The sequence below is a fragment of the Ahaetulla prasina genome, chromosome 3 (genome assembly GCF_028640845.1).
Source record: "Ahaetulla prasina isolate Xishuangbanna chromosome 3, ASM2864084v1, whole genome shotgun sequence".
In the NCBI taxonomy this organism is placed as follows: Eukaryota; Metazoa; Chordata; class Lepidosauria; order Squamata; family Colubridae; genus Ahaetulla; species Ahaetulla prasina.
Window position 1 is genome coordinate 104627587 of NC_080541.1, and position 72089 is coordinate 104699675.

General features: G+C 42.4%; 1 long non-coding RNA gene and 1 pseudogene across 1 annotated transcript; one reads left to right on the forward strand and one right to left on the reverse strand.

The window, feature by feature from the left end:
- Positions 1-15892: 15892 nt before the first annotated feature.
- LOC131195183 (uncharacterized) lies at positions 15893-18703 on the forward strand. Its single transcript, XR_009154377.1, has 3 exons — positions 15893-15940; positions 16375-16523; positions 18475-18703. It is a non-coding gene; the product is annotated as an uncharacterized LOC131195183 (long non-coding RNA).
- Positions 18704-26355: 7652 nt separating this feature from the next.
- LOC131194981 (uncharacterized protein K02A2.6-like) lies at positions 26356-33196 on the reverse strand (annotated as a pseudogene).
- Positions 33197-72089: the final 38893 nt, after the last annotated feature.

Here is a 72089-nt window from a genome sequence, read left to right on the forward strand (position 1 = left end):
GAAGTGGCTCGGGCATCATACCGGGACATTGTGTTAAGGACTGTACTCGGTTGGGTACAGAGAGGGTGGCCGCTGCGCCGGGCGAGCAGTTCAAAGAATTTGTTAAGCGTGATGAGCTCTCGGCTCAAGGGGTGCCTGTTATGGGGTGATCGTGTAATAATTCCTGTTAAGTTAAGGGGCAAGGTATTGGACCTCCTCCACGAGGTCACCCAGGCATCGTAAGGATGAAGGGTTAGCTAGAAGCTATGTATGGTGGCCACTCATGGGCCTTGAGATTGCTGAGAGGGTAGGGAAATGCCAAGCTTGCCAAGAGTCCAGACCGCTACCCCAACAGCCCCAGTCAGAGAATGGGAAAAGCCCCAAGGGCCTTGGTCAAGAATCCACATTGACTTTGCTGGCCCTTTCACGGCCAAACGTTCCTAGTGGTGGTGGGCGCATTTTCCAAATGGTTAGAGATCATACTTATGAAGTCCACCACAGCCGAAGCAGTAATCGCAACCCTCGCCACCTATTCGCAACTCACGGGTTGCGGACACTCTGGTGTCCGACAATGAGCCCCAATTCACGGCAGCCCAGTTTGAAGAGTACCTGGCAGAGGAAGGCATCCGACATGCCCTCTCTGCACCTTTCCACCCTCGTCGAATGGCCTTGCAGGCGTTCCGTCCGGGCGCTAAGGAGGCATTGTCCAGGCTCAAGCCAGGTGACTGGCAAACAAAAATAGACTTTCCTAGCCGTCCAGCACAGAACCCCAAGCACAGCCACGGAAAAGCCCAGCCGAATTGCTAATGGGACGAAAACTCCGGTGCCCACTTGACGTTTGAACCCCATTACACACCGAGGGTTACAAGGGGAGCTAGAAAAACAAGGAAATGAGCATAGGCGACCGGTGTGGGCCCGAAACTATGGGGACGGCCCGAGTTGGGTCGCCGGACAAGTAACAAAAGTAACAGGGCCAAAATCGTGCGTGGTAGAGCTACCAAACTTCTCTTGAGTTTATGTATGATCGGTATGAATAACCATGAATAAACAGCTTCCAGATTGGTCCTCAGTTATTAAACTGATTATTAGGAAAAGGAGTTTATTATGTTTGGCAAGTATTATGTAATTTGCTCTGTGCCTTCTATTGGATAACAGCTAGGCCTTGTTCTCTCATTCTTCTGATGCTTCCTTGCAGCCCCAAGTTCAGCTGTTAATAGTATTATACTCGGTTAGAACTCAAATGAAATCTTATCTAAAAACCTAAATTGTCCTTTTCAGCAGTCTCGGACTGAAATATCTGATGCAGGAAACTTGGTGTCTCAAATGGGACTGATCTTCTGAACTTGTACAGATAAATTAATTTGTGTACATTTTTGAACTTTCCGTCTTGCAAATAACAACAGGCCATATAGTCTCTGGAATAGCAGCCTGGATTGTATATTTGGCATTTTTTATTACAAAAAGGACTAATGTTAGTTATAACAACGATCAGTTCTCTGACTTCCACATTTACAACCTATTGCTTCCTGTTACCTTGGGGCCATGACTGTCATTTTTTTTAAAAAATCAAGGGCACCATTTTAAAAATAACCTGAAAAAGAAATAGCAACATGCCAAGAGAAGCCATAAATTTGCTGAAATTTATTGTACCCTGAGGAAATAGATTGAATTGCTGGATGATAGTCCTCAGCTCCAACTAGAGAATCTGGCGGAGGGGGCGGGGCGGCAAGATTTCAGGGAACGTAAAAGTGATAGTTTAAGCTCAGAGAACTGAATGGGAAGTTCTTACAGGTTGCACCCCATCTACTGGTCAGAAGATCCTTATGCTGGGCTCCAGGTATTTAGATTTCTTGGATGTATTTTATATGTTGATTCAAAGGTTTACATTTGAGGCAAGCTAAGTTGCTATTTCCATCATCATCTGATATAATTGGCTATAGTAGGAAGAAATGTCCTGGCTGTCTAGACTTGCCAATTAATTATGGCATTTGATGGTATGGTGGAGTCTTTGACTAGGAGATAGGGGAGGATGGGAGTCAGGTAGGTTGTTGACTTGGGGGTGATGGGCAAAAAAAATGGTGAAGATGGGGGTTAGGCCATTGATAAGGAAGGAAATGTTGTTTAGTGTCAATTCTATGTTTTCTCCCCTTCCACTCCATCTCAGTGTCCAGTCATCGAAGCTTCAGTGTCCCTTGCTTGCAGCTATTGCTACTGAATACACAGTTGGCCATTAAAAAGCTGCTCTCCATGATTCAATTGTGAATAAGAAGGTTCACTTTGTGAGCCTTTGTGAGCCTTTGTGAGCCTTTGTGAGCCTTTGTGAGCCAAAATCTGGAATGATAAACAGGGTGGTTGGGTCTTTTATCAGCTGATAAAGGACAAGAGTTCTGTCTGCTGAAAAACAATACCTTAAATGTGCAAGTGTGTATTTCTTTGTGTATTTTTCTTTTGCTTGCTTTGTTAATTTAACTTGATTAATTACATTATTAGATGCAGCCATCTGAGCACCTATGTTCAATAGACCAATAAAACTATGGCTTTGGGGGAAAGTATCTGACTGCAAATTTCCAGAATGTCTTTCTTACACCACTGCAAATAGCAATGACTTTTAAATCAGGGGTCTCCAACCTTGGTCCCTTTAAGACTTGTGGACTTCAACTCCCAGAGTTCCTCAGCCAGTAAAGCTGACTATTGAAGTCCACAAGTCTTAAAGGGACCAGGGTTGGAGACACACACACACACCTCCCCCCCCCTTTAAATGAAACAAAGGAATGGTGGCATTGCTGCTTCAGAGTTATGGTTTTATAACTAGACACTCCTTTTCAGAAGTGTGCAACAAAAGAAGGAAATAACATTTTGTTATGTTTCCATTTTTAAAAAATCAAGGGCACCATTTTAAAAATAACCTGAAAAAGAAATAGCAACATGCCAAGAAAAGCCATAAATTTGCTGAAATTTATTGTACCCTGAGGAAATAGATTGAATTGCTGGATGATAGTCCTCAGCTCCAACTAGAGAATCTGGCGGAGGGGGCGGGGCGGCAAGATTTCAGGGAACGTAAAAGTGATAGTTTAAGCTCAGAGAACTGAATGGGAAGTTCTTACAGGTTGCACCCCATCTACTGGTCAGAAGATCCTTATGCTGGGCTCCAGGTATTTAGATTTCTTGGATGTATTTTATATGTTGATTCAAAGGTTTACATTTGAGGCAAGCTAAGTTGCTATTTCCATCATCATCTGATATAATTGGCTATAGTAGGAAGCTAACCTAATAATTGCTAGGGGTAGGGAGTCTTAAAGATCACTGGAAGGCTTATTTTGTTCTGTCTGTCAAATGGTGTCATTGCCAACTACTGGGGCCTGAGCACAGAATCCTCTTGGAGGCAGCAGAAACTGGAGGAACATCCTTTTATCTGCTACTGTTTTGCAAATCAAAGAATGCACATGATGTGATGCATTAAGGCATCATCAGGAGCCTGAACTAAAACCTTGTAATGATTCTTTGGTCAATAAGAAGCCATTTCGCTCTTCGGTGGAAGCCTCTTATCTGGGGCCAGCATTTCTACAGGCATTTCTACACAGGCTCTGTGCATTGCTCACAAATCAGCTCTGCATCTCTGTTTCCTCGCAGCAGCATCTTTTTTCAGCAGCTGAGCTGATTCCTAGCTCAGCCGATTTATTTCTGGTGTATCTGAAATCACATTTAAGAAATGACATTTCTGTTTACAGTAGTGATATTAAGCAGAGGTTCTGGGCAATCTGTTTTCCCATTGAAGGATTTCTGACCTTAGCCAACATCTGGAATGATAAACAGGGTGGTTGGGTCCTTTATCAGCTGATAAAGGACAAGAGTTCTGTCTGCTGAAAAACAATACCTTAAATGTGCAAGTGTGTATTTCTTTGTGTATTTTTCTTTTGCTTGCTTTGTTAATTTAACTTGATTAATTACATTATTAGATGCAGCCATCTGAGCACCTATGTTCAATAGACCAATAAAACTATGGCTTTGGGGGAAAGTATCTGACTGCAAATTTCCAGAATGTCTTTCTTACACCACTGCAAATAGCAATGACTTTTAAATCAAGGGTCTCCAACCTTGGTCCCTTTAAGACTTGTGGACTTCAACTCCCAGAGTTCCTCAGCCAGTAAAGCTGACTATTGAAGTCCACAAGTCTTAAAGGGACCAAGGTTGGAGACACACACACACACACCTCCCCCCCCCCTTTAAATGAAACAAAGGAATGGTGGCATTGCTGCTTCAGAGTTATGGTTTTATAACTAGACACTCCTTTTCAGAAGTGTGCAACAAAAGTTGGAAATAACATTTTGTTATGTTTCCATTTTTTTTAACCTAGTGGAAAGTAGGGGATTTTTGTTGCTGCAGGAATTGCAATAGTCTGAACAGTAATTGAATGGTATTTTCTGCCTTACTCATAATTAGGGGGGGGGAAGTAGTGATGGGTTTGTGGTATTTTTTTTGGTCTGATTTCTGTATTTTGAAGTCTGCAGGGGCAAATATAATTGTACAGTCAGATTCAAGGTGCCTGGAAGGCTCTAGGGCAGGGGTCTGCAAACTTGTGGACTTGAACTCCCAGAGTTCCTCAGCCAGCAAAGCAGGCTGAGGAACTCTGGGAGTTGAAGTCCACAAGTCTTAAAAGAGCCAAGTTTGCAGACCCGTGCTCTAGGGAATAGAAGTAGAGCCATGCATGTGAATGTCTAGTGATTAGGAGTTGAACGTGTGGCATCGTGTCCCATAATTGCATCGCATGCTTCCACTGGACTCACAGGATGTGGAGAGTGCTTGCATCACAGCTGGATAACTCTCATTTGAAGAACTCCTGCAGATACTCATTTCAACTCCAGATTTAAAATAATAATTTCATGGCCTAAGGTTCATATTTAGGCCGAGGGACTGTGTGTACTCAAGCCTTTGAACAAAATGGGCAACACTATTTTTTTTTCCCAGGAAAGGGTAGTATTTTGCTTTTAATGGCATCCTTAGGGGCACATTAAAAAGTGGGGTTGAGGAAGAAAAAACTTGGCCATGTCCTTTCCTTTAATTAAAAAAAAAAAATTAGAAAATACTTGCAATGGTGATATATACAGAGATTCACCTTGAGATTTAATTGCTACTGTATATTGCTTTTTTAAATTGGGTACTACTGTGAGCTTCCAACTTCCAAATTACATTTCAAATGGGAAGGTCCTCGAAGTTAGCCATTGAATGCAGAATCCTTATTTAGCAGAAGCAACAAATTTCTTTTAAAGATGCCATCCCTTATCCCCATTCCCTGCCTTTCTTGTCTGTGCAGACCGTGAGTCTTCCCATCATTTCAAGACTAAGCACTATTTAATTATGTTGTGAAAGGATCACTGACAACACACTGGTCTGATTGGGGTTATACTACGTGAAAACACACGCATGTACATCCACATTAAAAAAAGGTCTTTACATTTTGCTTATGAGTCACCGCTTGGCTAATCAGGTGAAGAATCCAGTTAACTCTTCCCATTTCTTGCCAAAACAGAAACATGTTCCCAAATGAACCCTGTGATGAACTAAAGCTTGTATGCCAAATGGGCAGACTTGCTTCTCTCCATCTGATTCATGGGCTCCGTAAATTGCTTAGGTTTTGTTTTTTGTTTTTAATGGCGAGTGCACTTTAGGTAGGATGCAAATGTGTTAAAGAAATCTTTTAATAATAATGTCAACATTGATCTGTACTACACCTTGCAGCCTTTATTAAAGGCAGCTTTTTAAAATTTTGCCTGTGTAGTCACTGCACATGGAAAAGAAGAAGGTATATCTTGGGGAAAAAAAGTCTTCTCCCAACTTTTTCTGCTCTAGGACATCAGGGTGCCAGAAGGTTCTGCAAAATGCAGCTGTCTTTCAGTAGGACTTATTCTCTATCTTTTGAATTTATAGACTAGACAAAGGTTATTTCACAACTCCAAAAATCAATTTCACATTTTCTTCTTCACTGCTGTTAAATCCTCTGCTTGATTTCCCTGTTTAGATAAAAAGCAGAGCTGTAGAAGTACTACTTGATCTATTTAATTATTAGAACCTCAGCTTCAAAGGTCAATAGAACCATCCTGTGGTGTTTTCAGGATAATCATTTTACAGGAGTAGATTGCAAGTAATCCATTCAAGGAGGCACTTCACCCTATGAAGGCATGTCACTCTGCCTTGCTATAATAAAGCATCTCTCAAAGGAATATTGCTCTGCCTTAAACGTTTGGGAGCCAGGGCAATTCTGTCTCAGCCAGCCAAGCCACGATGGGGTTACAAACAAACTGGCATGGCCACTCTATTCTTCTAGTTAGAAGTGGGGCTGATTTAGCTTTGTAACATTGCTTTCACAAGAACTTTGCTTGAACATTCAGCAAAGTGTCACTTCCCAGGTTGGCACCGTCTTAATTCTGCAGCATACATATTTAATGTTCCCACCTCCTGGTTTCCTCCACAACAGCCCTGTGAGATAGATTGAGCTGGGAGAATGTGACTGACCCAAAGCCAGTTGGTTGATAATAGGGATTGTTGTGGGGAGAATAGGTGGGAGCATTGGGTGCGTATGCTGCCTTGAGCTGACAAAAATAAAGGCAGAATAAATAAAACAGAAAAAACAGAGTCTGCCCTCACATTTTCTAGCATGGGGAAAGCATAAATATCTAATGCTGCAGATATATAATAACTTTCATCAGCACTGATTTGTAGGAAAATTAGATTGTGATGAGAGAGGAAATGTGCTCAATTTCATAGGTGTTATGGTTCCTCTGATTTGATTTATGAAAGTCTTTTGCTTTTTCATCAGGATGGTATGGAAGTTTAATCATTATTAGGAGATGAAATCTGTCACAGTAGAGTTCTAATGAGCAAAAATGACCAGTCCTAAAAGAAATCAATGGATGAGAAATATGAATTTTTGAAGGAAGGATGGACTTCTGTAAGCTATCATAGGGACAGGAAGTATCATTGACCTAGTTCTGCCTCAGCTTTCCTCCAGGTTTGTTCACCACAACTTCTAGACAGCATGGTCAGTAACAATATTTTCATGAAAATATATGGATTGCTTATCATAATGTTAGCTCTTCAGATGGTTTATTTGAGTATCAGAGATATGGATAGTGTGCCTATGGAGAATCTGCAAAGGAATGAAGAGTGCAAATAATCACTTTGAAAATAATATCACAAAGATACTTTTCTCAAAAGGCAACTGGATTTTCTTGCTTTTTTTTTTTTGAAGATATTTTGCTTCTCATCCAAGAAGCTTCTTCAGCTCTGACTGGATGGTGGGGAATGGAAGGATTTATATTCCTTGCAGACAGCTGGTCACATTTGCATTCTTTTAGAGAGGCATTGAGGCCACTTGGAGGTTTGTCTCCATAGACATTCTAAAACAATAGACAATATTGTCTACAATAATTATATTTCCTCTTCAGTGCATCATATATACAGTATTTGTGATTAGTCAGCAGGGTAGGCTAGAGAATGAGTAGCCAAAATTACTGATAAATATTAATAAGGCAAGCCTTTAAGAATTAAGAGGAGAAATCTATTTGTAAAGGAGAAGAGGGCAGATCAAATGTTTATAAAATGGGGAAAGAAGGTTCACTTCTAAGCATACAAACATATTATAGATAATTTGTACATGACTATCAATGTATCTGAATTCGGAAACGTCTAAGAGGAACTAGGCAATACAACGGTAATGAGTCTAAGGAGTAGTTGCACAGGATTCTGATGTACCATAATCTCTGTAGTACCTTAATAATCATTGGGATGGGAAGAAAATCACTGATTTCAGTTCTCAGGTGTAAAAGAGGATCACTTCTGACTTCATATCATATTCCCACTTCAGTATTGGGAACAATACTGTGCTTTTATCTTAGAACTAAACAAATTTTTCATTGCCATTCCATATAATCTGAAAAGTTGTTCAGTCATTGTGGGGTAATATGATAAGATTTGCAATAAACACCTGCCTCTTAGGAGTTAGATCACAGCGGGAACTGTAAGTTGTATCTATCTTATGGAAATGTTGGGCTTAATCATCAACTCCAAATTAGCAGAAGCAACCAGAGAAGCAAAGGAGTACGTTCTTAATCTTGCTTTTTGGGATAATAGTTCACTAAGTGTTAGTTTTGATTTGAACAATATGGGTGTGAGAACAGGAGGAGCTTCCGGACTGGAGCTTACTTTGATGGTGGATAAATTCCCAGAAGTTGGTTCAACTGGAACTCTATTTCATATCCAACTTGCATAATTAAAGCATCCAGTTGTCTGTGGTAATAGCCTTCCATGCTGACACAATGAATGGAATGACACTCCAGCCACCCACTCCTGAACTTGTATCAAGGTGCCCCATGGATGAATTTAAAATCCATTTAGTAGGTTGTCCAATCAATTGTTTGCCAAAGTAAGCATGTGTGTGGGAGGGAGAGGGTGACTCTTCGATAGACATGTGAAGCTTTCCTCCCTCCCTCCCCCTCTCTTTCTTCCTTAGTGTCTTGGCAGTTCTGCTTATGAAAGTGAATTTGTATAAAAATAGGAAGATTTCTTGACGGGTGAGAGAACTGTTACTTTTTTCCCCTCTCGTGTTTATGTATACAGACACAGATACACTCCAACACATACCTTGTCGTAATTCACAGAGAGATTTTGAGAAGAGATTGAAAACATAGGGAGCAGCCAATTAGTTACAGTTTTGCTTCTTATATTACAAAACAAAGAGCATTCTCCCCTCAGAGAAGAAATAATTTTAGTTGTAAGCTACCCAGGGGCATTGATTGAAATGGAATGCTATAGAAATTGAATGAATGAATGAATAAATAAATAAATAATCAGTATAAGGAGGAAGCTCAGTGAAATCTACAGCTCTATTCTGTGATTAGAGTTCTGCATACAGGCTGCCTAACTTTGGGCAAGAGTCAGACCCTGATCATAAATGCCCGACACAATTTTCACCAGGAAAAAAATAAATTTGTGTAGCTGCTTAATAGCAACTTTTATTTACTTTTATTTCCTAGGAAATATGAATGTATATTTTTAATCTGACTGCATTCAAAATGCTTTGGCAGTTAACTCCATTTTAACTCTTCAAAGCTCCGTCAAGTTACCTTCAGGGTAAGAAATTCATAAAGAATCAAACGGTTTCATTTGTAAAACTATTAGTACTTTACTATGTTTCTGTTCTGGATTTCTGCTTCTTGTATCATCTTTTATTAGCCTAAACAGGAATGGTTTGTTTCTTGGCTCCCCTCTGGCTCCCCAGGGAAGAGTGAAGTGTCTGTAGCAATTCCTCAGACTGTGGCAACTTTAAGATGTGTAGACTTCAATTCCCAGCATGCTTCGATTTCCCAGTATATTGATTGAGGAATTCTGGGAGGCGAAGTTCACACCTCTTCAAGTTGCCGGGGGTGAGAAATACTGGTTTAGAAGGTGATGTGGATGGGGAGTGTCAGGTGAACGGGGAGGAGTAGAGCTTGCATTGGATTGATGGTCTTTGTCCAGATAGTAGGAAGAAATGTCCTGGCTGTCTAGACTTGCCAATTAATTATGGCATTTGATGGTATGGTGGAGTCTTTGACTAGGAGATAGGGGAGGATGGGAGTCAGGTAGGTTGTTGACTTGGGGGTGATGGGCAAAAAAAATGGTGAAGATGGGGGTTAGGCCATTGATAAGGAAGGAAATGTTGTTTAGTGTCAATTCTATGTTTTCTCCCCTTCCACTCCATCTCAGTGTCCAGTCATCGAAGCTTCAGTGTCCCTTGCTTGCAGCTATTGCTACTGAATACACAGTTGGCCATTAAAAAGCTGCTCTCCATGATTCAATTGTGAATAAGAAGGTTCACTTTGTGAGCCTTTGTGAGCCAAAATCTGGCTGGGCCTTGGGGATGGTGGTCCACAAAGGTTTCATGTGTGGCATCAGCTGCAGTTCTAGGGTAGGGGCAGTAGAGTGGCTGTTGTCATCTAAGGGATTCCAGTGACTTCCGTGGGCACAAATATGAGACTGTTTGTGAAGTTAGGCTGTATGTTATGACCCAGGGTTGGCATGCAAGCAACACACGCTAGGCGGAAGCTTCACAACCTTTATTCAACTACCATCCTCCACAATCCCTACAATCCAACAAGTCCTGGTCCATTCTCCAGTTTCTGCCCACAGCTTACCCCTACAGTCCAAGAGCAAGACTGAAACACACGCACCCGCAGACACTTTGTGCAACTTCCCAGCAGTGAAAGTCCACAGGAGCAGCATCACTTTGGGGGAAATACTTGGCAAAGTTCACAACAAATGTCAAGGCAAAGGATCAAACCTCATCCCACACCAGCAAGGATTCTGGAGCAAAGTTCTTCTTGGAGTCTTGGAGCATGTTGCTGTGAAATACAACACTTGTTCCCAACAAAATGGCGTCTCCTTAAATGCTACTCCCCAGGTGATCCTTGGGAGGAAGGATGGGGCACCCTCTTCCTGAGTAGTCCGGTTTCCCTGCGCTGACTCTGGCTCCTCTGCATTCTCTGCATGTGGGGATCGGGTGGGGGAAGCATTTGTTCATCTCTGGAGCTCCGCCCCTCCTCTGCTCCACTGCCTGCCCTTCCCATCTCCTCCCCACTTCCTCAGTAAGCCCGCACCCTCTCTTCCTCCCTGCCTACTCTTCCGAAGCCCAAAGGGCTTGGGACTGCCCCATCCTCATTCCCAGGTCATTCCTCATGAGCTCCCCCTCTGGGGCCCCAGTTCCATCTTCTTCTCGGACTTGGGCTCTGATGGGGCCATGGCACTGTAGGAATCACTTGTGTTGTGCCTCGTCCGATCTCACCACAGCCGGGGTCTTCTTATCTGCTTCCGAACACGGAGGAATGTCCTAGTATGCCTCCCGGCCCCAGCCCTGGCTCCATGCCCAGACAGGCTGAAGAGGAGGAAATATCTCCAGCCCCCAGCTCTGGCTCCATGCCCAGGCAAACGAAGCAACTAGACCCCTCCCCCTCCTCCACAGCATGTGAGCCTGAAAGAGGTCAATTACCAACAGCTGCAGACTGGAGTGACCCTCGCGTCAGAAGACTGGATAGGCAGAGGCAACAGAAGGAAGGGAGGGGCAGGCCTGGATAAGTGCTGAGTCATGGAGCCACACCCCATGGCCTATATAAAGGATCTGCTTTCTGGCATTCTCTGAGTCAGGCAAAGTCTAAACATATCTTGCTGAAGTCACTTTCTGGTCTCCTGCCTACCCTGAGGACTTTGGTAGGACTTTGGCAGAGCTGCAGAGGCACGCCTGATTCGGATTTCCCTGACCCGTCCGTCAGCGAAGGAGTGGGACACGACAACTTGGGAATACTGCTAATATACTAGCAGTATACAGAGGCCTCTTCATATGAGCAACTCAGTGCTGTGAGGGAGTTGGCAGGGGAGTTCCCTAAATATGTGATGTTGGGGAAACTTCAATTTGCCTTATCTATATATTGGCAGTTTATGGCCACTATGGCTGAATACCACCTCTGCATCTAATAGACCCTGTTGACAATCAATGGAAGCCTGGGGGTGGCAAGTAAAATTGCACTTATGCAGACCTCTGGACACATGGATCCCAGAGCAACTCTTGGTTTTCAGAAGATCTCTGCGTGAGGAAGTGGTATAAGAGATGCCTAGAGTGGGGTTCTTTAAATTGGGCTCTGAGTCAGTGGTAAAATTCAATTTTTTTTACTACCGGTTCTGTGGGTGTGGCTTGGTGGGCGTGGCAGGGGAAGGATATTGGAAAATCTCCATTGCCACCCCACACTGGGACCAGGCAGAGGTAGTAATTGCCAGTTCTCCAAACTACTCAAAATTTCCACTACCAGAATTTCCACTACCAAAATTTCCACTCCAGAACCTGCTGGATTTCTGAGTCCTATAAGGGATTATGTTGGGGGTGGGGGATGCCTTTGAATACACTTCCCTTCCCCTCTTTGCAACTCAGCCATCTCATCTGCTTACTGTTTTCTATTTGCTGTGTATCGCCAGCCCTTGTAATCAAAACTACAAGTGAAGGTGCCAGGCTGATTTTCTCTCACCACCACCACTTGAGTCTTCCCTCTTCCCATAAGCAAATACACAGAACTCACTTCCTGCCTGTCTCCAAAGGCCAACAATCATTTCTCTAGGCATTAAGCAACCTTGTTTCTAAAGGGCAGCTGAGGAAATTAAAAGGCTGTCGGGTGGTTTTCTAAAGATGCTGCTGAGAGGCTTCACAAGCAGAGTTTTGAAATCCAGTGGGAGTTTCTAACTTACTTAAGCAGCACAAGAGCAATTCTGCCGAGTTTCTCCCTCCCTGCCTCATCACTGCTTAAGATGGTTTTTCTGGATTTCTATTTTGTCCTGTAGCGGAGAGAGCCAGGGTGCTTTTAAAAGGTCTATTCAATCAACAAGATGGCAACTTATGCACATTTACTTAAGCATAAATCCCACTGAGCTATGTGGGAATTACAGGTAGTCCTTGACTTATGACCACATTTGGGACAAGACAGTGGTAGGATTCACCGGTTGTAACAAGCGGTTCTCTTCGCATGCCCCCTGGAGCCCAGAAATGAGCTTGTTTCCGGACTTCCAGTACTTCTGGTAGTTCTGAGTTTTCCACCCTCCCCAGGCTCCAGAGGCTTTCCTGGAGCCTCCAGGACAGTGAAAACAGCCTCCCCTGGGCACTGGAGGCCCTCCAGAGGCCAGAAACAGGTCTGTTTCCAAACTTCCAGTAGGCCCATTTTTCGCCCTCCCAGAGCCTCCGTGTTCACTCTGCATTTACCTGGCATCCAAAATGGGCCGTGCAGAGATTCCTGTGAGAGGAGGGGTGGGCGGGGTCAGGCAGTCCTTGGAACAACTGGTTTGGTGAACCAGATTAAAATTAACATCTGGTTCGCCTGAACTGGTGAGAACCGGCTGAATCCCACCCCTGGAATAGGAGTGTCTGTCATAAGTCAGGGTGTTTGTAAAGCAAGTCACCACATGACTGAATCCAATTTTTTTTTTATTCAAAAAGTTTTACAAAAAAAAAAATTTCCCCCCCTTTCCTCCCCAACCCCTCCCTTCACTAATTCCTCCCCCCTCCCCCCTGACTTCCTGGATGAAGCACAAGGTATAGATAAAAATAAAACAAACATATGCTAAGAAAATTTTCCCCCAAAAGTATTATACCAATTTTCCCTCTCTAGCTCTGACTTCCTCCTAACACAACCAAAATCCTTCAAGAAAAAAAAATAAAAAATAAAAAAATTAACAATTAAGAATAACAAAATATGTAAATCAATAAAACAAATTAATCCTAAAGTATTTAAAACCAACTAAAACATAAAAATCCAATCCAATTCGAAGAATATCTCCTTTATAGCTTCTATAACCATATATTTTCCCCCCCAGGTCTTTCTTACATAAACTCTTTCAAAATTATTCTATTCAAAATACAATACAACTCATTATAAAATTTCAATACCAAGAATTACAGTAGCTATTCAAATTTAGTCCATCCTCGTCAAAATCCAGTATAAATCCAAATACCTAGTCTTTTATAATAGATATAAAACATATAATCAATCCATTTCTTCCAGATCTTCCTCACTTGTCTTTCAGGGACAGTAATATTTTTGTCTGTTAATAATTCAAAGGATAGTACTTTTGCCTCTTGCCATTTTTTTTGATGCATTAATCTCTGTCTTTCCTTCATTACTCCTTTTGAAAAGTCAGTCACAATATTACCTAATAGATCCTTATGTTCAAAAATCCACAAATTACTACCATATATTCCATCAATCCAAAGAAAGAATTCTTGAAAAGCATTAAGCCTGTAATTTTTTTCAGTTCAGGAGACAGCCTCCTGTAGCACAAATTCTGACATTTCATCCAAACTATTTAAAGGAAATGTCTTTACATCAACTTGTTTATTCAGGATCATATCTTCATAGTTATCCATTTTTATTTGTATCTCATCCATTGCATTTAAGTCCTGTTTGAGTTTGTATTTTTGAATAATTAAATACATTCTTTCTGTGTAATCCTGTATAAAGTCACGAATCCATTCGTCTGAAAAAACCTTCATGGCAAAGTTCTTACTGAAAATCCCCTTATGAAATACTTAAACAATGTAATATAATCCAACAATCCAGAATCCAACACAATATGATGAAGTCTCCATTCAGTTTCGATTTCGCAGCAAGGCTGATCTATTTGCAGTTAGTCTAAAACGCCATTTTAAGAGAAGAAAAATTTTTTTTTCTCTCTTTAAAAAAGGAGGAAGTCAGGAAATCAACAATACTTGCAAACCAATAATTGTTCACTCATGCTTCTTCCGCCTGCTTATAGAAATCCACAAAAAGAAATCAATTGCTAGCAGAACTTGGACACCTTCCTCTTTTCCTGCTGTTGCAGGAGACGCGCTGGATAATGGAGTGTAGAAGGAATTCAAAGGGATTCGACCCGTTCAGGACTTTGAATAACAAAAACAAAGTCCCTAGGGGAATCTACCTCTCTCCCCCCTTGCTCTTTCCCCTGCTCTCTCAACCAGAGAGGGAAAATTAAGTCGGGAACAGCTGTTCGAAGCTATTTACACCGGCTTTTACAATATCCAGTGGGGAGTGCCATAAATTAGCACCCAGCGAGAAAGGTGGCGCCAAGCGGAAGTCGACTGAATCCAATTTTTATCAGGGTTGTTAAGCAGATCACGTGATTATTAGGTGGATCCAGCTTCCAGAATGGCCTTTTTTTTGTTGCAAATCACAATAATGTGACTGCAGGATGTTGCAATGTGAACCAGCTGCCAAGCACCTGAAATTGCAATCACATGACTTGGGTGGTGTGCAATCATAAGTGTGAGTACAGGTCATTAAGAACTTTTCCAAAAGCTGTCATAACTACAAACCATCATTAAAATGAATGGCCCTAAGTGCTGCTCTAAGGAAATTTGAGGCACACATGCACTGCAATGTCTATGCATTAAATTTATTACAGGTAAATTCTTTACCTGTAATAAATTTAATGCATAGACATTGCAGTGCATGTGTGCCTCAAATTTCCTTAGAGCAGCACTTCCTCCAGAATAAACATACACGAAAATTAGGTTTGCAAATGCAGGCAGGCAAAAGGAAAGCAGATATTTAAGTGGCTAAGGCCAGGCATTCACAGTGGGGGAAAAGAAATCCAGTTTAATTTCAGTATGTTAATCCATTACTTCTCTGCATATTATTTTGCTGCATGTCATATTTATCTACAAGAGGCCAACAAATCACATTGTGATTCTCCTGCATAAATTTTCAACTTCATAATATTAAACTATCATATCAATCCTAGATATATACCTCTCAGGATATGCATGTTATTTCCAAAAGATTTGCATATTTGTTTTTTTAATTAGGTTGATAAATATTTATGATGTGAATATTTTTCCAGATATGGATGACTTGCTAAGAAGTGATACAACTGCAGATAGTACAGAAACAGGTTAAAACAAACAAACAAAAAAGCTGAATTTTAGTACTCTAACTGGGGCATCCGTTTTTGTGAAATTCAAACATGTTTAATACATTAATTTGCATAAATGAATTATAATGAGCACAAGTTTCATTTTATTGCCAATTTTCTACCACAAATGCTCTGTCTCTTGATCAGGGGCTCTCAGAATTTCTTTTAACATACTAGCATACCCATCATTATTTTTTTAACCTTTGCATTCATGTGGGGTGAAATCTAAATTTTTTTGCCACCGGTTCTGAGGGTGTGGCTTGGTAGGCATGTGACTGGGTGGGCATGGCCAACATGATGTCACTCATGTCTGTCTTTCTTTCTCTCTCTCTCTCTCTCTCTCTTTCTCTCTCTCTCTCTCAAGAGGCAACTAGACTTTTTTGTTTTTTTCCGTGAAGGCGTCGTTAAGGGTGGGCAGAGAAGATCCGGCAAAAAAGTCAAAAAAAAAGTCAAGCGCCAAAAAGAAGAAGGGACCTTCCCAGAGGTGAAATCTAAAAATTTTCCCTACAGGTTCTGTGGGTGTGGCTTAATTGGTGGGTGTGGCTTGGTGGTCAGATGACTGGGTGGGCATGGCCAATAACAGTAAATAATTAATAAACAAGGTATACAAAACAATAAGAGGTACCAAAAACCAACATTCACACTTTACACACACACAACACAACACAACTGACTCATACACAATGTAAAAGCAGCTGCACTTCACCCAAAATGGCTCCTGCAACAAGCAGGAACCTCACACTTTCACACTTTACACACACACACAATACAACTGACTCTCTCTCACACACACACAATGCTGTATGCTTTGTGAAATTTTTTGTGTTTGTATAGTTAGAGTGAAACACTACAGAAACACACCAAATCTCAGAAAGCTGCACAAATATTTTATTTTATTATTATTATTATTATTTTTAGATCAGGGGTCTCCAACCTTAGTAACTTTAACGTTTGTGGACTTCAACTCCCAGAGTTCCTCATTCAGCAAAGCAGGCAGTCAAAGCAGGCTGTAATCAGTAGCTGAGGAAAGTATGGCACTGCCAGCCCGAAAGGAGCAGTAATTATAGGTAAGTGAGGAGGGGGAATTGGCTGGGCATGGGTGGGGGCTCTTGTAAGTGGGGGCTGTTAAAAAGTGAGTTTAAAAGCCTGTGAGGATCAGAAAACTCCTCTGGGATCGCCAGAGGAGGCTTTTAAAATCTCTTTTTTTTCCTTTTTTCCCCCCTTCGGCTGAAGAGGGTTTTTAAAAAAAAACTTTTCAAGGGTTCTGATGATCTCTGCTCAGCCTCGCAATCATCAGAGGGATTTTTTTTACTTTTAAAGCATGTTTTCGGCTGAAGAAAAACTGCTTTTAAAAGTAAAAAAAAACCTCTGCTGATGGTGCAGCTCAGTGGAGGCAGGGACGGGGCCAGGGATTTTTGCTACCAGTCCTCTGAACCAGCAGCTGCCATCGCTACTGGATCGGGTGAGCCAGTCCGAACCGGGAGAATTTCACCCCTGGACCTTCCCCCTTCTCGTAAGTGCAGCTTTCCCCCCCTGGGCTCCCACAGCCCAGTGCCCGCCGATGGGTTGGCGAGTCCCGCAGCTGCCTTAATCCAGAACCAGATGCTGCACAGGCATGGGGAAGTTGTGGGGGGGGGGAAGGAAAGGAAGTGCGCGGAGGTGTGGAAACGTCAGCCAAATTTGTGGGGATATTGGCTGGCAAGGAGGAAGAGATGGAATGGCAAAGCATTGGGGATGGGTGGGGCAGCGTGGCTTATGCCATGGGTTTTGATATATTTATTCCAGCATTTTTCTAGCAGTTTACTCCCTTCCCCAAAGCCTTGCCATACTTGCCTGCCTTCCACGTGGGCTTCTGCTTGCCTGCCTTCACAAACTGGCCACCGGGATGCCGAGAAGGCAGCGTGGAAGGCAGGCAAGCATGGCAGGACTGCGGGCCATGGATTGGTTCGGGGGCGTGGCCAGCCAGCCATTGGTCCCAGTTCGGTGAACCAGCCCCAATCTCCGCTACCTACTCGCCTGATCCGGTCTGATCTGGTAGCATTTCACTCCTGCATTCATGGTAAGAGAGAGAACTTGGAGATGCCTCCAAGATTCATATCAGCTGTTTGAGGAAGGCTGAGTTGAGATACAGAAACTGCAAAGATTTCAGGTACAGACTGACTATGATGGGGATTTCCATAATTCTGCTTTCTGCTGGCAGCAAAGTTTTATGTTCCAGATTACCGACACCCTTCTGATGATGCTGGGTTACCAGATCTACGGTGCAAAAATCAGCATAAGCCTTTGATAGTAGCCAAAATTTACTGAAATTTCCAACTCTGTGGGAGGATACAATAGCCCCTTCTGCATACCTACAGGGACTCACAAGCAGGGGTGAAATCCTACCGGTTTGGACTGGTTCGAGTGAACTGCTAGGGATTATGGGCATCAGTTCGCCAAACCAGTAGTAATTACCCCTCCTTGGCCCCACCCACGCCGAGCCAGTCACTGCTCACCTCTTCCGGCCGCTCAATATTCCACAGAATTCAATGTTAAATGCAGCAGAGAGAATGCTAACTTTACTCCCTCCATTCACAACAGAGCTGCTGCAACCTGTCCCTTTTAAGGTAGTCCCCAGGAGGGAGGGGGATAAAGGGGGGAGCAGCTGGAATGGAGCCATTTTTGTGAAAGGCAGGAAAATGGGAAAGGCGATTTTCCTGCCTGTCATCCATTTCTCAATATCAGCACAGACTGAGGGAAGGATGATAGGTAGGAATATTCCCCTCCCCATTTTCCTGCCAACAAGGAGTGTCTGGGAGGGGTGGGGCCGGTGAGGCCATGCCCACCCAGTCACATGACCTCCCCCCAAAAAGCCACGCCCACAGAACAGGTAGGGGAAAATTTTTAATTTCACCCCTGCTCACAAGTGTCACACAAAAGGCAGATTCTGGTTGATTGTTAGGTAAAACTCCTGGATGGATGGATGGATGGATGGATGGAAGACTGAAATTGTTTATTGTTGTTCTTTTACCTCCTTAGGCAAGATACTGACAATGTGTTTGATGCCTCTAAGTTTAATTGAGGCAGTTAGAAAAAATTAAAAGATGCATTTTTCTTTCTACAACGGATACGTTCTCGTGAACTTCGCACAGAACTTAAAAGAAGACAAGACAATGGTGAATCCAACCTATACATCGACTACCGTGCTGATTGCATAAAAAATAAAACCTACAATCAAAAAATCACCTCCAAACCCCCCATCACCCATAACAATTAACCAACCATCCCAGTATTCAATCAAGTACCCATCACCCTACCACCCATTCAACCAACCATCTTACCAGCCATTCAACCAACAGCCATTCAACCAACAATCCAACCAGCCATCCAACCAGCCATCAAACAGCCATCCAAACAGCCACCCAACAATCCACCCAACCATCCATCCAAACAACCATCTATCCAAACAACCAAACTACCATCCAACCATCTATACAACCATCTGTTGTACACAACCCCCAACCTACTAACGTCCAAAACTAGGTATGCATGCCCCTTACCTCTTCAACACCAATCACTTCAGATCTCAAATGCAAATTGATAAATGCAAGAAGCATAGTCAACAAATTACCTGAATTTATCCTCTTATTAAACAGTGGCACATTTGATACCATTTTTTGTTTGTGAAACATGGCTGAACCCATCCCTTCCTGACTCCATTATCTCAAACAAAGAATATCAAGTCTATCGATCAGATCGTGAAAACCGAAGAGGTGGTGGAGTGGCTATCTTTTACAAAAAGTCACTAAATCTAAAAAATATCCAAGTAGGACATAAACTCTCTCTTCCTGAAACTATTGTATGCGACCTATCCCTTGACACTACTCTTCGATTCTTACTATGCTACAGAGCCGCTGACTATGACATTACCCACGCAAATATGCTAACCTCAATGCTAACATGGGCTACCTCTTGCCCATATCCTCTCATCTTCCTGGGTGACCTAAATCTACCTCTCATTAACTGGACAACTAATGAATGTTCAACTGACCCAATCCATACTACATTATACAACGCTGTTACAAACCTAGGTCTTGAACAACTTGTAACTAACAATACAAGACTCAACAACTGCCTTGACCTCATCTTCTGAAACAATTCAAACTCAATTTACGGACTACAAATTAAAGAACCTTTTTCCAACAGTGACCACTGCATGATTGATTTTCGTCTCAATATACGTCCATACTTAAACCGTCATAACAACAGTACTCCCAACTACAACTTCAAAAAAGCCAATTACGACCTTATAAACAACGATCTTTCATTTCTAGACTGGCAAAATCTGTTTGCAACCTGCATGGCTTAGGACCGGGATACCTTCGAGACCGCCTTCTGACACCGATTGCCTCCCAACAACCTGTGCGCTCCCACAGAGTGGCCCTCCTCAGGGTGCCGTCGACCAAACAATGCAGGTTGGCGACCCCCAGGGGGAGGGCCTTCTCTGTGGCGGCACCAGCCCTGTGGAATGAGCTTCCTCCTGGATTACGACAACTCCCTGACCTCCGGACCTTCAGACGTGAACTGAAGACTCTATTATTTCAGCGCGCGGGACTAGCCTAAGAACAAAAATGTTTTAAACAAATTTTAATGGGGGTTTTATTGGTTCTTATTGTTTTAGTGATCAGGCCTTGATAATATTTAGTTTTAATCTGGGTTTTAAAAGTCTATTTATTATATTGTTTTATATTGCTTTAATATGCCTGTGAACCGCCCTGAGTCCTATGGGAGATGGTGCGGTATATAAGTTTAATAAATAAATAAATAAATAAAAATAACCGCTGAAGACCACTATAGAGTCTTCCTACTTGAAATCAATAGAGTCATTAAACTATATGTACCACAAATGACTACCATGATCAAGAAAAACAAACTACCCATCTCAATAAAAAAGCTTCAATCAAAAAAAAAATCCCTCTGGAAAAGAAACAAAAAAGGCTATGTTACAAATTTCAAAAACCGCTACAGAAACATATGCAACCAAATAAAAACTGAATGCACAAATTACCACACCAAGCAAGAAGAGAATCTTCTGCGCACAAATTCCAATCGTGCCCTTTATAATTTTGTCAACAATAAACTTAAAGACTCAAGATCCATCCCACCACTAAAAGATTCTAACAACAAAGAATGCAATGACAAAACAGTTAAAGCAAACCTCTTCAACATTTTTTTTGGCTCAGTTTTTGTTAACTCCAATAACACATATCCGACATTCCACAAACGAACCAGCAATGATTATGATGATTTAACTCATATAGATTTCACAGAAGACAACATTGGAAAAGCTCTTCACAACTTAAAACCATCGCTTTCTATTGGACCCGATGGACTATATGCATACTTCTTAAAAAAACTTTCCATTAATATAGCAGAACCCCTAAGTATTATCTTTGATAAAGCTTTCACTATCAGTTCTCTTCCCAAACTTTGGTCACTAGCCACAGTCATCCCTATCTTCAAAAAAGGAGACCCAAGCTTAGTCAAAAACTACAGACCGATCTCCCTTTGCTGTGTCACCTGCAAAGTCATGGAATCTATCATCAACCAATCCATTACCTCACACTTAGAAACTAACAACCTACTCTCCAACAAACAATTTGGTTTCAGGAAAAAATTATCATGTAACTTACAACTCTCCTGAAGAAGCCTTCCCTGGACCCAGCTATTTTGGGAAATTACCGTCCAGTCTCCAACCTTTGCTTTTTAGCGAAGGTTGTAGAGAGTGTGGTTGCATGGCAGCTTCCCCGGCACCTGGAGGAAGCTGTCTATCTAGACCCGTTCCAGTCCGGCTTCCGACCCGGTTACAGCACGGAGACGGCTTTGGTCGCGTTGGTGGATGACCTCTGGAGGGCTAGGGACAGGGGTTGTTCCTCTGCCCTGGTCCTATTAGATCTCTCAGCAGCTTTTGATACCATTGACCATGGTATCCTGCTGCGCCGGTTGGAGGGATTGGGAGTGGGAGGCACCGTTTATCGGTGGTTCTCCTCCTATCTCTCCGACCAGTCGCAGACGGTGTTGACAGGGGGGCAGAGGTCGTCCTCGAGGTGCCTCACTTGTGGGGTACCTCAGGGGTCGATTCTCTCGCCTACCCTGTTCAACTTCTATATGAAGCCGCTGGGTGAGGTCATCAGTGGTTTTGGGGTGAGTTATCATCTGTACGTGGATGATACCCAGCTGTACTTTTCCACCCCGGACCACCCCAACGAAGCGGTCGAAGTGTTGTCCCGGTGCCTGGAAGCTGTACGGGTCTGGATGGGGAGAAACAGACTCAAGCTCAATCCCGCCAAGACGGAGTGGCTGTGGATGCCGGCACCCCGGTACAGTCAGCTGCATCCTCAGCTGACTGTTGGGGGCGAGTTAGTGGCCCCAAAGGAGGTGGTTCGCAACTTGGGCGTCCTCCTGGATGGACAGCTGTCCTTTGATGAACATCTGGCGGCCGTCTCCAGGAGGGCCTTTTACCAAGTCCGCTTGGTCCGCCAGTTGCGTCCCTTCCTTGACCGGGATGCCTTATGCACAGTCACTCATGCTCTGGTTACGTCTCGGCTGGATTACTGCAATGCTCTCTACATGGGGCTGCCTTTGAGGTGCACCCGGAGGCTGCAGTTAGTCCAGAATGCAGCTGCGCGAGTAGTAATGGGAGCCGCTCGTGGCTCCCACGTAACACCACTGCTCCGCAGTCTGCACTGGCTTCCTGTGGTCTTTCGGGTGCGCTTCAAGATTCTGGTCACAACCTTTAAAGCGCTCCATGGCTTAGGACCCGGGTACTTACGAGACCGCCTTCTGCTACCCTATGCCTCCCACCGACCTGTACGCTCTCATAGAGAGGGTCTCCTCAGGGTGCCGTCCGCCAAACAATGTCAGCTGGCGGCCCCCAGGAGTAGGGCCTTCTCTGTGGGAGCATCGACGCTCTGGAATGAACTCCCCCCTGGTCTACGTCAAGTGCCTGATCTTCGGACTTTCCGTCGTGAGCTAAAAACATATTTATTCATCCAAGTGGGACTGGCATAAATGGATTGATTTTAAATTGGGTTTTAGTAGTATTTTAAATTTTAAATTCATTTTAATTCTGAGCCATTTAGTAATTTTATATTTTAAATCCGTTTTAATTGTATATATTTTGTATTTTACTCTGGCTGTACACCGCCCTGAGTCCTTCGGGAGAAGGGCGGTATAAAAATTTAATAAATAAATAAATAAATAAAACTTCTCCACTGCAAAAACATATGGACTTCAAATCTCGATCAAGGCAAATCAATAGATGCAATCTACATAGACTTCTGCAAAACTTTTGACTCAGTAGTACACGATAAACTTCTCCTAAAACTAACATCCTATGGCATCTCAGGACCCCTCCACAAATGGATATCTGCTTTTCTGTCTAACAGACAACAAGTGGTCAAAATTGGCAATGCTTTATCAAATCCTGTTCCTGTCAAGAGTGGCGTTCCTCAAGGCAGCGTCCCTGGACCAACATTCTTTATACTATACATTAATGATCTTTGTGACCACATCTCAAGTAATTGTGTTCTCTTTGCTGATGAAGTCAAACTATTTAACACCACAGACAATACTTCTATCATTCAAAACGACCTTGATCATCTAACCGCTTGGTCTAAAAATTGGCAGCTTCAAATTTCAACCAGCAAATGCTCAGTCTTACATATAGGAAAAAAGAACCCAAAAACTAAGTACATACTAGATGGACATTACCTTACAGATGACCCCCATCCCGTTAAAGACCTTGGAGTTTTCATGTCAAATGATCTAAGTGCCAAAGCCCACTGCAACTACATAGCAAAAAAAGCTCTAAGAGTTGTAAACCTAATTTTGCGTAACTTCTTTTCCAAAAACACCACACTGCTAACCAGAGAATATAAAACATTTGCCAGACCAACTCTAGAATACAGCTCGCCTGTTTGGAACCCTCACCACATCTCTGACATCAATACAATTGAATGTGTCCAGAAATATTTTACAAGAAGAGTTCTCCATTCCTCTGAAAACAATAAAATACCCTATCCCACCAGACTTGAAATCCTAGGCTTAGAAAACTTGGAACTCCGTCGCCTTCGACAAGACCTAAGCTTAACTCACAGAATCATCTATTGTAATGTCCTTCCTGTTAAAGACTACTTCAGCTTTAATTGCAATAATACTAGAGCAACTAATAGATTTAAACTTAATGTCAACCGCTTTAATCTAGATTGCAGAAAATATGACTTCTGTAACAGAATCATCAGTGCTTGGAATACTTTACCTGACTCTGTGGTCTCTTCCCATAATCCTAAAAGTTTTATCCAAAAACTTTCTACTATTGACCTCACCCCATTCCTAAGAGGACCATAAGGGGCATGCATAAGCGCACAAACGTGCCTACCGTTCCTGTCCTATTGTTTTTCTTTTCTTCTTCCTATATATATGCTTATACCTCCTTATATTTACTCATATATGTGTTTATATACTATATAATCTTTTTGTATGATACCTACATATATTGTTGTGACAAAATAAATAAATAAAAATAAATAAATAGTCTAAAATGACATTTGAATAAAATACAATATTTTATGATTTAGATAAAATATGATAAAATTATATGTCTGTGTCACTCTTGCAATCTACCCCAATAGTCGCACATATGGCAATCTCAACCAAACCATTTTGCTTAAGTACTGTGCTAAATGTTATTTTCAGATTCTGGCCTCAAATAAGGTAAGTTGTTTTGATATGGGGATCCCAATGGGTCATTTGTTTGGTATATAGTCAGATTTTCTGCAATCAAGATTGAAGCAGTTAACATTAAGTTTAAATCTATTTTGTGCTCGTGTATTGTTGCAATTGAAGCTGAAGTAGTCTTTGACAGGAAGGACATTGTAATAGATGATTCTATGAGTTAAACTCAGGTCCTGTCGAAGGCGGCATAGTTCTAAATTTTCTAAACCCAGGATTCCAAGTCTGGTGGCATGAGGTATTTTGTTGTATTCAGAGGAGTGGATTTGTCCACTGGTAAATTAGTGAAACAGTGGGCCTGTGCTCCTCTCCTCAGTTGGACTAAAAAGAGAAGTGGTGGAGAGACAGGAGGCTGGGGATAGCTGATAGAAGTGAGTGGAAAGCTGCAAGAGAGAAAAAGGAGAAGGAGGGAAAGGAACCTGTAATGGAGGCGAGTACAGTAAGGAAGCATAAACCAGATGCACTTCCCAGTTTTCCTGCATTAGAACTTGATAATACTTTGGGCTTGCTAGGCTCTTAGAAGAGTAAGTGCTGGAATGAAATTGATGAGTTTGCCAGTTTCCCTGTTCTAATTACAGTAACAAGAGATAAACAGTGGCTTCTTTTTGTTTTCTGCTGATCTTGCACTGAACAGGTCATGTGTTGTAAATGTTGTACCTTGATGAACGTATCTTTTCTTTTATGTACACTGAGAGCATATGCACCAAGACAAATTCCTTGTGTGTCCAATCACACTTGGCCAATAAAATTCTATTCTATTCTATTCTATTCTATTAGACTAGAAGACCTAAATTGTCATCAAGTTCCTTGCTCGTGCAAACCAATAGAAACCACTTCACAGGGACCTGCCTACAGATTGGAAAACAATTGGTGCTTACTTCCCCAGCATAGGTAAAAGAAGCAGAGGAATCCACCGGTTTGGGAAATGGTCAGTGGGAACAGCCACTCAGACAAAACATCTGGCCAGCTTCATTGCCAAAGCTTGTGAACCAGGCAGTGGTTTCTTAAAGCAGCATGGGTCATTTGGTCAACAAGATAGAATTGCCATAGATGACAGTTCCTCCATCTCAAGCTCCCCAGTCTCTGAATCTGCTGCTTCACAGCAGAGCTGGCAAACAGTGGGGAAGAGTTGAATTCCCTTTCACCTTTGAGCCATGTCTCAATGACCAGAGAGATCCAGGATCTCTGGATAACCAGTCATTTTAACAGCCACTAATCCATCAGGATGTAAGAGAAGGATTATACGAGTGGAGGGGCAACCTTTACTCACAGTTTAATTGAGTTCTTAATTAAACTGCACTGTCAGAGTAAAGAAGTGGTCACGTTGCAGTCTTTCACCATCTCTCTTCTTGTAAATAGATCTTTGAAATTTCCTATGGAGTCCATTTCCTACCTTCATTCTTTCCCATATTCTTGATGTTTCCCTTAATGCAAATAGAATCAACATTCCTTCTCCATCAGAAGTCGTATGCTGTCTGTACAAAAAACAGCTTTGGATAACTTTAGGTTCTCCTCCAGGGACACCCACCATTTTCTTCCTTCAGTGACTTCATAACTCCAGGATAGTTTGTGTTAACGTCCTAGAAAGCAGATGTAACCTTGAGCTGAAATTTCTGCTGACAGAAAAGAGCCCAAGCCCTGGTCTTTTAAATTTATGTATTTAATCAATTTGTTAGCTGCCTCATTTGCTGAGGCAATTCTAGGAAGCTACAATTTTAAATAATAATAATTAAAAAAAACCAGGCTAAAAATAGTCAACAATAAGCAAAGCAAGCTGCCCACAGGCAGTGCAAACACATGTACCAACAGGGAGGTGTGAGAGTGATCCAGTTTCTACATCTGTTTTAACAAACCTATGCTGGCTTCTAGTAATCATCTTGACATTTCTAGGTGCTCACAAATCCTCCACTAGATTATCTTTTCCAGGATTTTCCCAGCTGATTAACCAAGTTGATTAACTTGGATTATAAACCAAGCTGATTGGTTTATAATTTCCTGGATCCATCTTTCTCCTTTTTCTGGATTGGTACCACATCAGGTCTTTTCCAGTCCTCTGGTAGTTCCCTGTGCTACAGGGGCTTTGAAAGTTTACATTTAATGGCACTAAGGTTACATCTGCCAGCTCCTTTAGAATCCTGGGATGCAAACGTATCTGTCCAGGTGATCTGTATTCATCCAGGGTGGATAGGTGTCATCCCATGGATTGCCAGGTTTGACTGAGATGATCTGTCCAGGCAGATGTTCCCTTCCTCCCTCAGGACTGCATGTGCATCCTTCTTGAAGCTGCATGCTTGATGGAAGAAGACCATCCCAGTTAGAAGGAGGCTGCCAATCTTCAATCAAAGGGCATACAGGATCCAATCTGGGTTAGTCATTGGGACAAAAGTTTAGTCTACCAAGTTTTTGGGCTCTAGCAAAACACACATTCTGCTAGACAGACGGTCCCTGAGGATGGGCTCCAGCATGACCTCTGGTCCCAGTAACTGACCCTGAATTGGATCCTGCAACATTATCCTGGGACACATATATTTGCCTTCATTCACAAGGGTATACAATAGCTGCCCTCCCCTATTAGAACCTCCATACACCAACAGGCGAATGTTATGTCTTATAATGAGTCACTTATAGCACTAAGAGTCTCTTGAAGGTTTGATAACAGGAAGAGCAGAAGAAGGATAGCCAGGCAGGGATGCTGATGGTGCAGCAAATCTCAGTCTGTCAGCAGCTCCTTGAAGCAGCTGCAGCTTTTCCAAGGATCATAGGTTGTTGTTGTTGTTGTTGTTATTATTATTATTATTATTATTATTATTATTAATTCAATTTTTATACCGCCCTTCTCCCGAAGGACTCAGGGCGGTGTACAGCCAGGTAAAACAAACAATGTAATATACAATTAAAATACGAATTAAAAAACTTATTACATAATTGGCCTAAAATTTTGGAACATGAAAACTAAAACCCATTAAAAATTACTAGTAAAAAATTTAAAACCAATAAAATTTAAAACCAATAAAATTTAAGCCAGCCCCGCGCGAATAAATAAGTGTATTTTTAATTCGCGGCGGAAGGTCCGAAAGTCAGGTATTTGGCGTAAGCCCGGGGGAAGCTCGTTCCAGAGGGTAGGAGCCCCCACAGAGAAGGATCTACCCCTGGGGGCCGCCAGCCGACATTGCTTGGCGGACGGCACCCTGAGAAGTCCCTCTCTGTGTGAGCGTACGGGTCGGTGGGAGGCATGAGGTAACAGCAGGCGGTCCCGTAAGTACCCAGGCCCTAAGCCATGGAGCGCTTTAAAGGTAGTAACCAAAACCTTAAAGTGCACCCGGGAGACCACAGGTAGCCAGTGCAGTCTGCGCAGAAGTGGTGTTACGTGGGAGCTACGTGAAGCTCCCTCTATCACCCGCGCAGCTGCATTCTGAACTAACTGAAGCCTCTGGGTGCACCTCAAGGGGAGCCCCATGTAGAGAGCATTACAATAATCCAAGCGGGAGGTAATGAGTGCATGAGTGACTGTGCACAAGGCATCCCGATCAAGGAAGGGGCGCAACTGACGAACCAGGAGAACCTGGTGAAAGGCCCTCCTGGAGACGACCGTCAAATGATCATCAAACGACAGCTGTTCATCCAGGAGAACACCCAAGTTGCGCACCCTATCCTTTGGGGCCAATAACTCGCCTCCAACAGTCAGCCGCGGCTGCAGCTGACTGAATCGGGGTGCCGGCATCCACAGCCACTCCGTCTTGGAGGGATTAAGCTTGAGCCTGTTCCTCCCCATCCAGACCCGTACGGCTTCCAAACACCGGGACAGCACTTCAACAGCTTCGTTGATTTCCATAGATGTGTGATCTAGAATAGTGCATTTGGGCTAAATAATCCCAACAGACATTATGGGGGGAACCCCCATACTTTTCAAAATATCTTGTGTTTGAATCCACTACACAGCCCCAGCCTGTGTATCAGAGGTGGGTTTCAGGAGGTTCTGACCAGTTCTGGCCTGGCCCCGCCCCCATCTATTCTCTGCCTCCCGAGTCCCATTTGATCAGGAGGAAATGGGGATTTTGCAGTAACCTTCCCTTGGATTGGGGTGGGAATGGAGATTTTACAGTATCCTTCCCCTGCCACGCCCACAAAGCCACACCCACCAAGACATGCCACACCCACCAAGACATGCCCACAGAACCGGTAGTAAAAAATTTTTGAAACCCACCACTGCTGTGTATACAAGTACAACAAACACTCCCTGACTTTTGGTTCAGTGAAAGGAATCGCTTGAAATGTTCTTGATTGCTTGTAGTGAAAGTCATGGCCAATCAATAGGTGGCAGATGAATGATGAGACTGGCAAATAGCCAGTTACCTTTGGTGCTTTGGTGCCAATTTGCTCTGACCAAGCAGAGAAAGAAGGTGAACTTCCATGTCATTCTTGTTTCTTACATGCCACAAATTACTGAAATAAGTACCGTATATGTCAAAGGTTGGGCTGCTCGTCTTTCTATATTTACTGGCAATTAAATTTCATGACCGTGAGCTGTTTGAAAGCCAAATGAGGTTCTGTGGATATATATATATATTCTGCAGCACTTGACAGTAGCTATCATGTTGCCTAATTTTATTTACTCAAGTCATTCTTGAGGTAGCTTAGACTAAAAGATAATGACCTGCCCAAGGCCACCCAACAAACTTAAATTGTTTTTAAAAAGCTTTGAAAAACCAGCATGCTCTCCTTTCCTCCATGCTAGTCTAGCCACTGCCAAATATCCAACCTTATTTGTTTGCATTGTTATCCCGGCTTTTTCTCACATGATCCCAATAATATTATTTCTAGAACAATTGTTACAGACTAGTCCGAAGCCTAGCACTGGCTCAAGGGCTCTTAACATAGTTTATGCCTAAGCAGGGACTTGAACCCAGGTATCACCAATCTAAGCCAGACAGATCCACTGTCTGTTTGTATTTGTGTCAGAAGTACCTATAAAGCTAACTGAAGGGCACTGCTGCACTGAAATAATTTTCCATTGCCCATAGGGGACACCTGGTTGCCAAAAGGCATGAAATCCTTGGGGAAGTTCTTTTCATGTCCCCCCTTCTATTCACTAAACTTACTGATTTCATTTGAATAGGAAGCCATATATAAATGGGAAAAACTAGACTTATCTTATTAACCAAGAGTTTACTATTTTATTAAAAAGGTATTGCCTGAGAACCATTAAGGACGCGGTGGCTCAGGGGCTAGGACGTTGAGCTTGTTGATCGAAAGGTCGGCAGCTCAGCGGTTCGAATTCCTAGTCCTGCTGTGTAACGGGGTGAGCTCCTATTACTTGTCCCAGCTTCTGCCAATCTAGCAGTTTCAAAAGCGCGTAAAAATGCAAGTAGAAAAAATAGGGACCACCTTGGTGGGAAGGTAACAGCGTTCCGTGCGCCTTTGGCGTTGAGTCATGCCGGCCACATGATTACTGTTATGTTTGGGCAATGAAGAGGCAGGAGACCAATGAGTGGCAACAGCTCTTTAGTTTATTGTGACCCAGCAAAACACAACTGGCAAAAACCCCTCTTTAAATACTCTTTTGGTTGAGGCTTCAACCAATCAGCAACGTGCAATTTTCCCGCCCAAAATTCCCTCTCAAAGTTCAAAATACATTACACTCCTTCCCTCCCAGAACGCTTTGTACCTCTATTTACATAATATTTACATGCTATTTCTCTACGTAGTCACGCAGGTAGACAGGGCGTCTCCTAACCCTTTCTGACCTGCGCAGTTCATTCTCTGGGAGAGAGTCGAGCTGGTCGGAGGGACTGTTTGTTCCTCCCAGCTCCTCCTCTAGGCCGTCCGGCCCTGGATTATTGGCTGAATCGTTCCTGTTGCCTTCAGGAGGAACCGATTGGCGTCGCTGGACTTCATCGGAATCAGATAAGTCCTCCGCTCGCCTCGGGTTTGAGTCAGCTGCAGATTCAAACAATTGGTAGTCAGGGCCTGGTTGTTTGGTTTCTAGTTTGTTTGGTATACGTTTTCTTAACTGGTCTATGTGGCGTTTCCATACCCGGCTGTCCTCCATGTCTACTACGTATGATTTGGGTCCGGTTATGCCCAGAATTTCCCCCTTTAACCATGTTGGGCCCTCGCTATAGTTGTGTGCCCATACTAGGTCACCCACTGTCATTTCCCTGGTTTTTCCTTGAATACCCTTGTACCCGTCTGGGGTATAAGTTGGGTTTAGTCGGTCTAGCGGGCACCTGAGTTTCCTGCCCATTAAAAGTTCTGCTGGGCTGCGGCCAGTTGTTACACAAGGGGTCCTATGTTGGACGGCCAGGAAAGTGTCTATTTTCGTTTGCCAGTCGCCTGGACTTATCCTAGATAGCGCTTCCTTGGTGCTCCGAACGAAACATTCTGCAAGTCCGTTCGTCGCCGGGTGGAAAGGCGCCGAGAGGACATGTCTGATGCCCTCTCCCGCTAGATACCCCTCAAACTGATTTGCCGTGAATTGCGGGCCGTTGTCAGAGACTAGGGTGTCGGGCAGGCCGTGTGTTACGAATAGATGCCTTAGGACTGTGATTACTGCTTCGGCCGTTGTGCTTTTCATGAGGATTATTTCTAACCATTTTGAGTAGGCATCTACCACAATTAAAAAGGTCTGCCCATGGAACGGCCCCACAAAATCTATGTGAATCCTGGACCAAGGCCCCTGGGGTTTCTCCCACTCTCTAACTGGGGCTGTAGGGGGTAGCGACCTCGACTCTTGGCAGGATTGGCATTTCCCTACCCTGTCGCTGATGTCCTTATCCATTAAGGGCCACCATACATAACTCCTCGCTAAACTCTTCATCCGCACAATCCCTGGGTGGCCCACATGCAACAGTTCCAACACATTTTCGCGTAATTTTTCTGGGATAACTACCCTATCCCCCCATAACAGACACCCCCCTTGAACAGAGAGTTCTGATTGTTTTTTCGCAAAGTCTTTGAACGCCGCCTGCAGCGGGCCAACCCCTTTGCACCCAACCAATCACAGTCCGAATTGTAATGTCTCTATACGATGCCCTAGCCACCTGCTTGGATGTGACTGGGCCAGAGTCCAAAGAGTCAATTAGTAAGACGGGTGTCCCCGGGGTGGGGTCCTCAATTGTCTCTGGTAGAGGGCATCTGCTCAGAGCATCCGCATGCCCTAAGTCTTTTCCTGGGCGGTAGAGCAATTTGTAGGAGTATGCTGCTAGGAAAATAGTCCATCGGGTCAACCTGGGAGAAAGTGCCACGGGTGTTGGGCGGTCACCCGCTAAAAGCCCTAGAAGGGGTCTGTGGTCCGTGACTATCTCGAAATCTCGTCCGAACAAGTATTCGTGAAATTTCTTAACCCCGGAGACTATGGCCAACGCTTCCCTATCTAACTGGCTGTAGTTCCTTTCCGCAGAGGACATAGTCCGGGAATAATATGCTATAGGGGCTCTCTGTTCCATTCAGTAACCTATGGCTGAGCACCGCCCCCACCCCATATGGTGAAGCATCGCAAACTAGCACTAGTGGCAACGTGCCATTGTACTGGATGAGGAGGCTATCGCTGGACAAAAGGTTTTTTACCCCCTCAAATGCCCTAGCCTCTTCTCTGCCCCAGGACCACACAGCTTTCTTTGCTAGCAACTTATGTAGCGGCTCGGCTACTGTTGCTTTATTCTTCAAGAATACCGCATAGAAATTAACAAGCCCCAAGAATGCCTGTAATTCTGTTTTATTTTTGGGGGCTGGGGCCTTTCTAATGGCCCGTACCTTGCTCTCCGTGGGGTGGATCCCTTCCCTGTCTATTCTGTATCCTAGGAATTCTACAGATTTCACCCCAATATGGCATTTGTTGAGCTTAACTTTAAGCCCCGCTGACCTAAAAATGCCCAACACCTTCCTTAGTTTTACCCCGAGTTCCTCTAAGTTTTCAGCTGATACCAATACATCGTTGAAGTATGGTACCACTCCTGGCAGGCGCTGTAATAATCGCTCCATTAGGTTCTGGAAGAGCCCTGGGGCCACGCTAACTCCGAACTGGAGTCGCGTACATTTGAAAGCCCCACGGTGCGTGACAATTGTCTGTGCCTCAGCTGTGCTGCTATCTACAGGTAGCTGCTGGTAGGCTTGGGCCAAATCGAGTTTGGCAAAGACCTGCCCTTGCCCTAATGAGTGTAGCAAATGTTGCACCACTGGAACGGGGTATGCACTTTTCTGCAATGCTTTGTTAAGTGTTGCTTTGTAGTCAGCGCAAATTCGGACCGAACCGTCCGGTTTGACTGGGGTTACTATGGGTGTTTCCCATTTTGCATGGTCGACGGGGACCAATATTCCCTGGCTTACTAACTTGTCCAATTCTCGGTCAATTTTAGGCTTTAGGGCGAATGGGACCCTCCTAGCCTTTAACCGGATGGGGGCGACTTGGGGGTCGAGGTTGAAAGAAATAGGGGTCCCCACGTACTTGCCCAGGCAATCCTTGAATACGTCCTCGAACTCCTTCAGTAGTTTGTCTCTGAGGATGACGTCGCTCCTGTGGACCCCGGTCACTCCCATGCCCAAAGCTCGGAACCAGTCCAACCCTAGCAAACTCGGTAGAGTTCCGTTTACTATGGTGATCGGCAGGGTCTTTGTGAATTGTCCATATTTGACTTGGACGGCTGTGGCTCCTCGAACAGGGATCCGATTCCCCTGGTAGTCCTGCACTCTCAGCTTCTGGGTTTGTAGCTGACGTTTAGCGATCGCTGGCAAGTCTCTCACGATGGTGTCCCAGGACATAATTGTGATTGACGACCCAGTGTCTACTTCCATGGGGCACGGCACCCCTTCAATGTAGACTTGGGTAAATATTTTCTTCTCTAGTCGTGTCGATGCGTGGCCCACTCTCACAGTGGTCTGGTTTAACTTCGCGCCCTTTTTAAATGGACCAATCCCGGGCCGCTTCGCTGCTCCCGCGCTCTGATTGGTCGGTTTGAATTTTTGGCGGGAAAGTTGGGGGGCTCGGCAGGCCCGAGCTATGTGTCCTTTTTTTTCACACCGCCGACAAACCGCATCCTTGAATCTGCAGTTTTGCCGTTGGTGTTGCCCCCCACAACTCACACATTCGTCCCGGTCACCTCTCTCCAGCCTCCCGGTGTGGAACACCTCTTCCTCTTCCTCACCTTCCGATTCGGCCTGGACTTCCTCACTGTGGACCGGTGTAGTCTTTGTCCCGGCACCCTGCGCGTTTGGCTTTTGCAAGGTCTCCGCCGCCTTGGTGGACATCTCATGAGCTCTGGCTTCGTCCAGGGCTATCGCTAGAGTCAGGTTGCTTTTAGACAGCAGCCGCCTTTGTAGTCTGATGTCTCTGACCCCACAAATGAGCTGTTCGAGTAAGGAATCCTCCAAATCTCTGTACTTGCAGTGGTTCGCGGCTTTCCTCAATGCGGCCATGTACACACTTATTGATTCGCCTTCTCGCTGTACCCGTTGCCTCAATTCGAAACGTTGGACGAACTTTGAGGGTACCGGTGCGTAGTGCGTTCGAAGTGTTGTTTGTAGTGTCTGCCATGGTACCGATTGTACTGGCGTTGGCTCTGAGAGTGACTCTGCCGTATCGAAGACCTCTGGACCGCAGTGGCTCAGGAAGTATGCTCGCTTCCGATTGTCCGAGACTCCCTGTAGTTCGTTCGCTTCGAGGAAACACTCGAAACGAGCCATGTACGACCCCCATTTCTCCTTGGCTGGGTCGAATGGCGCTGGCGGCATGTAGCTGGACATCGCTATTTTCTGCCTTCGCAAACTGGCTGGGTTTTTTGAATTCCTGGTTCCTTCAGCTCTTTCTTTCGATCTCACTGCCTCAACATCCCACCTTCGTCGCCAATGTTATGTTCGGGCAATGAAGAGGCAGGAGACCAATGAGTGGCAACAGCTCTTTAGTTTATTGTGACCCAGCAAAACACAACCGGCAAAACCCTCTCTTTAAATACTCTTTTGGTTGATGCTTCAACCAATCAGCAACGTGCAATTTTCCCGCCCAAAATTCCCTCTCAAAGTTCAAAATACATTACAATTACGGAGACATCTTCTGACAGCACTGGCGCTTCGACTTTGAAACGGAGATGAGCACCGCCCCCTAGTGTCAGCAACGACTAGCACGTATATACGAGGGGAACCTTTACCTTTATTTTGAGAACCATTATCTATTTAGAAATATCTCAGTAAATGCAGAGATCAGTTACTGTAACAATACAGGTTGACGATATGTAAAAAGACTAAAATAAGATTAAAGACCAAAATCAATGGGAAAACAGTAAAAACCTATACATTATATTTCTAAATTAAAAAGCTATATAGCAACTAGTCCTTTTTAGCAAATGAACAGAAGCGTCAACTGAATTATTTATTTATTTAAAAAAAATGTATATAGCCACCTAGCTTATCACAAATTCCATACACGCTCTCCATCAAAGAATCTTATTGACATCAGCAGAATTAAGGCTGTGAATTTATGCATAATTATATAGGTGTAAGCTCCAGTCCGCATAACAATTTTTGTATAATTATAGATAGGATTCCTCAACTGCAAATCAAAACGTTAATCCATGATATGGGAGGCTGTATAAATTTGATCAAGAAATAAATGTTTTAAAACTCGTTGTCAAGAGGAGTTGTTTTTCAATATAAAGAAAAATGGTGTTGTGCTAAACATTATTTTTAAATTCCCAAATAGTCCTGAATGTTCAGGACTTTCATTATAAGCTATAAACATGGTTCAAACTACAAGCCCAATCAGGAGAAAAACTATATGAAAAGATTGAGAGTAGTATTCATATGCTTTTGTTCCCTTATATGTTTTAATTACTTAATGCAATGAGATTTTCATAAATAAATGGCATTTCAGCAGTTTGACATTGGTGTCTGATAGAAGCTGCACTGATGTAATAATGCACATCATGACATCACTGTATGAAATATATACAAGTGCGTTTGTGTTCTGTCATGATGTGTATGAAGTCATTTGTCCCCTCCCCCCCAGCTTGTTTCCCCCTGCAGAATCTGTGTCTGCAATTTATGTTTGATTCTAATTGTTCAATGAGAAGATCTGAGATGTTCTTACTTTCTTTTTGACTTCATAATTGTAAAGTGTCCTTAGATAATTTATAATAAGCCACATTCTAAGAGCTCATGATTTTCAATAATGATGCTACGGAAGAAGAATTTGTAATTCTTCCAAAGGACTCTTTTATTAATTTATTGTATCCATTCAATCATATTACTTGAATAATTACATTAAAGGCTTTTAAGGCACTAAAGATATACATTTCCCCTATCCTCCAACTGTAATTATTACTACAATATGAAATGAAAGTGCCTGGAGCTCATATAATGCAGGCTGCCACTACACAGTGTGTATCCATTCTGTTTCCAGGATCTCCAACAATTGATTTATGAATGAAATCCACCATTCCCAGATGATGTGTGAGTCGGTGATGGTGATGATTGTTTTGGCAGAAAATGAGCAAAACATTGAACAGAAATATTTGACTTTACCTGCTGATTTCCATTGCCACTTTTTTGGCATTGCTGTTTGGCATATAGTAGGATTATAGAGTTGGAAGCAACTTTAGAGGTCATTCAGTTAAGTCCCCTGCTCAGTGCATGATCTGTTAGAACATCTGACAGATTATGGACTTTTGGCAAAGGAAAACTCACCACATCACATGATAATTCGTTCCGCTGGCTGTCAGTTTGTATAGTCAGAAAGTTTCTCCTGACTACTTTTGGAGGAAGAATGGCAGACTGAAGATGATCATGGGGAAGAACAAAGAGTTGGCAAGTAGACTGGGTCTTCAAACCTCTTCGGGCAAAGGAGGACAAAAGATTGCCCACAAGTGCCCCAGAGAGTTGGTAGATTTTGAGCACTGGGAGGCAAAGGAATAAACATCTTGCTCAAACCTTGGTCAGCACCTTTGAAAGAACACTAAATTTGCAAAGTTCTTTTTCTAATCACTTTCAGAAATAGCTCGTTTACTACTTTTCAGCCTATTAGAAACCTTTGGATCAACAAGTTTGAAAGCACTGGGTGAATTTGTCTTCAGTGAAATAAAGTTTTAACTAAATAACTTATCTCTTTTAAATAAACATCAAAAAGTTGGTTAAAACTTTGATTCTAGAAAGCTACAAACAAAGCTACAACAGAGCAATTTAACAATTAAAAGGGACATGCACATACTAAACAAAGATAGTGACTAAAGATTAATATTGTTAGAAGTAAAAGGGAGGAATATAAAGTTGGTTTATTCGATCAAGGTTGAAGTAGATACATTGTTATTTCTAGTATCTTAGTGGACTTTTGCTGATACCAGCACTGAAATAACAATGTTTTCTGGACTTTATAGATAAGAGATGGGATATGGAAAGATCACCTGTTGTAATTTAAGAAGAGGTAAATAGTTATTAAAATTGCTTATACTTCTTGTGAGGAATAATTTCATTAAAACAATTGGAATTTTTGGTATTTTAATTATAATCCTTAATAAAATTGCTTGTAAAAAAGAAAGCTCCTCCTGATGTTTAGTCAGAACATCCTTCATTGTAATTTTAACCCATAAGTCTTGGTCCTGTCCCCTGAGACAGTGTAAAGAATAGTCCATTATTTCTTCTATTTACAACTTTGTGATAGAAAAAGTCCCAATACGTCATGTGATGACACCATAATGACGTGAGTTTGATACCCCTGATCTAGATTCTGTGCTTCTATCTCAACACAGGAATTGCCTTTTTAGCAAATACATCTAAATCTAAAATTTTCCCTACTGGTTCTGTGGGTGTGGCTTAATTGGTGGGCGTGGCTTGGTAGTCAGATGACTGAGTGGGCATGGCCAATAACAATAAATAATAAAAATAATAAACAAAGTATAAAAAACAATAAGAAATACCAAAAACCAACTTTCACACTTTACACACACACAACACAACTGACTCACACACAAAGTAAAAGCAGCTGCACTTCACACTTCACACAGCCACAAAAAGCTCAAAAACCAACTTTCATACTTTACACACGCACAACACAACTCACACACACACATACACACACACACACACAATGCCACATACAGCTTTCTGAGATTTTGTGTGTTTATGTGGTTAGAGTGAAACACTACAGAAACACACCAAATCTCAGAAAGCTGCACAAATATTTTATTTTATTATTTTATTTTATTTTATTGTGGACTTCAATTCCCAGAGTTCCTCAGCCAGCAAGCCAGCCAGCATTAGTTGATCACTGTGGAAATAGATTAGCTAAGCAATTGATTTTGTCTGGGCTGAAAGTGAAACTGCGTTCGGGCTGGGAAAAAAGCCATGCGTTCATCAGTAATCAGGTAAGTGCCTTAGAATCTCTACTCTTACTTGTAGAAAACATGTTTTCTACAAGTAAGAGTACAAGTAAGGTTCTGCTGATGAGGAACTCAGGTGAGATCTCCAGAGAAGACTTTAAAAAAAATTTTTTTTTAAGTTTAGAGGCTCTGCCGATCTCAGCTGAGGGGTGGGATCCTCAAAGGCTTTTTTTTTTTACTTTTAAAGGCATATTTTTAGCTGTAGAAAAAACGGCTTTTAAAAGTAAAAAAAAAACACCTCTGCTGATCGTGCGGCTCAGCAGAGGCGGGGGGGGCAGGGATTTTTGCTACCAGTCCTCTGAACCAGCAGCAGTCCGAACTGGGAGCATTTCACCCCTGCATTGCACTGCTATTTGTTTACTTTAATATCAACAAGGATACATTGATTTCCTTCACATGCACAGTTACCATATCAGGTGTCCCTCTCTCCAACATTTATGCTTTACATTTTTCCTATCTGGATTTAAAACTTTTTTCTCTACCTTTTAAATTGTATCTTATTTATGTCAGGGCATGGCTGAAGCTTATCTCTACCTTTTTAAATCTTCTCTTCATTTAATGGTAGTTTTATTATAGCCAGCACTCCCAGCTTCATATTATCTGCAGGCTTTTATAGTATTCCCCAACTACCTCATCTGATTTACTGATAATAGTGCTGAACAGCACGGGGACCTGGACAGAGCCCTCTGGCATGCTAGTCAAATTTTCCCTCCAAGCTGAAGTGGAGTAATTAATGGGTATGGCCATTCAGCCAACTGTGAGCCAATCTAACATTGGCATCTTCTGGCAAGAGCATCTATCTCTCAAACAGTTTAGATGGTTTTAATAAGGAGTTCGACATGTAATGTAGCTGAAGCCAGAAGTGCTACAGACATCTGATGTTCTCTGATGCTCCTCAGCAAGGTAAGGGTAATCACGGTCCTTCCAAATTTCTTTTAATACCATTTTATTAACCCCTGCTTCGTGTTTTTCATTTCTCTTACTAGACAGAATAGAACAAAAAAAATTCTAACAGCTATTCTGAACAAAGCAGCTGAACAAGAATGGAAGCCATTTTGATTGTTTACTTCTGATGTACTATGTTGGGCTAAGTCCTTGCTTATAGAATAGTTGATTATAGAATAGTTACATTATGCTATAAAAAGTAAAGGTTCCCCTCCCACATATGTGCTAGTCGTTGTCAACTCTAGGGGGCGGTGCTCATCTCCGTTTCAAAGCTGAAGAGCCAGCGCTGTCCGAAGACGTCTCCGTGGTCATGTGGCCGGCATGACTCAATGCCAAAGGCACACGCAACACTGTTACCTTCCCATCATAGGTGGTCCCTATTTTTTCTACATGCATTTTTACATGCTTTCGAAACTGCTAGGTTGGCAGAAGCTGGGACAAGTAACGGGAGCTCACCCCGTTACATGGCAGCACTCGGGATTCGAACCACTGAGCTGCCGACCTTGCGATTGACAAGCTCAACGTCCTAGCCCCTGAGCCACTGCGTCCCATAGAACATTTTGCTATATTGTACCTCATTATAGCATATAACATTATGCTATAATGAGGTACAATAAAACTTTTGTTTCTTGTTCATACCTCAATATTTCTTTCAGCTTCCCAGCAAAGCTAGACTTTTTCCTGAATGGACGATTGTTGCCTCTCAAGAATTTCAAAGATTGTTCTGAAATATATACACAGGCAGATACATACAATAAGACCCCAAACAATGCTCACCTATATTTTATTCTTAGGGTACAAATGCCAGCTTTTTTCTACTTCAATTATTTTTCTCTTACTGTAGCTCTTTCCAAAAAGAAGAAAACATCTACTTTTATAATCTTTATGTTCCTAACACGTCCCTCATCATTTTTCTTACTGTAGAAAATATATTTAGAGGGAAATAAAAAGTGGAACAATAATTCATTTTTCTTTATTTCTTGACAGTGGGAAGAAACTGTACGATTGTGGCACAATTAGAAAAGAGGGGCTCTTGGGAAAAGTGGACTATGTTTTGTGGTGTCCTTTTTTCTATTCCCATTTTTTACCCCATATTTTTAAGATTTTTTTCAATTCTTACCTATTGACCTTTTTCAAAAGAAAAGCTGGGGTGTTTTGATTTGGTTTCCTGTAAGCCTGGGAAAAGAGATTTTCTGTTAAATTATGGCATTTAAATCTGTGGCTCCCCTGCCTGTATTTGAACAGGTAAACCTATTGTTATGTCTGCTGCAGCCCCCAAGCCGGGCCTCCTGGCTGAGAGTGACTCAGAGAGTGAGGGGAAAGAGCCGACAGGGCTTCCCTCTGCGGGACCTTCCTCTCTGGCTCTGCTCCAGGTCCCAGAGGCAGACCAGGTGGAGGAGGAGGAGCTGACACGGCCTCTTTCCCCCGACTCCTCCTCCTCCTCCCTGACAGAGCTCCAAGAGCCAGGAGGAGGAGAATCAATTGTGGCTAGATGCAAGGCAACGACGCCGAGTGAAGCGTGCACAGCAAAAGGAAGGAAAGGGCCAGCCCAGGGAGTGCTGAGTCACGAAGCCACACCCCACAGGGTATAAAAATGGGTGGAGCTGCCTTTGGGCTCCCTGAAGGACAAAAACAGACTTTGGGGAGCTTTGGCTATGCTATTTTGTGATTCAGACTTTGGCTTCTGTTTATTCCTGAACTGCAAATTACGCTGGTCTGAGGAGAACTTGGCAGGCAATCGCAGGTTCGTTGCCAGAACGGTTATCTGTCATCAGAGTAAATTGCTGGCAAAGATAGTCAGCTCGTGTGTCTTTTTGGTTGTGGTTGGCAGGGGACAGAACACCTGGGGAGCAATGGAGACCATTATGAAATGGTAAATTTTTATTTCATGGTGCAGAGTTTAGGAAGTTTAATCCTCTCTAATCATTCCACAATATTCCCAATTCAGACTGGATCTGTGGGTGACCTAGACAAGCACACATGTACACTCCAAAAAAGGGGGAAATTCATATTATTTATATAATCATGAAAAAGTGTTCTATCCTATTGCAAAACTGACTTGAAAGCAGTTATAAAATTGCCAAACTAGGTTTGTTAACAAAATTGGATAATGAAATTAACAGGGAGCAAGTAGTCACAGGAGGAATTACAGTTTAGTTTCTATCCTTGTTTATCCTTAAGTATAAACTTTGCTCTAATCCCAGGGCCCTGGCTTGCATAGCACATTTTAATATTTGGTGCACATGTGTGATGAAAAGGAGCTGAGAAAGATGATGCTTTGTCATCTGACCACAGCCTCAGAAATTGGGACAGATGGATGAAGAAGAGAATATGAGAAGGAGATGTGTCATGACTTAAAGGATGGAAAAGGAGGAGAGTCACACAAGTGACTTGTTTGCCCCAGAGAGAGAATGAACAGAAGATAATGAGATGCACATTTCACCCCTTCTGAAATGTGATTACTTGCAATATCTTGTAATTTGATGATTTTGAAAAAAAGCAGGGATCACGAAACTCAGTATATTGAGATGCCTTTGTTAATACCTAAGACAGTGGTTCTCAACCTTTCCTTCACCATGGATCTCCTTTAAATATCTTTTGTGGCCATGGACCATGGTCACAGACCACCAAGACCTAATTCAAGTTTTAAATCAGAACATTTATTGAAATGATGACCCACTACGATGACATCGTCATGGACCCCCAAGGGTCTATGACCACAGGTTGAGAACCAATGACATACGGTATTTGCCCTTGCTCCCCACAAACTTCCAAACTTGACACAGCTTAAACCAGTGTTTCTCAATTTCAGCACACTTAAGATGTGTGGACTTGAATTCCCAGAATTTTCAGTTTCTGGCTGGGGAATTCTGGGAGCTCAAGTGAGAAATACAAAGTTTAGATTAAATAATCCTTGGAGGATTTCTTTGGAAGACCAAATAACTTTTAGTTATTTATCAATGTTTTTGTTTCACATTAGGAAAATGCACAGAGCATATGCTAAGACACGAAGAGAGCACAGTAAAAGTGGGTCCCTTTCTCTGCCAGTTTTATCCATATCAATTTGGTGCCATAAATAAGCACTAAATAGACTACAGATTGCAATGTGCTCCGTTTTTTTTAAGAATGTAAATTTAAGAGCAGAGGCGAAGTGTCACAAACCAAACTAGATAACAGAAAAGCAGATCTAAGTGTTTAAGCATGAAGTTGCTTCAGTCATATATTGGGGGAGGGAGGCACTGGGAAGCCTCTGAGAATAAAAGCAAAAAAGGAGTGCCGGTGAAGGAAGCTGAATCTCTGTCTTCCAGTACTTACAATCTTTATATCCATTCACTCCAAAGGTGGTCTTCTTCTACAGAGTCTGCACCAGATTCTGAGATCTGAGTTTCTTTATGAGACAAGGGGATGAGGGAATTGACTTTGAAAAGTGAGGAACATCCTTTATCTATTACAGTTGCTTCACTTTTTCTTTTTTACTTCAACTTCATTACTTTTTTTAAAAGCAATTAAACCTGTCCTGGTTTGGTTGGACATGGGAGATGGACAAATCAGATATAGTTGGACAGTAATTCCATTCCCATTTATAGAGTGGCCTCCCTTAGGCTATGATTGTGGCCATCTAGCTCAGATATATACCCCTATTTTGTCTTAACAGTCTCCCTAGCCCTGTTAATAGATCTAACAAAATGCATTATCGAACTTTTCAAATTTGTTACTTACTGACTTTTGTAATTAGTTCTATGTCAGCGTAATCAGATACAAATGAAAGTGTTTCTCTTAACAGTTTGAATAGCTCCCCTGGTTCTTTGTATCAGTGAGCAGTTGTTTACTTTGCTGCATTCTGCCAGAATAGAAGCTCTTCCTCCAGTCCTTCATTCCCTGCTTGCATAAAATGATATGCTAAAGATACTAATCCACTTGCTTCCTGAGTAATGTTGTGCCCTTATAATTTTAAAGAGGTTGCAGCTCTCAGGAGTATTAAAAGACTTGCTAATGCATGCACACACCCCTCCCCATCAATTTTATTACTAGTTCTTTGCTTCTCATTCTTGCCTTTCCTCAAGTAGAAAAGGAATTTTCTAAAAGTGTGATAAAAACAAATGCATAATGTATGAAAGGGAGAGAACAAACTAAATTTAAAATTTATTCTTAAATACATTTTATTCTTAAATAAATCCTTCCACAATTCTAAGAAACCGTGCAAATAAAGCTGCAGTGATACATGAGCTCCTGCTTAGAATCACAATGCAATCGAATAAGTGATCTTTTTTTCATATAGTGGTTCAGACACAAATTGAACTACAATTTCTAAACATCATAGTTCTTAGGACATAGCTCAGGATTGTCAAAAAAATGTATTCTAAGAGCAGAATAAAAAGTTACAAAATAGTGTTTCTCAATGTTCTCACTTCTTTATTTTATTATATACTGAAAGAAAAAGTAGATATGAGGTACAAAAATACATCCTAGTTTTAGAAAAATGACATTAAGTAATAGCAAAAGCTGCATGATACACATTGGGATTAAAGCATACCATATGAGGTATGTATGTACCCATATATATATATATATATATATATATATATGTTGAAAATGTACCCATATATATATATATGTTGAAAATGCTTGCTAGACTTGTGACAGCCTGGCAGGATGTGATATGTAGTGATATAGGCCTATTGTTTCTTGAATGGAAAGTTTCGGACAGCCACTAGATGGCTGCAAAAAGATATAGGAAATAATTATACTTTACTGCCTGGCTTTCGTATCTTTTTGCTGCCATCTGAATTTTCTTCAGCCAGAAACTATATGCCCAGCAATATAACCATAGGAATATATAGAGTAATTGGAAACATTTACAACAAAAATTAAAATTTCATTCTATAATGCCACATATTCAAAATTATATCCTTTTGAAGCCCACTCCCAAACTTAATTATCTCAGAAAGTCTAGTAATTTCAAGGATATTATTTCTTTTTTTTCTTATTTCTTATTTCTAAGAACTAAGATTTTGTCCATATCTTTAATTCTGACAGATTGTAGTCCCATCATATGAAAAATGTTATTTGGATTCCAGCTAGCCTGCATAATCTATGAACCAATAAGACCAATGCAACTCATACTGTACTCTACAGATACATTGATTAGCCAATTATTATAAGGAAATATGGCTAAGCCTCTATTAATCCATGATCTTTGTTTTCGTAAATAACTCATAGGGAAGAGAGTATTTAGACATAGTAAAAGATCTGTGCTTGCTTCTTGTTAACTGGGTTATTGCAGAATTGAACACAAAATGAAAAATATGCAATACACACTAAAAATTACATAAGAAAGTTTGTATTTGTATTTGTTGAAGAAAAAATAAAATATACACAGTATAAATAAAGGATGCAATTCTCATGCTTCAGGCCAAAAACTGCCTATTGACTTAGACTAGACTAGAATTTTTTATTGGCCAAGTATGATTGGACACACAAGGAATTTGTCTTGGTGCATATGCTCTCAATGTACATAAAAGAAAAGATATGTTCATCAAGAATCATAAGGTACAAAGCTTAATGATAGTCATAGGGTAAAAATAAGCAATCAGGAAACAATATCAATATAAATCGTAAGGATACAAGCAACAAAGTTACAGTCATACAGTCATAAGTGGAAGGAGATGGGTAGTGGGAATGATGAGAAGATTAATAGTAGTGCAGACTTAGTAAATATTTAGAAAATACTTAGTAAAATTGCCTACTGACTTATTCAGCAAAGAAATGATTTAATACATTTACTTTGCAGAATTTCCTCCAAAATTTCCAAGTAAGATTGTTAGCAGAGAAAGAAGACCAAACCAGAAAGATACCAGCTGCTTGGGACAGTCTTTCCTCCTTTTTTCTGACTGGCATATTTGCTAAAATGATATAATTGCATGCATCTTTAGCAAGCAGTCAGAGAAACAGCCCTTTCTCATTCATTCTTATTTATTTGATCAAGCTCATATTCAGCTCCTTTGTTTAAAGTGTGTAGAGGAAATAATCAGCAGATTTCTTGAAATTCAAGAATGCTTTTGTTCTTCCTGTTTTGTTCTTCAAGAAGTGCTGATCTCCCCAATTTCTCTTCTTACATTCAAGAGCTATTAAATGAAGTGTGGGTAAGCCTCAAAGCATTGTATGACATAAGGAGAGAGAAGGAAGGAGGAAGAAAGGGAGGAAGGTATGGATAGAGCAGGGGTCAGCAACCTTAAACACTCAAAGAGCCACAAAGGTCCTAACTGGAAGCCCCCCATTCAATTCTGGAGCCGACCGGAAGTCTGGTTCCCCCCACCATAGAGTCTCCTCCTAGCGTGGTGTCCTTTTTCCTCTGCCTATCCTAAATGAAAGCCTTATCAATTGTGGACCTGACTGGCGACAGGGAGTTACAGCAGAGGGATGAAAGAGCCACATGCAGCTCCAGAGTCATGGGTTGCTGCCCCTGGGATAGAGGATGCTTTTCTTGATATTCCAACGAGAATAAGAGGTCTGCACTTCAGTGACTCCTTTTATGTAGTCTCCGCATCCTCCCCTGATTACATCACTAAAACTGGAAGTATGTTTTCTTCATGCACCTATAAAAGTCTTCCTTGCATTTCCCCCCATCAAACAGGAAAATGTGCTGAAAATTGCATCTCTCTCCCTTTGGTACAATGGTCCCCAACCTTTCCAGATTTATGGACTGGTGGGTGGGGGAGGTATGGTTCTGTGCGAGTGGTGGGTGAGCGTGCACGAGCAGCTCTATTTGCACAGGTGGCAGCATGTGCATCCGCCATTCGTGCAAATGGAGCATTGCGTGAATGCATGCTCTCCTGCTGCAAGTGGAGCACCGCACCAACATGTGTTCCCTTGCTGCTTCCACAGCCCAGTTCTGAATGGGCTGCATCCTGGTACTGGGCCACAGCTCAGGGGTTGGGAACCTCTGCTTTAGAAGAATCATCATGACACTTGCCCTCCCTTGGCAGCTAAAAATCATCATTGAAGAAATCACTCATCAGCCAATTGTAAAGGCAGTTTTACTTGGAACAGCTTACATCCTGTGACACTATCAAGCAACACTTTACTTTGGGAAGGACTCAGTAGGCGGATGGCAATGCCAAATCCAGTCTAAACATTGGCTGACTGTGCAACCAACCATCATTATCATCATCATCATCACCAGCATCATCATCATATATTTTTCTTTGTTGTTGTTAGTTGTGAAGTCATGTCCAACCCATCGCGACCCCATGGACAATGTTCCTCCAGGCCTCCACCATCCTCTGGAGTCCATTTAAGCTCACTGCTTCAGTGACTCCATCCATCCACCTCATTCTCTGTCGTCCCTTTCTTCTTTTGCCCTCATTCTTTCCCAGCATTAGGCTCTTCTCCAATGAGTCCTTCCTTCTCATTAGGTGGCCAAAGTATTTCAGTTTCATCTTCAGAATCTGGCCTTCTAAAGAGCAGTCAGGGTTGATCTTCTCTAGGACTGACTTGTTTGTTCGCCTTGCAGTCCAAGGGACTCGCAGGAGTCTTCTCCAGCACCAGAGTTCAAAGGCCTCAATTCTTTGACGCCTTTCTTATGGTCCAACTTTCACAGCCATACATTGCAACTGGGAACACCATAGCCTTGACTATATGCACTTTTGTTGGCAGGGTGATGTCTCTGCTTTTTAGTACACTGTCTAGATTTGCCATACAGTAGCTTTTCTTTATATTTTTCTAGCTCCCAGCTATTGAAAAGTTTCTTGCCTCAAAATAGAAAACTGAAAGACTTTATTGCTGCTCTTTTATCTTCTTAGGCCAGATATTGATAATGTGGTTGTATTCAGAGAAAAAGTAGTACAACTGCATTTTATTTTCTTTCCAGGGTATCTGCCTGTATGTTTAATTCAGGTAGCTAGAAATTTTGCTTAGGGGGAGAAAAGAGAGAGAGAGGGAGGTAGATAGGTCATTTTTCTTAGCTTTCCATTTGTACAGTCGGTGCATCTCTGAATACAACTTACAATACATTCATGGTTATTTATTGTACACATGCATTTATATTACTCCATTCAATATTGAGAGGATTCCGGGGTGGTGCACAAAAGATGGGATGCTGAGACATTTGATGCTTTTAGGAAGTGGCTGATCTTGAAAAATAATTGGTAGGCAATGGCATCCACAACAATTTAGAATGATGCCAAGTGACAGGATTCATCACTTTCCCCCATGCCCCATTTAGGATGCCCATGTAAGCACAGGTAGGAGATTACCAAGACATCCAAGGATTATAGGTTAAACTGGGAAATAACCCAGTTTAAAAAAATCAAAGAAAGTGGCAAGGGAAAGCACTTTTCATAATCATACCTACTGCCCAGGTAGTGTCATAAGAATAGCTGGGTGCAAAAGATTTTTTTAAAAAAAAAATATTACTAATTACTAATATTACTAATTCTTAGGAGAAAGGAGTTCCAGTCTCTGTTTTCTGCTTGATGCATACCAGTTTTGTTCTGCCTACTCCTCTTCATAGTCAGATCCAGTTTTGACCTGGTGAAGGAGATGAGCAGGCTGAACTAGAGAGAGGAGTTAAGCATGTCCAGTTTGGAATCATTACACAGTCACAAGAAGCTCAAGTCTAGTCTCTGGTAAATTCTGCCAACCTTTATTTAGCGCCAATCTAGCTTGTACTGTTAGTTGCTCAGATTCTTGTTTATAGATGGCAAGAATAAACTTTTAGTTCTTTGAACTCAACTCCTGTTCCTACTTATTTGTGCCTAACATCTATAGCATTTTTTCCTGCACAATTTTTTTCCTGACTCCTGTAAAACATGCCTAAGGCATTTATGATGTGCCTTAATCTTTAGACTTTAGCAACTGTTTCTTTTGCATTTTCTCAATTTCCAGTAGAGCGTTGAACTTAAAATTCGCTGAGGTCTTACCCTTTCTCAGCTGGCCGTACATTACCTAATTAATGTCAAGAGATCCTGTTCCTGGTCATCCATAATGCTGTGATTGGAGTGACCAATATGGTCTGACCGCAAAGATCATTCAGAGTTGAAAATGTTGATTGCTAACTCTAATTTTCCCTCTCTTTGTCTTCCCTTTACCATGTCATTTTATATAAATGCTGTCTGTCCCTGATATTTTGGTGAAATTTTGATTCTACTACTTATCTATTTTTAGGGTAAGGAAATATATTCATTTTAAACATTTTTTCCAACAAGGTGTCATATTAAATGAGCAAAAGGAACAATTTAAACATTCTACTTTAGGATTTTTAAAAAACCCAGTGTAATTCAGCATTAGTATAATTGCAAGAATGATAATCTTTTTATATTGGCATATTTCTTCCATTCATTCCCATCAAATAATAATTATAAACTTCCATTTCCTGTTTTTATCGTATGAAGAATAGGATAGCTGATGCCTAGGACCACTGATTCAACTAACCCTATTGGACTACCCAATGATTTTAATATTCCTGCAAAGTTATCATTCTTCTTCCACCCTTATTATACAATGAACTCTGTGAAAGGAGCCTCCACCAGTGTCTGCTGAGAAGATCTAAGGCTTCCTGCTGCTGTTAGTTATTGGCTTGCAACTTAAAGCCAACTTGTCACTCCCCCTACTTTTCCTAAAATGACTTTTGAGAGTTACAATAAATAGGTAAATGAATGCACTCGAATGACTGGAGCCAAAGATAACTATGCTTGTATAAGTTCTATGCTCCTGACTGCTCTGAATGCATCTCAAATCACATTTTAAGGTTATTAATATATCAGAAAGCATCCCAGCGGGATCTGCATACACACGTACCATTCTGGTTCATGTATAAGAGAAACTCGGTTTGGTCTAATGGTGAGGTACTGGGCTAGAAACCAGAAGACTGTGAGCTTTAGCCCTGCCTTAGACATGAAAGCCAGCTGGTAATTTTGGGCCAGTCACTCTCTCTCTCAGCCCAACCCATCACACAGGTTGTTGTGGAGAAACTAGGAGGAGAAAGGTGTATATGGTATGTTTAACACCTTGAATTATTTATTTAAAAAAGTAATTGCAGGATAAAAATCTAATAAATAAATATGGGGAACCTGGAAGCCTTCCTGTTATGTATTCATGTTTGTACCTTTAAATATTTGAGCGGGAAATCAGCACGTTGCTGATTGGACGAAGCCTCCAGCAGAACTGTATAAAAGGAGAGGTTTTTCCCCCAGCCTGTTGCTGGGTTCACCCTATATTAAAGAGCTGTTGTCACTACCCTGGTCTCCAGCCTCGTTACTTCCCGAACTTAACATTGGCGACGAGGGTGGGATATCGAGGCTAAGGAGAACCAGAACCGAGCTGAAGCACAATAGACCCGAACCCAGCAAATCCAGGGCAGAAAAGCGGAGATGGCCAGTTACACTCCGCCCGCACCGTTCGACCCGGCTAAGGAGAAATGGGGAACGTATATGACCCGTTTCGAAAGCTTCCTAGAAGCCAACGAACTGCACGGAGTTCCAGACAACCGAAAAAGGGCTTATTTCTTAAGCCACTGCGGTCCGGAGGTCATCGACATCGCGGAAGCCCTGGCAGAGCCAACGCCGTTGCAGTCGGTGTCGTGGCCAACTTTACAGACTTTACTAAGAAACCACCGCTGCGCCGTCCAAATCGTGCGGCGGTTTGAATTCGGAGGCGAAGGCAGATGGAGGCGAATCCATCGGTGACTACATGGCGCCCTAAGAAGGCGTCCAAGGACTGCGGATACCGTGACCTGGGCGAGGTGCTCCTCGAGCAACTCATCCGAGGTCAAAGACATCCGTTTGCGGCGGCGGCTGCTAGCAAAGAGCAACCTAACGCTAGCCAACGCTCTGGGCGAAGCCAGAGCACATGAAATGTCCTCCCAAGCGGCAGAGACACTGCAGAAGCCGGTCCCACAAAAGGCGGCGCGAAGGCAACTCCGGTGCACCAGGAGGAGGTTCAGACCGAATCCGGCGGTGAAGACGAGGAAGGGGTCTGCCGCACCGAGAAAGCGACAAAGGGGACCGAGACGAATCACGGAAGCTGCGGGGTCAACACCAGCGCCAACGCTGCAAGTTTAAAGACGCGACATGTCGGTGTGGGAAGAAAGGGCACCTAGCTCAAGTTTGTCGAGCGGCCCAACCTTCCGCCGAAAATTCAAATCGGCCAATCAGGCGCGGAATCGGCAAGGCGACCCGCGATTGGCTCAAACAAAAAGGCGGATTCCAATCAAACAACTGTGGTCATAGGCGGCGCCTCGACCAAAGTGGAGAAGAAGATCTTCACCAAGCCAAAATAGAGAGTACGGTGCCGGCTTGAAGTAGACACGGGATCAGCGATCACCATCATGTCCTGGGACACTTTGGCGAAGTCGCTGCCGTCCGTCATGAGCGCCACCTGCAAGCACAACGGCTACGAGTCCACGACTACCAGGGAATCGCATCCCTGTTCGAGGACCACCTCCGTCCGAGTCGAGTCGGTCCACACAAGAAGACCCTGCCCATCACGATCGTCGAAGGAACTCTGCCCAGTCTGTTGGGACTAGACTGGTTTCGTGCCCTGGGCATGGGAGTGACTGGCATCTACAGAAGTGACTGTAACCTGAAAGACATTCTCTTTAACGAGTTCGAAGATGTCTTCAAGGACTGCCTGGGCAAGTACAAGGGGACCCCTATTTCCTTCAACTTAGACCCCCAGGTAGCTCCCATTAGGCTTAAGGCGAGGAGAGTCCTTTGCCCTAAAACCAAAAATCGATAAGGAGCTGGACAAGCTCATAAATCAGGGATTTTGGTGCCAGTCGATCACGCAGTGGGAGACGCCAATCGTCACCCCAATAAAGTCGGACGGGTCAATTAGAATTTGCGCTGACTACAAGGCGACGCTTAACAAAGCCTTACAGAAAAGCGCTTACCGGTTCCGTGGTGCAACACTTATTGCACTCTTTGGGGCAAGGGCAAGTCTTTGCAAAGTTAGACTTGGCCCAAGCCTACCAACAACTGCCCGTAGACGCCCGCACAGCGAAGCCCAAACGATTGTAACGCACAGGGGGCATTCAAGTGCACCCGATTGCAATTTGGGGTCAGTGTGGCACCAGGGTTGTTCCAAAACCTAATGGAACGACTACTGCAGGGGCTCCCAGGGTAGTTCCCTACTTGATGATGTCCTAATTTCAGGGAAAACATGGAGGAATTGGGAGGCGTTTAAGAAGGTTTTGGGGATTTTCCGGACAGCCGGATTAAAAGTCAAGGCAAACAAATGCCAAATAGGGGTCGAATCCGTCGATTTCTTGGGCTACGGATAGACAAGAAAGGAATTCACCCTACTGAGAGCAAGGTTAAGGCAATTAGGAAGGCTCCAGCGCCCAAAAACAAAGCAGAGCTGCAGGCATTCCTGGGTTGGTGAACTTCTATGCGGTCTTTTAAAGAACAAAGCAACCGCTATGGAACCGCTGCATAGGCTCTTAGGGAAAAATACTGTTTGGTCTTGGGGAAAGATAGAAAATAGGGCTTTCGAAGCAGTAAAGAACCTGCTCTCAAGTGATAGCCTGCTCATCCAATATCACAACTCATTACCCCTAGTGCTGGTTTGCGATGCCTCCCCTTATGGGGTGGGGCTGTGCTCAGCCATAGACTTCAAACGCACAGAAGCCCCTATAGCTTTTATTCTAGAACGATGTCCTCCCCAGAGAGAAACTACAGCCAATTAGACAAAGAAGCACTAGCCATTGTGTCAGGGGTTAAAAATTCCACAGTATGTCTTTGGGCGGAATTTTGAAATCGTGACTGACCACAGACCGCTACTGGGATACTGGCTGGCGATCACCAACGCCTGTGGCACTTTCGCCACGCTTGACCCGATGGACTATATTCCTAGCCGCTTACTCGTACAAGCTGCAGCATCGACCAGGAAAAGAAGTGGGGCATGCAGACGCGTTAAGCCGATGCCCACTACCAGGGGCGATCGAAGACCCCACCCGGAACGCCCATCCTACTTATTGACTCTTTGGACTCTGGCCCAGTCACATCTAAGGAAGTGGCTCGGGCATCATACCGGGACATTGTGTTAAGGACTGTACTCGGTTGGGTACAGAGAGGGTGGCCCGCTGCGCCGGGCGAACGGTTCAAAGAATTTGTTAAAAAACGAGATGAGCTCTCGGCTCAAGGGGGGTGCCTGTTATGGGGTGATCGTGTAATAATTCCTGATAAATTAAGGGGAAAGGTATTGGACCTCCTCCACGAGGGTCACCCAGGGATCGTAAGGATGAAGGGGTTAGCTAGAAGCTATGTGTGGTGGCCACTCATGGACGCAGAAATTGCTGAGAGGGTAGGGAAATGCCAGGCTTGCCAAGAGTCCAGACCTCTACCCCCAACGGCCCCAGTCAGGGAATGGGAAAAGCCCCAAGGGCCCTGGTCAAGAATCCACATTGATTTTGCTGGCCCTTTCCACGGCCAAACGTTCCTAGTGGTGGTTGATGCATTCTCTAAATGGTTGGAGATCATACTCATGAAATCCACTACGGCCGAAGCAGTAATCGCAACCCTGCGCCACCTATTCGCAACTCACGGGTTGCCGGACACTCTGGTGTCCGACAATGGGCCTCAATTCACGGCAGCCCAGTTTGAAGAATACCTGGCAGAGGAGGGCATCCGACATGCCCTCTCTGCGCCTTTCCACCCTGCGTCGAATGGCCTTGCAGAGCGTTCCGTCCGGAGCGCTAAGGAGGCATTGTCCAGGCTCAAGCCAGGTGACTGGCAAACAAAGATAGACTTTTTCCTAGCCGTCCAGCACAGAACCCCAAGCACGGCCACCGGGAAAAGCCCAGCCGAATTACTAATGGGACGGAAACTCCGTGCCCACTTGACCGCTTGAATCCCATTACACGCGAGAGGGTAACAGGGGGAAATTAGAAAAAACAGGGAAAATGAGCATGGGCGACCGGGTGTGGGCCCGTAACTATGGGGACGGCCCTAGTTGGTTCGCAGGCCAAATAATAAAGATAACCGGGCCAAAATCGTACGTGGTAGAGCTACCAGACAACCGAGTGTGGAGGCGCCACATAGATCAGTTAAGGAAACGAATAACTGATCAAACCGAACCAAATGAAACAAATCATGACCAATACCAATTTGAATTCACAGCTGACAATGACCCGGGGGAGGCGCAAGACTTAGCTGAGGTCCCAGAGTTCCAGCGACGCCATCAGGTCCCCGAGGGAAACAGCTGGGAAAGTTTCAGAAGTAATCCAAGGCCGGATGGCCAAGAAAAAGAGTCAGCCCATAATCCAGAGCCCGTTGGCTCAGAGAAAGAGCTGGGAGGAGAAAACAGCCCCTCCGACCAGCTCAAAACACCACCCAGAACTGAACCGCGCAGGTCAGAAAGAACTAGGAGACGCCCAGGTTATTTGCGTGACTACGTCGAAAAATAACATGTAAATAAATATGTAAATAGAGGCAAAGTGTTTTCTGGGAGGGGAGGAGTGTTATGTATTCATGTTTGTACCTTTAAATATTTGAGCGGGAAATCAGCACGTTGCTGATTGGATGAAGCCTCCAGCAGAACTGTATAAAAGGAGAGGTTTTTCCCCCAGCCTGTTGCTGGGTTCACCCTATATTAAAGAGCTGTTGTCACTACCCTGGTCTCCAGCCTCGTTACTTCCCGAACTTAACACTTCCCATTCATTTTTCTTGGAGAATCTCCACAGTAACACATACACAACAGTTTATCTTCAGGAAAGTAATATGTTTCCTGAACACACACACACACTCACTCACACTTGTATAAATCCATGAAAGTTTTAAATGGTTTCTTCGGCCAGTAGATAAACATTCATTTCAGGATTCCCCAGAAGGCAGGAATTCAATCAGGGGAGCTTAATGCAGAGTATGAAGTGAGCTGGTGCAAGGTATACAGAAACTCATCCAGTTGATTAAATAGGTCTAGGGAGATTCTAGGAACAAAGTTTACCAGAAGGATTTGGGAAGTTGCTGAAGTTGGGATATATGTATACTCAGAAAAGAAGAAAAATAAAGGTAGGATTTGTCAATGTGGACATGCTTTAGATTGGGGTCACTCTTGCATTTTTTTTGTTCTTTTGTATTTTTACTTTTGTACTTTAAAATTCTAAAAGGTGCTTTAATAAGTCCTGGTGCTGCAGTGGTTAGAATGAAGTATTGCAGGCAAACTCTGCCTACAGCCATCCATTCAATCCTGAGGGGCCTCAAGGTTGACTCAGCCTTTCATCCTTCCGAGATCGGTAAAAATGCAGACCCAGATTGTTGGGGCCAATATGCTGAAACTATAAACTGCTCAGAGAGTGCTGTAAAGCACTATGCGGCAGTATATAAGCCTATGTGCTATTGCTATTATTATTCATTGCTTTAAAACAGAAATATGGGGTGAATTTAGGAATCTATAATAGCCGGCAGCACACAGAGGTTCATCTTTAAAAAAATTCAGCCAGGTTGGTCCTTGATTATTCTTGAATGGGAGCCCCTGGGAAATCCTAGGGCTGTAAAGATGATGATGATGATGATGATGATGATATCCATTTAGTCATATCTGACCCTTGGTGATTCTATGGGCCAGGTCTCTCCACATCTTCCTAAGCTGTATACATAGTAAAAAGCCAACTCAAACCAAACAAAATCTCCAAAGAGACCAAAATAAGAGCTGTAGTAAGATTTAATTTATGAGTAAATAAACTCAAGATTGAACAGGAAGATTCCTAGTAGATGCATAATAATAAAATTGAAAACCCTCTTATATAATGTCTTATAAAAACAGTGTCAGAATAATGCAATAATGTTAGATCATGAATATGTGTTAAATTCAAATAACACTATTTTAGGGGCTGCACAGAAACTTTACTGAATTAAATTTATATCTAATAAACTTTATACAGGGATATTGGCCTTCTCAAAAATTTATGGTGTTATATATTAACTGTTGCATTGAGTCAGAATTTTAATTTTGCTCTTGACTAGTTCCAAGAACACCATCTCCCAATGTTGCTAAAAGAATCTTGTGACAAAATTCAAAAAGCAACCCTCTATGTGTTCCTTCCAGCTGAGTAGCTTCTGAAATATTGATGATAAATTTTGAAAATGGAGACTGTGCATTTATATTTTTCATGACTGCAGCAGCAGATTTAAGGGATCTGTCAGGAAAAAAAATAATCTTTTTAATAAGGGTTATTTCTGTTCTAAATGAGTTTCTTTTGTTTTTCATTTCATGTACAGGTGAAGAATCAAAATAGTTCTGAGCTTCAGTATATTATTAGTTTTAGGTGAATTTATTTATTTTCTAAGCATGGAATTATATAATAAGTAAACATGCATCAGTAGGGTTTTTTTTAAACAAAAAGGGCTTTGATTGAGCAGGTTTTGTTGCATCTTTATGGAATTATGTAACTAGCTTTTGGAAGCTTTCTTATATTACTACCTTTAAAAACAGTAAACTTTTTATCTCCGTTCAATAATAGATATTGATTGATCAATTTGACATTATGGTTATTTATTTTGATTTTGCTTAACATTATCTTTTATTGTATATGAAATTCATACTTGAATTTTGGGAAGGTGGATAAGAATTTGTTACCAAAGCAAAATCTGTAACAGTGACAAAAATTGGTGGAGGCTTCTTCTACTAATACTGATCTACAATTTATATGTCACAGACAGACAATGACAATTCTATAGCTTTACTGTCTCTCTATGAACTGGATCCACTGCTGGCTTGTAAATCATTCAACTGATGATTATGAAGGACAGGAATGCACATCATCCCAGGCTACCAGGAAAGCAACCTCCATCCATTTGGGGGTGGATGGACATGCATTCAAAGTAGGGTTTTCTCCCTTGTGCCAGTTCAGGTGGAGCTATCTGGTTTGTCTTCTTTGCTTCCATCCATGGTTTGCAAAAATCAAACCTTCCATTACAATTAGCTACTGTGTATTATGGCTGGAATTCTCTTGCCCTCCCAGTTGCCGAATTCTTCTCCCCATGTCATTATTTACATGTCCATCCATCAATGGAACAGAGAAAAGCTGGACTTTAAAAAACAAGCAACAAAACAGGTTTGCTCGTGGAACATTGATGACTCCCCACTTCTCATATTGTAACTCTGTCACATTGATAAGGATCCTGCCACTTTCCCATGTTAAGCCCCAAACTAGGGAGAATGTTACTGTTAAACTGATGTTTCTTTTTCATTCTCTTTTTTATCAGCTAGGATAGATAAACAATAAAGGGCTTAATCAGTCAGAGGCTGTTCGAATGGAACATCGAGTGATCTACCTAGTTAAAGCTGAGAAAGCATTTGCAATATAGCTCAAAAATTGTATAATGAAGAAGAATTTTCATCAACAATTCTTTTGGTTTTCACCACACTAGAGCAAGATACTGGATGGGATGTCAAAAGATCCAATTGTGGCCTCCTTATTCATAAACCTTGAAAGTTGGGAGGAATAGCTTATTATGCAAACTAGAGAAATAAAATTCAAGCAATTTTTTTTTATTTTGTCACAACAGGATACACAAGCATCAACATAAAACAACACATCATATAAACATATATATGAGCAAAAGTATGCAATAACTATATTAATTTGTTATAATGAAAGGAAACAATAAAACAGGAACAGTAGGCACTTTTGTGCTCTTATGCACACCCCTTATAGTCCTCTTAGGAATGGGTGAGGTCAATAGTAGACAGTTTTTGGTTAAAGCTTTTGGGATTTTGAGAAGAGACCACAAAGTCACGTGGTGTGTTCCAAGCATTAAGAACTCTGTTACAAAAGTCATATTTTCTGCAATCAAGATTGAAGCGGTTAACATTAAGTTTAAATCTATTGTTTGCTCTTGTATTATTGCGATTGAAATTGAAGTAGTCTTTAAGAGGAAGGACATTGCAATAGATGATTCTATGTGTTAAACACAGGTCTTGTTGGAGTTGGCGGAGTTCTAAGTTTTCTAATCCTAGGATTTCAAGTCTGGTGGTATAAGGTATTTTGTTGTTTTCAGAGGAGTGGAGAACTCTTCTTGTAAAATATTTCTGGACGCGTTCAATTGTATTAATGTCAGAGATGTGGTATGGATTCCAGACAGCTGAGCTGTATTCAAGAATAGGTCTAGCAAATGTTTTGTATGCTCTGGTTAGTAGTGTAGAGTTTTTGGAAAAGAAGCTACGCAAAATTGTACACCGCCCTGAGTCCTTCGGGAGAAGGGCGGTATAAAAATTTAATTAATAAATAAATAAAAATAAAATTAGGTTTACAATTCTTAGAGCTTTTTTTGCTATGTAGTTGCAGTGAGCTTTGGCACTTAGATCATTTGATATGAAAACTCCAAAGTCTTTAACAGAGTGGGGGTCATCTGTAAGGTAATGTCCATCAAGCTTGTACTTAATGTTTGGGTTCTTTTTTTCCAATATGTAAGACTGAGCATTTGCTGGTTGAGATTTGGAGTTGCCAAGTTTTAGACCAATCGGATACAAAGTCAAGGTCTTTTTAAAGGATAGTAGTATTGTTGGTGGTGTTAAATAGTTTGACATCGTCAGCAAAGAGAACTTTGAGAAATGTTAGAGATAGAGAAACTAACTAAAAGTAAGAGCATGTTCTTAAGAACAAGAACACAACAGAGAAAAATATTAAATTCTTCACTTAACTAAAATCAAGTGCAGAAATAAACAATGGGGAGACTTGGCTTGCTAGCAGTATTTGTAAAAGAACTTGGAACAATAGGTGATTGCAAACTGATATGAAACAGCAGCATGATGTAGCTGTTAAAAGGGCAAAAATGGTAAATTTGAATTTAGGTAGCATCACCCTGAGCATGAACTAAAGCACTTTCTAAGAAAGTCAACAAGGATGTTCAAGTCAGGAATGATTTTCTACAAATAGAGATTGCAAGAACTGGGCACAATTAGTAGTATAGTGCAGTGCTTAGTATACAGTTTGGAATAAGTGCTTCAGAACATGGAACAGCAGGAGTGCAGCACTTTGTCTGTAACTTAAAGATGTGTTTGAAGAGAGATGAGGCATTTACACTTCTGTATACTCCAACTATGAATCCAGGCACTTCAGAGACTTAATGTTTACTTCTGAAAAGTGAAAATTGAAGGTGGGTGTCATCACGCTCCAACTTGAAGGAATGTCACACAGATGTTCAAGTCTTTTTGCACAGAATAATGAACTTATGTTGCAGAAAGTCAGATTCCATTAGACTGTCTGGAAAACCCTCCTAACATTAAGAGCAATTTGAGAGTACAAGTAAAGTAAAGATTTCCCTGTCCAGTTATGTCTGACTCTAGGGGGCAGTACTCATTTCTGTTTCTTAGACGAAGAAGCCAGTATTGTCCGAAGACACTTCTGTGGTCATGTGGCCAGCACGACTATATCCCAAGGTGCATGGAACAGAGATACTTTCCCAGCAAAATGGTACTATTTTATCTACTCGCATTTGCATGCTTTCAAACTTCTAGGCGGGCAGGAACTGAGGCAAATAATGGGAGCTCATCCCATTGTGCAACACTCAGGTCTTGAACCCAATTTTAACTGCTAAGCCATTGCACCCCAATTTGAGAGTAGAACCATTTACTTAGAGAAATGGTGAGTTCCATTTTTTATGATTGTATTCAAAGAAAAGCCAGACAGCTATATGTTGAAGAATGTTTAATATGGATTCCTATTCTGTATAAAGGTGGATGTGGTGCGCTGAATAGTCCTTCTTCTTCTATAATTCCAAAATTTTATGATTTTCTGTGCTAAAATATTCATGTACTGTGGCTCATAAGTCAAATTAATTCTGTGGTCTATTCATATCTTTGTTCATGAGATCTTTGTCCCCATTCAGCTCCATATTTTATCAAATCCCCAAGCAGAGGATTTTCATTCATTTTCAGTGGCAGTGTATCAACTAAACTATACAAATAATGATTGTGCATCACCTACTCTGACAGGCTCTCTAAAGAACTAATAGTTCATAATTTGCTCTATGTAGTCCACAATCTTTGGGACACACTGGCAGGATTTCAGACTCAAATGCTTTTCTATTTACTGGTCTTTTAAGTCAGTCCTTGAGGCAGGGGTAGCTGGGGAATTCTGGGAGTTGAAGTCTACATATATCAAAGTTGCCAGGGTTGAGAAACACTGCCTTAAGATAAGATTTGTAATGTCAGAAATGCTTTGCAGATTCATCCAATAATAAGCAATTAGACTTCTTTCCTTGACAAAGAACCATTCTTGATTGAAATGCATAATGGCAATTTTATGAAATAATGTCATATGAACTAACATTCTTGGATGCTTGGGAGGTGGAGATCATTTAGATTATACATTAAAAACAAGGCCTTAGCTTTATCTCCCATACCAATTTTATGCCAACATTTCACAATGAACTCAATGTAGAAGATGACTTCCAGGTCTGACAGAACTATAGATTTATAATCCCAATAACTTGTCTACTCTATCATTCAACTATCTTATTTCCTGGTTGGCATAAGCTGGGACCTTAGACCCTCATTTCTAGAAGAGGTAATGCCATGGGGATGTAAGACATTTCCAATGAGAAAACAGGCTGCTGAGTCTCCCATATCTTTCAACTTCCCATCTTAACAGAGATGGGGCAGATCTGATATATACTAAACTGATTGTGAGAAGTGGGAAGCTGCAGCACTGACTACTTGATTGGGAAGTGAGTAATGTCTTTTCTATTGTTTGCTCCACATCCATCATTCAGTCATATCCCATTGCAATTGGATTTTGAATATAAAACAATGATATTTGATACTGAGCAAATGTTGAGTCATCATCCTAGCTTCCCTATTCTTGTGCTTATCCTAAAATTATATAATTTTTTTGCCTCCTTTACATACACTGTGAAAAGGAGAGAGAGAGAGAGAGAGAGAGAGAGAGAGAGAGAGAGAGACAGAGACAGAGAGAGACAGAGACAGAGACAGAGACAGAGACAGAGACAGAGACAGAGAGAGAATGCACAGAACGTAAATTATTTTCCACAATTAAAAAAATGACTTCCACAAAAACTTCTGCCATATTGTCAGCTACAGCCATACTTACATTTTGTAACACTGTAATAAGTATTTACCCACAACTGAATCCATGAAGGATTTATTTGGAATGGATTGCAGTGACAAAGAATTTGGCCTGTACCTGCCTGGACCATTCCATATAGTTAATGAAAATGCAAATGTCATAGATCTTGTCTGGAATGCATTTTTAAACTTTTTCTGAAATATTGATTAGGGAAACTATCTCCAATAGACAAAGATTAGAGATAGACTTGACCTTATAATATTGAGCAGCGGTGAAATCCACTTACCTTCGCTACCGGTTCAAGAACGGGAGCATGTGGGAGCATATGCGCACTATTTTATTTATTTATTTTATTTGTCACAACATTATATATAAGCATAAGCATGAAATAACTATACAATATATAAGCATATATATAACCATAAGCATGTAATAACTATATGAAATTGTATACAATCACAGGGAACATTAGGACAGGAACGGTAGGCACGTTGGTGCTCTTATGCACACCCCTTACAGACCTCTTAGGAATGGGGTGAGGTCAATAGTAGATAGTTTTTGGTTAAAGCTTTGCAGATTTTGGGAAGAGACCATAGAGTCTGGTATTGCATTCCAGGCATTAACAACTCTGTTACTGAAGTCATATTTTCTGCAATCAAGATTGGAGCGGTTCACATTAAGCTTAAATCTATTGCGTGCTCGTGTATTGTTGTGATTGAAGCTGAAGTAATCTTCAACAGGAAGGACGTTGTAACTGATGATTCTATGAGTTAAGCTCAGGTCATGTCGAAGGCGGCGGAGTTCTCAATTTTCTAAACCCAGGATTTCAAGTCTGGTGGCATAAGGTATTTTGTTGTAATCAGAGGAGTGGAGAACTCTCCTTGTAAAATATTTCTGGACACTATGTGACACTATGTGTGCACGCACCTCTTCTGCGCATGCACAGAGCCTTCTGCGCATGCACAGAGGATCAAAAACAGGACATAATGATGTCCCGGTGGGTGGGCGGAGCCTCGCACCATCGGTGCTACTGGTTCATGTGAGCCAGATTGATCTGGCCGGATTTCACCACTGATATTGAGCAGAATTGGTGCACTCCAAGTTCCTTAAGCAAACAATGCCATCTATTGCAACCTAGAAAACATGACTTCTCTGCCACAGAGTTTGTCCTCTACAACAGTGTCTTCCCTGAATAACAGAATAACAGAGTTATTGGAGGGGAAGTCTTCTAATCCAGCCCCATTAGATCCAACTAATTTCTTTCTTCTGGGTGTACATAATCTTTGTTCTCGTTGTTGTTTTCTTGCTTTTATGAACCCATAAGCCAGAATATTGTGGAGCCTCTGAATTAGATGATTGATTGATAGATAGATAGATAGATAGATAGATAGATAGATAGATAGATAGATAGATAGATAATGTTGCAGTTGATAGTATTGTAATATATTAGTGCCTGAGTAGTTAATATAATTAGTAATGTTCACCTCAGTATAAATAAAAATTACATGAGGGGAATGCTTTCTTGATATTACCATCCATTAAGAATGATTGGTAGAAAGCTGCTCTCAGACCTAGTTAATAGTTTTGTGCATATAATGAAGAGTTTTTCCTAAAAGTACAAGACCTAACATTCATCTCAATACAGATCTGAAACGGTTATGTCCAGCAGATATAACCCTGTATATACAACACAGATACATATCTGTGGGTAATGATCTTTGGCTTTTAAGCTACCACAGTGCAATTTTATATACTTTCTTCACTACTGGTGTTAGCCAGTATGCTGCCACAGTGATGGATTTGCAGCATTAACAATAATTTTCAGCAATTGTCTTCTATTGGATTGCTTTCCCCAAGTGTGATGTTCCCTCTGAATTTAATTAACTATAATTTGTGTAGCATTTCTGGGAACTTCCAACATCCATGCCTGCAAGGTAAGACTTTCATCTGCTTCATAAAACTGCAAGGGGGGAAAAAAGTGAACCGAATATTTTTTTTCTCAAGCAATTGTTTATTTTTTAATATTTGTTGTTGAACTAAGGTATCAGGAAACTTCTATTATTTTGCTGTTTTGAATCTTTGTTTGCTGCCCATTCATCTTATACTCAATAAACTTAGGTGCCTTTGTTTTTTATTTCTTATATCAATCTTCATCCAACAAAGTATTTTACAGCACAGTTATTTCCCTCCTATTTAGGGATCTCCAAGCCTCATTTTTTCTCATGTGCATGGAATCTCTTCTATGTTTCTTTTCAAATGTCAACCAAAACAAAACAAGAAATCTCTACAGAATCTTTGGACTAGGAACTTCATTTTTTCTTACACCTCTATTTTCTGCAGCAAATATAAGCATTCAAGATGGAATGTCATTCCTCTCAAATAGATTTTATTCAATTGCATGGAATGCAGATATGGCATTTTCTTCCTCAACTGTCTGCATACTGTTGCTTTATACCTCTTTGGTGATATCGTGCAAATAACTTCTTACTATTGATCCAAGTGAAACACATTACAGTTTCTGACAGGTAAGAAAGTACAGGTGAACTGTTATCTTAACATAATATTTCAAATGTACAACTTTATTGTTTCTTCCCATCTTCCTTATTGCTTAATATCATACAATATCTGAACACATTTTCTAGTAGGTAAAAGGGGTTGAATTGAAGCATATCCAGATTTTAGTTGGCTTCCCTAATTTCCAGAAATAGTCTGTAAAACTGTATTGCTCTAAATACCATAGGTAACTTTGTGATACATGACCTGAAATACAGAAAAAAACCCTCTGTTAATATTTTTTTTATAATAAAACAAGAAGTGGTGGGAGCTGCTAAAAGGAAGTGAATCAAGTGGAAAACGACATTCTCTGCTAAATGTGACACAGAAGGGAATAAAAGTGGTAGAAGCATAAACAGTGTTATGATACCAGTGCTTTAAAAAAAAGTAAATGTCCAACCCCTTTTCTTGATTATTCAAATCCCCAAATTTCATTGCATCACGCTATTTTAGTCATAAGAATCTTGCAGCCACCTTGTCTTTAGTTTTCAGTCTTTATAAGTTAGTTGATATTATAATTAGCCAATATTTGCAATTTGTAGAAATTGTATGCCTATCCCCCAAAATGTCTGGTCACCCAAAAACATGAAGGTCTTCTCAGTTGCCCTGCTAAAGCAACCAGGCATCTGTAAATGGCAGCAGTGATACAGGAAAATGATCACTTTATAGTGAGAATGGCAAAGTCAAAAGTTCATACTGTACTGTGCAGGAGAAAGCAATGGTAGACCACTCCTGTATTTTTATCAAGAAAACTACATGGATTGAAAATATAAATCATGGATAAAATCTACAAATGTGATTGCTAAGAATTAATGCTGACTCCATGGCAAATAATCAATTAGGATTCTAAAATGAGACAAACATTTCATAGATGTATATCTACTCTCATAATAGTTTGGATAGTAAACAGGTGATATATTAAAATTAGGGCTGCAAACATTAACAAACTGAGATCCAAAAGTAATTTCCCTTTTCTTAATAAGTGGCTGAACCAAGTCGGAGTGGATGAACCATTGTGGTCATATTTATATGCTGAAGAAGAAAATGAACATAAAATTACTATTATTTTGGAAGCTGGGGAGCTAACTCTAAGGTGCAGAGCAGTGGTGGGTTTCAAAAATTTTTACTACCGGTTCTGTGGGTGTGGCTTGGTGGGCGTGGCATGGCTTGGCGGGCGTGGCAGGGAAATCATATTGTAAACTCTCCATTCCCACCCCACTCCAAGGGAAGGAATCCTGCAAAATCCCCATTTCCTTCCAATCAGCTGGGACTTGGGAGGCAGAGAATAGATGGGGGATGGGGCCAGTCAGAGGTGGTATTTACCGGTTCTCCGAACTACTCAAAACTTCCACTACCGGTTCTCCAGAACTGGTCAGAACCTGCTGAAACCCACCTCTGGTGCAGAGCATTATTTTTATTGAGGCCAGCATGTTGAAACATAACTTGGGAACTATACTTTAATAAAATGAAGTATAATGAAGGACAAACAAATTCTATTTGGTAGATTCAGGGTTTTATTTAAGTTACCAAACATGCGTTCTTTATCCATGAACATCAACCAAATAAACACTGACTTTTTCTTTCACCAAATATTTTGCCTCTTTCTACTTAATCATGAGATATACACAGTAGTGGGTTTCAAATCCCATCACTACTGGTTCGCTTGTGGACACGTGCGCGCTCATGTGTGCAGAGACTTCCAGGTGGAGCCTCCCGCCACCGGCACTATCGTTTCACCCGATCCAGGGCGAATCGGTATCAACCCACCACTGGATATACAGTTAGTTATACCAGGGGTTCTCACACTTGGCCACTTTAAGATGTGTGGACTTCAACTCCCAGAATTCCCCAACCAGAAAGCTCTGCCCACAAACACAGAATTGAAGTCCATGCATCTTAAAGTCGCCAGGATTGGGAACCATTGATTTATAGCAATGACTTCCATAATACATAATACAAGAGTTTTTGTTGTCTTTGTAATGTTCATAGCAGAAACCTGGATCTTGCTATGACTCAAAATTTTCCAAAGCCATCCTTCTTCTTGATTCATGGTACATTTTTGGAGGCATATTCCTGCAGCTTCAGGTACTCTATAAATTTATGTGCTATCAGCCTTTCCTTCTGTCCTCATGCTAAGTTTTCAATATCAGCCCAGCCAAAGACTGGAATGGTTGTGGATTTTTCACAGACATCTGGTTGGCCCCAGTTAGAACTGGAAAATGTTCCAGGTAAAGCTTAGAGCTGATTTAGCAGGCTTTTTTTTCTTCACTTTTTATCACTAAGTAAATGTATATTTCTAGACAAACAAATAAAATTAGAAAAGATTATTAGATAAAACAATACAGTAATCCTTTGTCTGAATATTACCTGTTTTGAGACATGGAATGAATTGGGTATTTGCTTTTTTGGTTGTTGTTTATTCTAACCTCACTGACAGTATTCAAGCAGTCTGAGTTTTACCAGTAATGCAGTCCAAGGCTTTGTAACATCCCCACTCTACCCTTCAACCTCCTAAATGTAGTTGGAATATCCCCTTTTATATAATATGTTTCTATTACAATGGGATCTAAACAAACCCTAAATATTCTGGCAAATTATTGTTCTGAGGAAGCACTCAAGATCAATGATAACAAACCTTAGATCTTGATCTTTGCAAAGAAACCTACATTTTATGCCTGAAGGAAAAAAGGCTGGAGTACTAAAGAAGCAAAATCCTTTAACTATCTGGACAAAGTTTTCTACATTTCCAGCAAACATAGCAGACACCAAAATCAAGTCTAAGAATAGTAGTTGCAATTAAATCTTTTCATTTAATTAGAGGAACACAGTATGGGAAGATGGCTAGCCACAGAGGAAGATGGTATGGTGAGTTCTCCATTCTTCCTCTGGTCTAGCTTTTTTTTTTTTTAATATAGTCAGTTTATTTTATTAAATATCTTATCAAATAGTAAAATATTTTAAGCAGGACATTAAGGAAGGAGGCTCTATGCAAAGGAAAAGGGATCAATGCTTATTTGGAAAATCTGAAAGGAGTGGGTTTTGAGGAGCTACCTCTTCCCAGCAATGAAGAACCAAGGAGAAAGCACTGCCCACAGACACAGACTTCTGATATGGAGGTAATTGGACAGTTAATAAACAACTTAAAAAAGAATTCTAGGCAGAATGGTATAAATATACTATGGGAGTAACTAAAGACGTGGAAGGTATGTCTGAGCAAATGAATAAAGAATTTAAGGAATGTCACCATCTCAGTCTTTTTGACCACAGCCTGTGGATGGGCCTGTTCTTGTGTTGGCACCTTCCCACTATGTTTTTTTCTGTGACCTCTATGATTTTCTCTGTCACTGTAACTGATCTGGTTTTATATATTTCAGGGGATATAGAATAGAATAGAATAGAATAGAATACAATAGAATACAATAGAATAGAATAGAATTTTTTATTGGCCAAGTGTGATTGGACACATAAGGAATTTGTCTTGGTGCATATGCTCTCAGTGTACATAAAAGAAAAGGTACGTTCATCAAGATACAACGTTTACAACACAAATGATGGTCAATATATATATATGGAAGAGTTATCACTGCATTTGGTGTAGCTGCTCATTTACAGTTTTGCCAAGCATTATAAAACTTATATTTGATTTGAGAAACTAATGGGAAAAAGATGGGGATGAACTTCTAATGATACTCTACTGCATGTACTATTTTGAATTCAGAGCTTGTTGTACTGTCCAGATTTTTTTTCTTTCCTTTTAAAAATCAAAATGCATCTCCCTCCAGAAGGTAACAAGATAGGGAAAGCATGCAGAGCATGACAAGACTAAAAACCACATCACAAGTGGTATTTGTTCTGCAGAGACATAACCCACTTTTTTCAGAGGGAGAGAGTTCCAGTATAATTACATTGTTTATAGGATGAACAATCCAAAGACACAATTCCACTCCCCATCCTTAAAAAATTTTTTTTTCAACCCAATGAAATTCTTAAAATAAATTATGTAAATAAGATGAGAGCCCAGTCTGTCTTTCTGTCTGTTGGCAGGATAAATATCCAAAAATGTTCAGAAGAGGACTAAATTTAGGTGGTGAAAGCAAATGTATATGCCGGATCTAGTGTCCTGAACAAAATGTGGAAAGCAGCATTATGCTGATGATATGAGCTTCCTCTATCTTGTACATACAAGCAGCCATCACCACTCACATACAAAAGAGGCAGAGCTTCTTTTATCATTTACCCATCTATAAACTCCCTGGGAAACCACAAAGCAGAACATATGCAGTTTTCTCCATGCCCCCCACTGCCCCCCACACAGGGATCAGCTACTGCGGGTTTGCAGGGGTTTGGGAAAACCTCTAGCTAAGATTCTGTGCAGTTCAGAGAACCCCCAAATTTCACTCCTGGCTGGCCTCTCCCTGCCCACCCCTGCCCACCCCTTCCAGAAGTCCCCATACGGCCCATTTTGGATGCAGGTAACTGCAGGATGTGCATAGAGGCTAGGGGAGGGCGAAAAACTGGCCTACCAGAAGTTTGGGGAAAGCCTATGGAGCCCGAGGAAGACAAAAACGCCCCCCCCGCCATGGTGCAGGAGGCTGACTAGGCCACGCCCACCATGGCCACACCCACCCAGCAACTGGCAGAGAACCCCTTGCTAAAAATTTTGAAGCCTGTAATGTATCTTTAAATGTTTTGGCGGGAAAAAGCACGTTGCTGATTGGTTGAAGCCTCCGGCTAAACTGTATTTAAAGAGAGGTTTTTCCCAGCCCGAGTTGCTGGGTTCACCATATAGTAAAGAGCTGTTGTCACTATCCTGGTCTCCTGCCTCGTTATTGCCTGAATTTAACACTGGCGACGAAGGTGGGATCTCGAGGCTAAGAGCACCAGGAAAAGAGCTGAACTCACCAGGAAGACGCGAACCCAGCAAAACAAGGGCGGAAAGCAGCGATGTCCGGCTACACACCGCCAGCGCCATTCGACCCAGCTAAGGAGAAATGGGGGTCATACATGGCTCGCTTCGAGTGTTTCCTCGAAGCAAACGAACTTCAAGGAGTTTCCGACAACAGGAAACGAGCCTATTTCCTGAGCCACTGTGGTCCAGAAGTTTTCGACACCGCAGAATCCCTGGCTGAGCCAACGCCGGTACAGTCGGTACCGTGGCAAACTCTGCAGACTCTGCTGAAAGCACATTTTGCACCGATGCCATCCAAGTATGTGCAACGGTTTGAATTCGGGGAGCGCAGACAGCAAGAAGGCGAGTCCATCAGTGCATACATGGCCGCCCTAAGAAAAGCCTCAAAACATTGCGAGTATCGAGACTTGGACGAGGCATTGCTGGAGCAACTCATCCGCGGGGTCAGGGACATCCGTTTGCGGAGGCGGCTACTGTCTAAAAGCAACCTAACGCTAGCAAACGCCTTGGACGAAGCCAGGGCGCACGAGATGTCCACCCAAGCGGCGGAAACCCTACAAAAGCAGGTCACACCAACGGCTGGTGCGAAATCAACCCCGGTCCACAATGAAGAGGTCCAGGCCGAATCGGACGGTGAGGAGGAAGAAGGAGTTTTCCACACCGGGAGGCCGGAGAAAGACGACCGGGGCGACTGCGCGAGTTGCGGAGGGCAACACCAACGACAACAATGCAGATTTAAAGATGCAACTTGTCGGCGATGCGAAAGGAAGGGGCACCTAGCACAGGTCTGTCGAGCTCCCCAACCTTCCCGCCAAAAATTCAAACCGGCCAAAAAGAGCGCGGGAACAACGAAGCGGCCCGCGAGTGGTCAGTTTAAAAAAGGCGCGAAATTGAATCAAACTGTCGTGAGAGTGGGTCACGCATCAACACGCCTAGAAAAGAAAATCTTCACAAAAGCAAAGATTGAGGGGGTGCCGTGCCGATTGGAGGTGGACACCGGCTCATCGATCACGATCATGTCCTGGGACAACCTCGTGAGAGCCTTACCCGCCATCGCAAAGCGCAAGCTGCAACCACAAAGACTAAAAGTACAGGACTACCAGGGGAATCGCATCCCTGTTCGACACTACAAGAAAACTCTGCCCATCACCATCGTCGATGGGACCCTGCCAAGCTTGTTGGGACTGGACTGGTTCCGAGCATTGGGCATGGGAGTGACCGGAATCTTCAGAAACGAAGTCGACCTCAAAGACGCACTCACGAAGGAGTTTGGGGACGTTTTCAAAGACTGCCTGGGCAAGTACAAGGGGACCCCTATATCCTTTAACTTAGACCCCCAAGTTGCCCCTATCCGCCTAAAGGCTAGGAGGGTCCCGTTAGCCTAAAGCCCAGGATTGACCGGGAACTGGACAAACTAGTAAACCAGGGAATTCTAGTGCCAGTTGACCATGCTAAGTGGGAGACCCCTATAGTCACCCCAGTCAAACCGGACGGATCGGTCCGGATTTGCGCTGACTACAAGGCAACGCTTAACAAAGCGTTGCAAAAGAGTGCTTACCCCATTCCGGTGGTACAGCACTTACTGCACTCAATGGGGCAAGGGCAAGTTTTTGCCAAGCTAGACCTGGCCCAAGCCTATCAACAGCTGCCCGTAGACAGCAGCACAGCCGAAGCGCAGACAATTGTGACTCACAGAGGGGCTTTTAAGTGTACCCGATTACAGTTTGGGGTTAGTGTGGCTCCAGGGTTATTTCAGAACCTGATGGAGCGGCTATTGCAGGGCCTACCAGGGGTGGTACCATACTTTGACGATGTACTGGTATCCGCTGAAAACCTAGAGGAATTAGGGGCGAGGCTGCGAAAAGTTTTGGGCATTTTCCGGTCTGCCGGTCTCATGGTTAAACTAAACAAATGCCAGATCGGGGTTGAGTCTGTGGAATTCCTGGGCTACCGGATAGACAGGGAAGGGATTCACCCCACTGAGAGCAAGGTACGGGCCATCAGGAAGGCCCCGGTTCCAAAGAACAAAACGGAGTTACAGGCATTCTTGGGTCTGGTCAACTTCTACGCAGTATTCTTAAGGAATAAGGCAACAGTAGCAGAGCCGCTGCATAAATTATTAGCTAAGACGGCTGCATGGTCTTGGGGAAAGGCGGAAGCTAGAGCATTCGAAGGGGTAAAGAATCTCCTAACGAGTGATAGCCTTCTTATCCAATACAATGGCACGCTGCCATTAGTGTTAAGCTGCGATGCATCTCCCTATGGGGTGGGGGCTGTGCTCAGCCACAGGTTACCTAATGGCACAGAAGCCCCTATTGCATACTACTCCCGAACCATGTCATCAACTGAAAGGAATTATAGCCAGCTTGATAAGGAAGCCTTGGCTATAGTCGCAGGGGTAAAGAAATTCCATGAGTATGTATTTGGTCGTGATTTTGAAATCATCACGGACCATAGACCCTTGCTAGGTCTGCTGGCAGGCGACCGCCCAACGCCCGTGGCACTTTCGCCAAGACTGACCCGATGGACTATCTTCCTGGCAGCGTATTCTTACAAATTGCTACACCGGCCAGGAAAGGAATTAGGGCACGCAGACGCACTGAGCAGATGCCCGTTACCAGAGACTATTGAAGACCCCACTCCAGGGATACCAGTTCTGCTAATTGACTCTTTGGACTCTGGCCCAGTCACATCCAAAGAGGTGGCTCGGGCTTCGTATAAGGACATTACAATACGAACTGTACTTGGTTGGGTACAAAGAGGGTGGCCCGCTGCGCCGGGCGAGCGTTTTAAAGAGTTTGTAAAAAAACGGGGGGAACTTTCGGCTCAAGGGGGGTGCCTGCTATGGGGGGATCGAGTGGTGATCCCAGAGAGATTGAGAAAAAGGGTGTTGGATCTCCTTCACGAAGGTCACCCAGGAATCGTGAGGATGAAGGGTCTGGCGAGAAGCTATGTGTGGTGGCCCTTAATGGACTCAGAAATTGCTGAGAGGGTAGGGAAATGCCAGGCCTGCCAGGAGTCCAGACCGCTACCCCCAACGGCCCCGATTCGGGAATGGGAGAGACCCCAAGGGCCCTGGTCGAGGATCCACATCGATTTTGCCGGCCCCTTCCATGGCCAAACCTTTCTGGTGGTAGTTGATGCCTACTCCAAATGGCCGGAAATCATTCTCATGAGATCCATGACAGCCGAGGCTGTGATCTCAGTCCTACGGCACCTATTTGTAACCCATGGGTTGCCCGACACGTTAGTCTCCGATAACGGCCCGCAATTCACGGCAACCCAGTTTGAGGGGTACTTGGCAGAAGAGGGCATCCGGCATGTCCTCTCGGCGCCTTTCCACCCTGCGACGAATGGCCTTGCAGAACGTTCCGTTCGGAGCGCAAAAGAGGCATTGTCCAGGATCAGGCCAGGCGACTGGCAAACAAAAATCGATACCTTCCTGGCCGTCCAACACAGAACCCCCTGTGTCACAACTGGCAGAAGCCCAGCAGAGTTATTAATGGGTCGGAAGCTCAGATGCCCACTAGACCATTTAAACCCGAACTACACACCAGATGGTTACAAGGGGGCACTCGGTAAAACAAGAGGGATGGCAATAGGCGACCTAGTGTGGGCACACAACTATAGCGAAGGCCCGACCTGGTTAGCAGGAAAAATCCTAGAAATAACAGGTCCCAAATCATATTTAGTGGAGATAAAGGATGGCCGGGTATGGAAGCGCCACATAGACCAAATAAGAAAACGCATAACCGAACAATCCGAATTAGACGAAACAGGCCCTGACTATACAATGTTTGAATCCACAGCTGACTCAAACCCGGGGCAAACGCGGGACTTATCTGACTTCCAGGAGGTCCAGCGACGCCAACAGGTTCCGTCAAAAAACAGCAGGGACGACTCTGCAAATAATCCAGGGCCGGATGGCCTAGAGGAGGAGCTGAGAGGAACAGGCAGTCCCTCCGGTCAGCTCGACTCACTCCCAGAGAATGAATTGCGCAGGTCCGAAAGAGTCAGGAGACGCCCAGTCTACTTGCGTGATTACGTTGAAAAATAATATGTAAATTTCATGTAAATAATGGTAAAGTGTTTTCTGGGAGGGAAGGAGTGTAATGTATCTTTAAATGTTTTGGCGGGAAAAAGCATGTTGCTGATTGGTTGAAGCCTCCGGCTAAACTGTATTTAAAGAGAGGTTTTTCCCAGCCCGAGTTGCTGGGTTCACCATATAGTAAAGAGCTGTTGTCACTATCCTGGTCTCCTGCCTCGTTATTGCCCGAATTTAACAAAGCCCACCCCTCCCCCCACATATATGTATAAGCACACATAGATGCAACACAAAGGAAAATAAGAAAGTCACACATAGAGACATAAAACATGGTTTCCAAATACAGAGGAGAATATGGGCATCTCCTATTTTGGAAAAAAGAGAGGAAAGCATTTCAAGAAGCCATGCTCTGCAAATTTTCCCAACCTTATTTTTTTCATCCTAATAGAACATTGGAAAGAAGTTACGCAAAGGGGGAAGTGACTCTTTCCATCTGTCTCTTTGTCAGCAGAGTAACTGCTGAGACTTGAAAAGACAGTCACTGCTGCTGGTAAAGAAGAGAGCATCTGAGAATCAAGTTACCAAAAAAAGGCTAGATTTAGCAGGGGGCTGCAGTGAAACAAAAACCCCAATGCATTTGGGCAATGGCTTGCAGTATTGGTGATTGTCCCATTCTGAGCTCTCGTCCCTTCTGGTCATGTGACCTAGAGAAGATCATAATGTGGCCTGTGCTTCCAAGTACACAGATAAGCACAAGCACACATGAGACAATATAAGAAAAAGGCAGAAACATAAACACATACGTTGTTTGATTGATTTAAATTTATCCATTGGATTCTGGCTGGGATGCAAAAGTAGAGCAAACATAAAATCAGCTAAAAAGATTAAATCTAACAACGAAGATGAAAGTAATATAATAGGCAACAAAATCAGCAAAACAAAACAGGAGCCAATGAACAAATAATAAACGTCAACCCCCGATCTGGAACTAAAGCCAGATTTTCAAAACTTTCTGTAACT